Source organism: Gossypium raimondii, chromosome 8 (assembly GCF_025698545.1).
Source record: "Gossypium raimondii isolate GPD5lz chromosome 8, ASM2569854v1, whole genome shotgun sequence".
Taxonomy (NCBI): Eukaryota; Viridiplantae; Streptophyta; class Magnoliopsida; order Malvales; family Malvaceae; genus Gossypium; species Gossypium raimondii.
Genome location: NC_068572.1, coordinates 39831155 through 39903243, shown reverse-complemented (window position 1 = coordinate 39903243; position 72089 = coordinate 39831155). Strand labels below are relative to the sequence as shown.

Below are 72089 nucleotides of genomic sequence, written 5' to 3'. Positions count from 1 at the left end.
GCTTAAACCATAGGAGTGAAAACCCCAGGAAGTAATCTAGGATAAATAAGGTCGAGAGATAAGTTTACCAAGTAAATCATAGTTTTTTTCGGTAGGGAAAGTGAGGTCCAGAGATAAGCAACTACTTGTCGATTAATTAATTAGTAAAGGCTGAGAGGTAATACTAGTTAGTTAATAGTTAATTCCACCTAAAACCTAACTCGGAAGTTAATTACGACCACTAAAACAAGCTATTCTTTTGTTTGTTATTCTAATTTGGTTGTTTGATTATTTTCTAATTATTTTAATTAGTAAATTTATTTTATGTTTGATTCTTTCTATTTAATTATTCATCACAATATATATTTTAATTATTACTATTTAGACTTATTATTCTAGAAATATATTTTTTGTTTAATTCATCCTTCCTTGAGTACGATCCTCAGAATACTTATTAGTGTTTCGTTGTAACACATCTATACTATAATTTGACTCGTATACTTGCAGAAACCGTTGATATTTTTGGTGGTATTTATACTCTAAATGATAACACATTTAGAGGCGGTCAGCATGCAACAAAGAAGTCTAGCTAACTACTCATTAAATTCTATATTACAGCAATTCATGGTCAGGGTTAATTACACTAACGACTACCTAACACTAACAATGACCAAATTGTAAAGCCGTAAAACTACGAAATTAACAATCCAACTAACGAAAGTGGTTGGTTGACTTATATGTTGCTAATTATTCTTTGGATTAAGGATCTAAAAAGCTTAAACATCTAATTGACTCAATTTTACCTTCGGTCACCATTTTACCAAATCAGACGATTTAGTCCGATTTATCTCTCGACCTCACCAAACTAACTCAGGATAAATGAGTTGATACTAAATAGGATTTCCTCTCGGTCTCACCTATCTAAATTTTCCTTTAGAGGCATCAATTCTAATTTTTAAAGTTTATTCAAGTTAGTCTAGTTTTTACGATTTAATGTTGGTACCAAAAACTAACCAAGCAACATTTCAATCAACCAACCACCATAAATTTAGTTACCTAACATCATTTCCATACAAACAACAACCCAATAAACATTCAAAGTGTACATTAGGTTAAGCACAAAAAGTAAGGATTAGTAAGCTTAGTAGTTTCTTTATGGATGCTTGAAGGAAAAGATGTAGGCAACAATGGAGGTGAGAAAATATCAGTAAAGATAATATTTTTAAACCTTTAAAATGAAAATGAAGCTAAGCTATATTAAAACCCTTAGATGAAATTAAAAATACAAGTTAAATTTTGAGACTGAAATGTAAATAACACCTAGCTACAGTAACAACTAACTAACTAACAACTAAAAATCAGAAAAGTGATAAATTAAAACCCTAAAAAGATGAAGAAGAAATAACTACTTAGCTAAAAAGATGATATGGAATAATGTTAAAGGTGTCTCCTTTAAAGTTATCAGCCAACAACTGAATACAACCCAAAATTTTGGACAAAAGGGCCCCAAGACGCTGAATTTTGATTGGGGTTGATGTTGGACAAAAACTACCATTGCAATTGTAAACTAAAAAATATATAGGATTTTTCCTATATAATTCATCACCTTTTTACGTAAATTTGTTGTTAAAACCAAGTAATTGTTTAATAAATTAATGAAATATGCGAAAATATGAAATCAAGACATAGAAATTATTAAAATGTGATTTTATACTTTATTATATAGTTTTCATGCATAAAATGGCTTATTTTATATTAATTTCAGCATATTATATTTTTAAGCTATAAAGTGGATCATGCATGATTAAATTAAATAATAAAATATAAAGTTATATTTAATAATTCATTTTTAATACTTCATTAATAAATTGGGTTTTAATTAATTAAGTAAATTGATTAATTAAAGTGGTTAAATTATATTATTTGATCTTCTAAACTATCTACTATTTTTGGATAGGCCTGAGAGTTTTCTTCTAATTGCAAAACCGTCCAAATTGGGGACCAAGTCAACCCAATTTTTGGCTGCACATGGATGTCATAAACCATTTTTTTGTTTAATTATACAAAGTCCTTGAAGAGTTAAAGAAATCGAAGATTTTCCCGAAGATTTGCTGATGATCGAGTTTTAGTCCTGAGTTGTTGTGGCACTCACATTGACCAAAAATCAAGGAAAAATCAACCACCTTTCCTCAATTCATGTCTGGCCACTCTTGGAGGAAGTTTCAAAGGATGGACACTCCTATTTTTAGCAAACTAGCTCCCTTGCCTCACCTATAAATAAGAGCTCATTTCTCAGTTTTTCAATCATCCCTCATCCCATCATTTCTCACTCATTCATTATTCTCTCAACTCTTTTAGCTATCTTTCCCCTTCATCATCTTTGCATAAGGATTTTGGCAATTAAGCCTCTTAAAGAACCCTTGGCAGGCCACCTTGGAAAGCCATCAGCAAAGGAGCAATGCAAAGAAGCGAAGGAGTCTCGTCAGTTAAAGTCTTGGGTGACAGCCACTTTGAATTGGGCTTAATCTTTCTTTTCTTTAAATTTAATTTAAATATGTTTGCTATGTGTTCTTTGCTCTTGTTTACAACAATGATAGCTTAAATTTATTTAAGCTAGGATGATTATTTTGATTAAATAATATTTATTTGATTCATGCTTATAATGTTTGTGTCTCAATCGATCATGTTTTCAATTAAAATCAAGTTTGTATTTCGTTCATACGTGATTGAAATGCACCTGAATTAGCTACATGATCCTAACCAGACAACGGCTAATGGATGCATAATTGAAATGTGCATGCTCAATTTTGATCCTAACCCGATTAAATTTTAGGTTGCATAACAACTCTAACCAAGCTTTGTTATTTGCATAGTTTTAGATTTGTGTGATTAAATTGTTTCAAACCTAACACGTCCCTGTTACCTCACACGAATGCTAAAAAAACCTTTAGTAAATAAGGATCAGTAAAATGTGTATTTACTAAGTAAAGGATTCCGAAAGGACCTAATGTGGTTTCCAAACTCATGAAAGATCGAGTTGCCATGGAATGTTTTTCCGAATGTCATTAAGCATGATAGTAATAAATTGAGTTTAATTAAAGTAATTGTCCTAGTTTATTTATGTTATAATTGTTGCAAATTGTGTTTAATTTTACTAAAATTTATTTCATTCATATAATTTGCATACTTAGGATAATTTGCATTAGGGATCATTGCATTTAGTTTAATATATTTTAATCACCACTTCTCAACTATATTGTGTTTTTATTTACCAAATTGTTAATATAATTTTACAAATTAAGTGACTTAGCACAAATACAATCCCTGTGGAGACGATAACTCGATACTTACTTATTACTTGATAACGACTGTGTACACTTGCACAAACCCGAGCGTTACAGTAGTCAATTTTCTCCTCGGCTAGTAGTGGTATCATGGCACCAATGCTTCGATGTTGTGATACCCAAGACAGTTTCGAAATTAGGAGTCTTAAGGTCTTGGTGTTATGACACCCATCATCGGTGTCACGATATCACTGGACTTAGCCTCATTTTTCTTCACTTTAGCACCTTCAGGGGTATCACAACTTCCATGGTCTCAGTGTTGCGATACCCACTCTAAATGATGATTTCCTCGAGCTCGAGCCGTTATCAATTTCCTACACCAACTCAATCACATCGTTAGGTCCTCCATGGCGTCATTTGGCCAATTTGGGTCTTTAAAGGGCATAAAACAAATAAAAAAACTATTTATTGATAAAAAAAGCTAAAAATAAAAAAATAAAATAAAATACACCTAAATTACTTAAGAATAAGCTTCTCTAATGTAATGGAAAGTCTAATTTGACATATCAAATTATGGCAGATCACTATTTATGTAAATTTTTTTTGTATCGTTGGATCTGAGGGAGCTCAACTATAAATAGAGGTATTCCCCCTCATTTGTAATCATTCAGTTGCAATCCTTCATAGTAATCAAATGTTATTGAGAGCATTTACTCAAGCATTTGGCAAGCTTTTGCTTTCTTGTGGCTTTTCTGTTCTTTCGTTTCTCTTTTCTCTTCCGAATTTGCTTCTGCTTTGTATCAGTATTTTAGAGATTTTATGCAATAATGCTTATACTTCAAGAGTATGGTTGACTTAGATAGATTTGAACCCAAGAAATCACCTAAGGCCGCACGGTTTGTCAAACTAAAGTTTTAGCCCCATGACACTTACACATCCTTGCACACCATTCTACCATTCCTTTCTTTTTCTTTTAAATTTTATTTATTCTTTTGTTTATTTATTATTTTTCATGAGTAGTTAAATTTTCATTTAGCTTTAGGCTGATAAATAATTCAATTGAGAGCCGTGAGATCCGAATCCATACATAAAAACTTTCAATCTGATATTTAATGTTTACCTGGTTTAGGAGATATACATGTTCATCTCACAAAGTTATATTGGCGCTAAGTCAAACAGAGTTTGTTGATTCGGTGTTGATAGGCGAACAATTAAAAGTATCGTATCAATCGTCTGTCGTATTTGGTCTACCGAAGAACACATTGACATGTCCAATTAAGTACTTGATTGGATCCATCAAGGGAAGTAGCAATTGGATCTAAACGACCCATGCAGTTGAAACCGTTGGTTCATTATTAGAACTGCTTCCTAACATAAATATATATTCTTCTTCATATGTATCAAAATCTATTTATGATATTAATTCGTATAATATTTCCTCAGGATTTATTTCCTCTTCTGAACATATTTCTAAATTTTGTTCTTCAAGTGTTTTAGTCATTTTTCTTGCACTTTTTCCTTTATTAGGACAATTTGGTGCTATATGTCCTTCTTCATCACATATAAAACATTTACATATTTGTTTTTAGGTTTTTTAGAAGTTTTCTTCTAATAAATCTTTTCTTTTAGTATAACCAAAATTTTCTTATTTCTTGGTTTCCATCTAACCAACTTATATCTTCTATTTTTCCTTTTATGTTTCTTATAAGTATTAGGACGTCTTGATTTACATCCAAATTCCCATTCATTTTATATAATTTTTGTACAATGCTTATTACTTAGTTCATGCTTAACTTGTTTGGAAGCCTTTCTTTGTAAACAATGCATAGTTATTCTTTCTTTTGCAAAATTAATTCTATTTCCTATAGAATCTATACTTTACAGTTCTACACAGCTATTTTACTATGCTTTTCTAAATAAGAATCATAATTTTTATACAAATCTCATCCCATGGTGGTGGTAATTTATGAAAATATTGGTTTTCCATAAATTTATATTTTCATTTTTAGTTTTGATATTCATGAATAATTTTTTAGAAAATTCTTCTAGGTATCTTATGTCACATAATTTTATTTTGACAATACATAACTAGACAGACAATATTGATCTTTTTATTAGTATATCCACAAAATTTTGTTTTAGAATAAAAGTTAACCCTTTTAATAAATCTTTGAGAGTTCCAATCTAGTTGATTAACTGCCCTTTTTATTCTTTTCCTTTTTCTGATTCTTCCCATCTTCTTAGGAATTGTGAAACATCTCCTTGAAATGTTCCAACAAAGTAGTTTAATTTTTTTTCTTTTGACTACATGTTATTGTTAACAACTATAGTCATAGATTGTGCCCAATCATCTATGATTTTTTTCATAGTCTGCTATAGGAATATTTGTTAAATCTACATATATTCCTCCTTGAGCAGCATTTCTTTTGTTTAGATCATCTATTTTATGTGGGACTGGTTGAGTAGATTATTCTCCTAAATTTTCAGATTTTATTTCATTTGTAGCAATATTTTCGGTTTGATTACCAAAAATTCTAGTTGTATTTTCAAATTGTTCATAGCTTTTATTAAAGACTTAAATAATCATCTTTTGAAGATTTGGCTCTATTTTATTTTTCCATAAGGATCATTTACGGTATTTCTATATTTTCTTCCTCATCTGTTGAAGTATTTTCTTCATAAAATTGTAACTTGTAACCTTTATGTCTTCTAAGTTTATAGAATTATTAATGAATTATTAGAACTACTACTATTATCTGTAGTGTCATAATTTAACATATAATGATAATTAAATAATGTAACGATATCCGGAGAAATAATATTGTAGTACTCGTAAGTTCTTATCCTTTATTTTTGGCACCGTTTATTTCATTCTTGTTTATCTTAAAACCCATATATTTATTATTCGTCTTACAATAGTCTATTTATGTCTATGTGAGACTTTTGGCTTTTAAAGTAAGAACACATAAAGATAATGAAGGTTTTAGGTACCTAAGATAAATTTCACGGAAGAAACCGATTGTCTATATAAGGATAAATTTTGCAATCATGCTATGCATATTGATTCTAAAAATGAAAACAATGTTTCAGCTCTTAGTAAGGGTTTTAATAGTTTAATAGATATTACTTCTATATATTTTCATAAGTTATATAATAAAGTAAGTAAAATAGAACAACAAGTAAATAGTTTAGGAGAAGTTACGAATTAAATTTGAATAAAAATCTAAAGAAATCTTATCTGAAGTTAATAATAAATTAGAACAAGTTCTTATTAATAAAAATATAGGATAATAAATAGATTTTGGACCATTATATTATCGAAATAGTAATATAATATTAACTTTTTCGAAGAAGAAGATACTTCCTCGAAGAATCGTCTTCTACAAACAAAAGACATAAAAAACCCGAAAAATGCAGAAAAGAAGATATACTCATCGCCAAAAATATGATTTCCAATCCTATAAACAACTTAAAGAACATTGGAATAACAAATTTACTAAGACATCGATAAAAATGAAAGAATAGAATATCTAAAACTAATAGAACAACTTTATGAAAAACATAAAGATTTGTTTACATTATTTAATTATCATTATATGTTAAATTATGACACTACTGAGATAGTAGTAGTAGTTCTAATAATTCTGCTAATAATTCTATAAACTTAGAAGACATAAAGGTTACAAGTTACAATTCTGATGAAGAAAACACTTCAACAGATGAGGAAGAAAATATAGAAATACCAGAACCAATGGATACTGATCAAACAGATCCTCATGGAAAAAGAAAAATAGAGCCAGATCTTCAAAAAGATGATTATTTAAGATCTTTTAATAAAATCTATGAACAAGTTGAAAATACAACTAGAATTTTTTGTAATCAAACCGAAAATATTGCTACAAATGAAATAAAATCTGAAAATTTAGGAGAATCATCTACTCAACCAGTCTCACATAGAATAGATGATCTAAACAAAAGAAATGTTGCTCCAGGAGGAATATATTTAGATTTAACTAATATTCCTATAACAGACTATGAAAAAATCATAGGTGATTGGGCACAATCTATGACTATAGTTGTTAACAATAACATTGTGGTCAAAAGAAAATTTTTTAAACTACTTTGTTGGAACATTTCAAGGAGATCTTTTACAATTTCTTCTTGAAAAGGAAAAGAATATAAAGGACAGTTAATCAACCAGATTGGAGCTCCCAATGATTTATTAAAAGGGTTAACTTTTATTCTAAAAATAGAATTTTGTGGATATACTGATAAAAAAGATCAAGATTGTCTGTCTAGTTATGTATTGTCAAAATAAAATTATGTGACATAAGATACCTAGAAGAATTTTCTAAAAATTTCTTCATGAATATTAAAAACTAAAAATGAAAATATAAATTTACAAAAAACACCAATATTTTCATAAATTACCACCACCATGGGATGAGATCGTATAAAAAGTACGATTCTTATTTAGAAAAGCATAGTAAAATAGTGGTGTAGAACCGAAAGTATAGATTCTATAGGAAATAGAATTAATTTTGGAAAAGAAAGAATAATTATGCATTGTTTACAAAGTAATGCTTCTAAACAAGTTAAGCATAAACTAAGTAATAAGTATTGTACAAAATTGTAGAAAATGAATGGGAATTTGGATGTAAATCAAGATGTCCTAATACTTATAAGAAAAGAAAAGAAAAATAGAAGATATAAGTGGTTAGATGGAAACCAGAAATAAGAAAATTTTAGGTTATAATAAAAGAAAAGATTTATTAGAAGAAAAACTTCTAAAAAAACCCCAAAAAAATATTTAAATGTTTTATATGTGATGAAGAAGGACATATAGCACCAAATTGTCCTAATAAAGGAAAAAGTGCAAGAAAAATGATTAAAACACTTGAAGAACAAAATTTAGAAATATGTTAGAAGAGGAAATAAATCTGAGGAAATATTATATGAATTAATATCATAAATGATTTCGATACATATGAGAAAGAATATATATTTATATTTAATATAGGAAGCGATTCTAATAATCGTTAGAAGAAATTCCTAAAATGAACAACAAGATATAAAATTAGGAAATATAATCGAGAAGAAAAATACTTTTCGATGAAATGATAGAAAAATTAATAAAAATCATATTTCTAAAGAAGAAATTTATAACATATCTAAATATAAGATATGGAGTCAAAGACATATAGAAATAATTTTTAATACAAGAGCTAAAGATACGAGAGGTGGATTAATGAAATCTCACTATTTAATAAAGATAAAATTAAGAGGATTAAAAGAAATATCACCAAGTTAGATATATACATTTAGGAATAATAATGATAACTATAAGAGCTTTTTTAGAAAATGTCATGATATACCAATAATAGCAGTTTATTAGATAAAAGATTTGAAAACCTAATAAAAGCACTTATTGAAGGAATTCAATCAAATTTGCATGCAGGAGTAATAGGATTTAAAGTTAAACCAAATTACTTTCTATCTATTACAGATCCTTTGATAGAAGAATGTTTATGTCTTAGAATTCAAACAAAAATTTTGAAATTAATGATTTAGCGGAAGATCTAGCAATCAGTTGGACTTCTATTAATGAATATACTAATACTGTGAAGTAGAAATCAAAGAAATTAATAACAAAATTTTTGAACTCTTTGAACCTAATAAAATCATCTTGAAATACAACCAAAATTATTACATTTAAAAGATTTATCAATACCAAGAGATTGGATGATAGAAAGGATAAGTAGTGATAGTACTTATAAACTGTAAGTACAATAGAATATATGTCGTCCGGTGATAAATTATATTTTAAAAATACAGCTATAACAAATACAAATGATAATTTGGTTTTACCTCAAATGCCCAAATAGAGGAAGATGAGGAAAATATAAGTAGAAGTTCTATAACTTCAACATTGATAGGAATGAAAATAGTTCATATTCCTATTTTTCCCACGAAACAAGTAGAAATTTTGTGTCTTCTAGAAACAATAGAATTGAAGAAATACAAACTTCGATAATAATCCAACAAATGAAACTTGGAATAAGTGACGTAATTACATTTTCAAATTTCCAATCCAAGAAATATTACACATATATTGAAATTACATTTAATTTAGAAAATATAAAACATATTCTTTACATGCTTTATTAGAATCTGGAGCTACAACTAGTAGTTCCAGAAAGAATGTCATTCCTTTAGAAAAATGGAAACCTATGAAACATCCAATAAAAGCCCTAGGAATAGATGGTAATGAAACAATAATTCCATATAAAGCTAGAAATATACCAATCTATATAAATAATGTAAGATTTGTTATACCTAAAATATTATGCTTTCCAAGAATCCATGGAGATATATTATTAGGTAATAATTTTATATATCAACATTTACCATTGTCTATTGATAAAATTTAATTATGTTATCTGTAGAAAAAACTTTTGTAGAGATACCATTGGTAGAAAATCATAAATTTGTTTGTGATAAAAACTTTACACCACCAAGAAAAGAACAAATTAAACAACTTGAAACAAGTCATTGGTTGTTTAACATATTAGAAAATAATTTTAGTGAAGAACCATTAAAATTATGGCAAGATAACCCAAGATATTGTGAAATTAAATTAGAAAATCCCAATAAAATTATTAGAGTTAAACCAATGATCTATACTAAACAAGATATAGATAAATTTGATATACAAATTAAAGAATTATTAGAAAAGAACTAATAGAAACAATTAATAGTCCACATTTTAGTCCAACCTTTATGGTTAGAAATCATGCCAAAATAAAAAGAAGAAAAGCTAGAATGGTTATTAATTATAAAAGATTAAATCAAAATATTATTTTTGATGGTTATTTTATTCCAAGAAAGGATGTTTTAATTAATCAAGCTAAAGAAGCAAAATATTTTAGTAAATTTGACTATAAATCAGGATTCTGGCAAATCATGCTAACAGAAGAGTCTAAGCCTTTGACAGCTTTTAGTGCACCTAATGAACATTATGAATGGAAAGTAATGTCATTTGGATTATGTAATGCACCACAAATCTTTCAAAGATGGATGGGTTCTATATTTAATAAATATAAAAAAATATGTAGTTTATATAGATGATATTTTAATATTTTCAGACACATTAGAATTACATAGAAAACATTTAAATATCATTTCTCAAGAATTCATAAAGCATGGAATTATACTAAGTCCTAAGAAAATACAGCTAGAAAAAAAGAAATAGAATTCTTAGGATTAAAATCATCTGCAGATGGTCTTAAACTACAAGATCATATTATAGTAAAATAAAAGAATTTCCTGAAAAAATTGAAAATAAAAATAGCTTCAACAATTTTTAGGAATTATTAATTATGGAAGAAATTTCTTTCCTAACTTATCGAAAAAGTAGGTAGGTTATATGAAAAATTAAAAAGGATAAACCTTTTATCCGGTCTAAAACAGACTGGAAATCATAAAAATCTAAAATCTTATATTAATCAAATTCCAAAAGTTTATTTACCAAAACAAGGTGATAAATTAATTTTAGAAAAAAACCTCAAAAATTATTGGGGTTGTATTTTAAAAGCTAGAACAATAAATAAAGAAGAATTAATATGTGGATATAGTTCGGAAAATTTAAACCAAATGAAATTAATTATGTCATATATGAAAAAGAATTATTAGCAATAAAAAGAGGAATAAAAACTTTCTTATATATTTAGCACCTGAAAATTTTATTATAAAACTAATAATCGGTAGTTAAACATTTCCTTACTAATAAAAGTCTGGAAACGGTACCTAGAAGAATTAGATGGTATAATGAATTATGTACTTTAATTTTGAAATTTTATACGTAAAAAGAACTAACAATATTATTGTTGATTATCTTAGCAGGTCTTATGGATAGAGATAAAGAAAAAAAACCTCTAGAAAAAGTCAGTGAATGAACTACTGTTCATAAAAGACCCAACAAAGGGAAAACATTCAAATCGACAAATCCTAATCAAGGATTTGTGACAATACCTTCTCAAGTATCTTTTTATCCTAACCAAGGATATTGTATTCCATATCCAATGATAAGACAACCAGTTGGAACTCATTTATCATTTACACCACAACCGGTAAGTCAATTCCCTTAGTCTCAAGATCCAAATTCAGCATACCAAGCCAATTATACTGAAATCATAAAAGGAGCAGAAAAATTTTGTGCATAAGAAAATTTGTTGAAACCACAACAAATTCAGGAAATAAAATATTTTTATAATCCAAACTTACCATCGAATTATATAATTTTATTAATGATATATGGAAAACCCATATTCTTGAACAAAGAGCTAATTTTAGGAGAGCTCTTACTAAGCTTTCACATTCTTAGTTGAAAAACAACTAAAGAACAAGAAGCTCATGCTTTATTATTAAAATCCATTTTATATCGAGATTAGGAAGAACTAGAAATCAAATATTTAGATATTAAGAAGATAAACAATCTTCTTGATATATTTCGATATTTTATTAATAAAGGAACAAAGAGCCTTATTATGAATAAAATGTTTAGGTTATGTTTATATAATAAGGCTAGAAAAATTTTATCGATGGAAATATTTATAAAATAAATGGAACTATTTGCAAACAACAAATCCAATTTCAAAAAGCTTTTTCGAATACTTTTACAAGCCTATGTTTTTACAAACGATTTAAATGAAAAATTCCCTACTATAAAATTTAGACTTGATCATGAACCATTTGATATAAGCGATATTAAATGGGGTTTTGTTAAAGAAATAACAGTTCAAAATTTTTCTTTCCATTTATTAAAAGATTTTTCGCATTTATTAAATCTATATTATTACGTATGATATATAAAGATGATTTTATTATTATTTTCATCTTGAAATCAGTAGTCTTATTGGTATAGCTGAAAAAGAAAAATTTTATCAGCCATATCAAATTTGGATCATTAAAAAAATGATTGGAGGTCTCAACCTTTTGGCAGCTAAAGAAGAAAAAAGACACTTAACAAAAAATATTGACAAGTGTTATAATAATCTCAATTATTATTAGATCCAAATAGGAATAGGTTTAATGACCAAAGCCCAATATTTACTTCAACAAAAAATTTATAGCCTATGGACTGATGGAAGAAGAATATTGGTGTAACACCCCAAACTTGGCCTAGACGCTATGGCCTAATCAGGGAGTGTAACAAAGGAGGTTTTGAAAATAGTGTTACTTTGATAAAACTTTCTACAGTTGTTCAATAGATCATTTAAGTTATAAAAATCTTATTCATTTTTAAAAATTTTATCGGAAGCGTTATTTAATTATTTCATTTGCCAAGACACGATTTACAGCGAAAGTCTAACAAAACCGTTCTATTTTAGAAATCTAGTTCGCATTTTTAGAAAAAGCTTTGTTTGCGTAAAACCGTCATTTTTATAAAACGTTTTGACAAACCATGCAAATAAAAAAGAAAACGAAACCAAAACCAATAGTTAAAAACCATACAGTCTAGAGAGTCCCAGAAATTACAAACTCTCAAATAAATCTGGAATTTTAAATAAAAGCCATAAATTACTAAGTATATTCAGTACTCGATCGAGTGGTCACCTGAGTCTTCGTCGCACCGATCCGCCTAAGCCTGCGGATTACCTGAACAGAGCAGACAAACAGATGTGAGTTTACGTAAACTCAGTGTGTAACCCAACAGAAATAGACATGCAAACATACAAAAATCTCATATATAGTCAGAAACAGATTCGGACTCATGTCCGTTACAGATACAGATGACAGAATCAAATATACAGATCAGAAATACAAAATCCTACCCCTATCCTCTACACACCAACTACGACCATCCCATCACACCATGTGGGGTTAAAAACACCCACCCATCCCTACACACCATATCGTGCCATTACGACACATATCAGATAAGATGTAGCCAAGCTGCCAGAATAGAGGCAGAGGTCACCATACAGAACACTTCCTCCACATATACAATTCCCACCCCAAACATATTTACAGATTACAGATACAGAATATCATGCTTAACATGCTTGCATACGGATATCAGATATACATCTAGCAGAATAATCAGACATGCATAACGGTGTCCTACTCAGAGCATATTATCAGAATAACATATCACATTATCTAGGATTTAGTTAGCCCTTATCGGCCCTACGATAGGCCCACAGTCGATCGGAACGATTCTTGCGACCCTAGGGAAAATTTTAGCATTATGGGCCCACATAATTACAACTGACACACAACCGAGCAAAAATAACATCATCATTTACACAGGGACTCAAACACAAGACCTCCTAGCAGACCAGCTCCTTTCCAGTTGAACCATTAAGCTCATTCTAATATAGATTAACAAACAATTTTATATAAGCCCACTCAACAAGGGTAAGGCTTGGATCAAAAATAACAAAATTATCAAATATGAAACTTGAACCCAAGACCTCATACACACACCCAGAAAACTTAACCACCGAAGCAGATACTTATTTGTGTTAGATATTTACAGAAATAAGAATAAATAAGTCAGGGCGTTACAATTGGCATATGATATGAAAACACTCAGGATGATAGAAACGAAGAATTCGTGCAACAATTAAAAAATATAGCTAACATAGAGATTGATGATTTTCCATCACACATAATAGAAGAAATCAAGAATACATGGGAAAATTGGAACTCACCAAGACTGTCAATAGATTCACTACATTTAGATGAAATGGAGGAAATAAATCTAGATAATATTCAAGAAGGATAAAAACCAATTGGAAAAAACCAATTAAAATATCAAGGAAGCAACTTAGGAAAACGACATCCAAGTATAAACAAAAAAGGAAGCTACGTGGGAAAATGACATCCAAGAAAGAAACTTGGAAAATGACATCTAGATGCAGACAAAAAAGAAACAACGTGGAAGCAACCATTTCAAATCAATGATGAGACATTATCCTTATCAGAAAAAATGTGCGGGATTCAAAGAAAATTAAATAGATTTCAAGATTTCTCCTATGAAAAGGAGATGAAGGAAGCCTAAGGGGGCATCAAAAAAAGTTTAGAAACCTCTCTCCATCCACTTCTCATCCACCATCCTCCCTACTTTTATCCACTATCCTTTCTTTCTTTGTAAAAACATTTTCCTTTCTACTAGTTTTATGTTGAAAATTTGTAATATTATTTACTGTATCTCGTATCCCTTTGTAATTCTAATATTATCTGCTAGTTTTAGTAAATTTGTTCTTCCAATGTTCTATTAGTTGTTTATAGAATTGGAAATCATATTTTGTTGATGAGTATATCTTCTTTTACATTTTTCGGGTTTTTATGTCTTTTGTTTGTAGAAGACGATTCTTGAGAGGAAGTATCTTCTTCTTTTGACAAAGTTAATATTATATTACTATTTCCATAATATAATGGTCCTAAATCTATTTCTTATCCTATATTTTTATTAATAAGAACTTGATCTAATTTATTATTAACTTGGATAAGATTTCTTTAGATTTTTATTCAAATTTAATTTGTAACTTCTCCTAAACTATTTACTTGTTGTTCTATTTTACTTATTTTATTATATAACTTATGAAAATATATAGAAGTAATATCTATTAAACTATTAAAACCCTTACTAAGAGTGAAACATTGTTTTCATTTTTAGAATCAATATGCATAGCATGATTGCAAATTTTATCCTTATATAGACAATCAATTTCTTCCATGAAATGTATCTTAGGTACCTAAAACCTTTTGTTATCTTTATATGTTCTTACTTTAAAAAGCCAAAAGTCTCACCTAGACATAAATAGGCTATTGTAAGACAGAATAACATATATATGGGTTTTAAGATAAACAAGCATTAAATAAATAGTACTGAAAATAAAGGATAAGAACTTACAATAAATACTACTATATTATTTCTAGTTCACAAGGATGCTGGAGAGCTAAATCGTGGATGTGTGTTTCAATTAATTTACACACGGAAGGATTGATGGTCCAAGGCATTCTCAATCACTATAATTGGCTTATCAATTGAAGGAGAATACTTGTTATCAAATATCAGTTTGAAACTAGACAAAGATCGATCCTAAAGCTAAAATTTCATCATATCGATTTATTTAATTAAATTTAGTTTCTGCTCATTTTATTATTATTTTAATTATCTATATTCTTTTTACTTTTATCAGATTTAATTTCCCCTATTAGCACAAAATTTCACGCATAATGAGCACAACAACTATCTAGACACACATCCTAATTGAATCGAACAACAATTTTAGATATATCAACCCTACTCTCTATACTACTATTTATTTACTGTTTAGGCATGAGAATATTATTGTTTATAGATTTGAAACCCATCAACAGATAAAATATAATAAAAGAAAAATTATGACAAATAAATTTTAAAAGAAAAAAATTTAATCTCGCGTATAAACTCAAGTTTGTCCAAGTTATAAAAGAAATTGAAAAGGCAAGTTTAGAGAAGATTTTATCATAGTTTTTGCAACAAAAAAGAAAAAATAAGTAAAGAAAGAAAGCAATATAACCAATACAACCATTTTCTACACAACACCATGCCATTGCATTTTAAAAATGTTTAAGTTGCCTTTGTATTTGAACAATTTTGACAGCCAACCAAGAGAGAATTGTCATGAACAATTGGGACTGCAAGCCAGGGTGCTTTTCTTGATTTGTTGATTGAGTAATTTCTTTTAATTTCCTTCCAAGTTCCTCACATCCCAAACGCTCCAATTCCGGAGATCATGGAATGTATCATGGAATGTTGCAATTTAGCCAGCAGTTGTAGCCACAGACTCAGCAAGCTCTTCAAGGAGTTCCTTCTGTTCCATAGCTGAACAAGCCTGCAAGAGGCGAGAATTTGCAGTGCACTTTGAATCATTTCTGTATCGAACCCTACTTGATTTTTCTAGTTCAATATTGATATAGATGTTCATTGCCAAATATTGGGAAGAGAAAGAGAAGGATAACGAGAACAGAAATAGAGGTTTAAATAGGTACCTGAACTGCATTCTCGATATCGCCTTCAAGAAAAGATGTAAGCTCAAAGTTCGTCTTTAGCCGGTGGTCAGTAACCCGATTGTCCTGATAAAAGGTAGCAGCGTGATACTTGTTAGATTTCATGAGTGACTTGCAGTCAGCTATAAGCCATTAGAGTTTCTAATAAAGGCAACACAACCTTAGCATATTTTATCTCATTCACAAACTGTGTAAATTTAGTCCAAATATTCTTATACAGTTTTTCTAAGCGAGTGAATATGTTATATCATGTTAACAAAAGCAACTTAGAAGAAGCTCGGGACCTTATAATTGTAGGTTCGAATCTTTTCGGCACGAGCACCAGTACCAACCTGCATATCAAGAAATATGTGATACACACGTGAGCCATTTCAATCCAACCCTAGTGATTAACACTACAAAGCCAACCACAGAAAAGGAAAATCCATTTAGAAGAAAGCAATTACACAAAATCAGAATCAACATATTTTCTATGCATACAAGTCTGTTGCTACCCCAAATATCCGGAAAAGGATGCCACTACATCACATAAGCAAGCATGATATCCATACACAAAGAAGACTTAGATTCTCTTAACAATTATTGTAATGTTCAGTTAATGGTATGCCTAGTTGTTACATAACACCTCAAGTTAATAATGATTAAGATGATCCCCTGCAATTAAAAGATCAATTAAATTGGAGGCACGGGAGTGGAACGGGGGTGCTTCAAGCTTGACATGAAAAATCATTGTCATAAGCTCCCATGAAACTGCCAGCTAATGTAACAAGCATAACAAACCAATTTATACCTGTGATTTTCGTCGGTTCCTTATTAACTCTTGCTGCTCCCTTACTTTTATTTCATACCTGTAAGGTGACATGATCATAAGGAATGGACCAAAAAGGAAGATATAAACTAATTTTAAGAAAACAAGAAAACAAGGATGCTGATTACTTATCTCAGATGATAATTTATAATTACTGACTAAAATAAATGGCAGTGTAAAAAACAAAGGCTGAAAAGCAGTAAATGATTAAGTTGAGCCTCACAATTTTGCTCTTAGCAGCTGTAAAGCACGACTCTTGTTCTGAAGTTGGGTCCTTTCTTCAGTGCAAAAGATGCGGATTCCAGTTGGTTTGTGGAAGAGATCAACTGCTGTCTCTACCTTGTTGACATTCTGGCCTGCACAATAACTAAGCATAAGAATTCTCCAACCCATTGGGGAAAGGGAAACAAGACGTGAAGAATTCACTTGATCTTAATTCAATCCAAATTTGGCGCATTCATACCTCCAGCACCACCAGATCTTGCAGTTGTGAGTTCAATGTCTTTTGGATCAATTTCCACCTCAACTTCATCAGCCTAACCCAAAAGTCATCTCAAACACAAACGAGTTCAGATGAAAAAGAACAAAAAGAGTTTGTGATCAAATATTTAGAATGCAGCAGCTAAAATGCAATCAAATCTTATGCTAAACAAAGGCTTCTAATAAGCCTTCAACAGGCTAAATTGACACTTATTCCTTGACTCAAAACAAAATTGAGATGAGATCTTTCACACGCAAGATGTCTCAAGTCAAATATGATTCAGGTCTGAAATTTAATCTACCTCAGGCATGATGGCTACAGTTGCAGTAGACGTGTGCACACGACCCTGTGTTTCTGTTTGAGGAACACGTTGAACCCGGTGAACACCTGATTCATATTTCAATTTGCTGTAGACACATTTCCCTTTGACCTCTATCACACAGGTTTTGAATCCTCCTTTTTCAGCCTTTAAAAATACCAGAAATTTGACAGTCATTGAGAACAATAGGATGGATATTTTTGTTGCTCTTCAAGATTTATAAGTGTGATGCTAGTAATACTTGTAAACAATTATAACTAAAACTTTTTCACGGTAAGTACTAAAGTCCATGTTAACTAGCAGTTATGATTGGACAGATTTAGTAGCCAATGGCACCCACATATTTTAGTAAGATTTTAGTAAAATATGTACATTTGATATTCTTGCAATAAGACATACCTCGGAGCATGAAATTAGGGTGGATTTCCAGGAGTTCCTTTCACTGTACTTTTGATACATTCTGACCTGGGTAATGAGACAGAATATTGAAGGTCCTTTAAGATGTAAATTAAAGTAACTATAGCCAGTCCTAGTGAACGTATAGCAGAAAATCAATCAAAAACAAGAATCAAAATGGATCATGTAGCCTAGTTCCATGAAACTGGTAGTGTTGAAAATAAGTAGAAACAGAAATTAAATGGTTTCTTGTTGCAACACTAGAAATTTTTTTCTATATGTTTTCTTTCTACTTCTATGTCAGGCTAACAACTGTTTTTAGACTGATTTAAAATATTTGAAGTAATGATAGGGCATGATTCCAAGCCATAAATCTGAAAGGATAAAGAAACATGTACCTACAAGATCACCGGCCCAAATTCCAGCCTCATCACCACCAGTACCTGCCCTCACTGGAAAGAAGACAAGCATAGTTCATTAAAGTGGCAATAAGAAGGCAATTACATTAGATGGTGCATCTAAAACTATAATCCATATGACATGGAAAGTACAACTTGTATGCAGACAAACGCTTAAATACACAGAACCATCCATCGAAGAGGAATTAATTTTTGACATGAATTATTGCTCAAAATGCAGCACATATTTGAAGGATAGCAAAGCTACAGCCTGAAAGTTTTCCAACCTAGAAATCAAGTTACTAAATTATCTTCTCAACAAGATTAAGATGATATGGTTACCTTCAAGCATTATATTTCTTGCATCAAGAGGATCACTTGGAAGCAGTAGCACCTGCCCAAATAGAAGCAATATAGTAGCTTGAGAGACCAGATAGAGGGAGCAAAACCAAAAATAACATAAGCAGCAATAATAAGATACATTCCACAATAAGGCTCAATATTGGTCAATGCTCATCAATGAAAAGTATTATATAAAATATGAAATCAATATCAATCTCATTCCATATTGTTGGAACTCAATAAAACTTTTCGTAATGCAAAGAAAACTGATCAAAACTTCTAATCATACACTTGACTAAGTAGACAATAGACAAAAGTTATTCAGTGGGAAAGTGGCTCCTAGATATGGAAAACAATTATAGAGATGGTCAGATAAAACTTAAGGCATTGGGAGAAAACCTTAAGCTTCTCCTCAAGCTCTTTAAGTTGACCAGATAGAGAACTGATTTCAGATGCTATCATCTCAGCCATATCTACATCAGTGCCCTCCTCTTCAGATAAAGCTGAAAAAAGAATTATTGCAAAAATAAGAAAAAAAAGGATCCACAGGCTTTTACCTTATAGTAAAAACATTTTAAACAAGATGATGATGATTGTCAAAATTACCTTTGGCCTCCTCTAACTGCTTCTCACATTCTTTAAATCCCCTGAATGTTGATACAACCTATCCACCAAGAAAATAGAACATAAATGGAAACGCCAATTAGCAACGAAAGAGATAAAGCTCAGCAGCCAGCTAAGAAAGCAAAATGAAATCCAGTACCTCATCGAGTTCCGACACAGACTGAGCCAGTTTTTGGTATTCAGAGGGATTCGAGACAACATCTGGATCAGCTAGCCTAACCTACAGTCTCATTGTTTAGAGAAACAGAAACCTCACTAAACAATTGAATTAAGACACTATTTACGGCATAGAGAACAATATTTTCATGCTTAAGGTAGAGAAACCTTGGATAGGCAAAAATTTTGACTAACACACAACTGAAAACACTTTTTTTTTCACATAATCGAAACTTATTAACTACAAAAGAAAGAGAAATTAAGAACTATACCGATAATTCCTTCCACGTCTTCTCCGCAGATTCCAGTTTCGTTATCAGATACGGCTCCTGCAAAAAAATTAAAAAAAAATCCAAAACAATAACCAACAAGAAGTTCATTTTATCGAAATCTCAGCTCTGCTTTTCATCAAATTAAAACGAAGAAGTTTTTGTTGAACGCACCGCCATACAAACGATTCTCGAAGCTCTGGATCTAGGCCAAGGTCTGGCCACTCTTAAACATCTTGACTGAGGCGTAAAACGGCGTCGAACTGAGAAGTCGTTGAAGGTAGTGAATAATCGAGCTGTGGAGCTCATTGCAACGCAGGTCATTGCTGCGGTTGCTGCTAATGTATCTTTGAGATGAACTATGCTTGAATTAACTATGGATATGGCGGATAAAATGTGAAAGAGAGCAAGCGAAATTGAAGGGCTGTGACCGAGCGGCTGAGGAAAAGACACGGTGGCTTTAGCAGAAACTCAACCAAGACTCCAACTGATAATGTTCCATCCTTTTGCCTTTTCTAGTAAATACCACACGTGTGTATAAATAATTGTTAGTAAATGAATATTTTTAATGGGCTAAATTATACCAACAGTCACTCAATTTTAAGTAGCTGACAAAACAGTCACTTAAGTTTTATTTCAATCTCTCAATTTTAGAAAAATAACAAAATAGTCATTTTAATCATTTTTCGTTACAGACATAACGGCAAAGTAACATGGCAAATGACGAATTGATTGGTGTCATTAACCATCCAATTGGTCAGTTAGCACCAATTTAAATAGCCCCTTTAGCACCCATTTAGGGTTTAAGCAATAGAAGAAGAAGAAGAAGAGAAAAAATAGAGATGCCAACCGTGATTTCGGTGTGCTATTGTAGAAACCTAACCAAATTAAATAAGTCTTGGTCCAATGACAACCCAGGTAGAAGGTTTTTTTGGTGTAAGAAGTTTAGGAGTGGGTTTCGAAAACCATGTCTTTTTTTCACCTGGTTTGATCCACCATTGACGCCCCGTTTACAAATTGTGTTGTTGGGTCTTCTAAAAAAAGTGAAAACATTGGAGGATGCAAGGAGGACGGAGAGAAAAACATGGCTTTTAGTGCTTTTATTTGTAATATTGTTGCTATTTTTTAAACTCTAAACCAACTTATGTTGTTGTTAGCACCGAAAACCAGCTTATGTGGCTATTGATATATTGTTTTGTTATTCATTCATGGTGAGTTGGGTTCCTAAATGTAATGGCATGTAAATGGTAGAAGTTTGCTAATTGCAATGGGAGAATATTTGGCTATTGTAATGGTCTGGTATTCTCACACATTTGTATTTCATTTCATTTGAATTTATAAATGTTTAATCTTCTTTTAAGGCTTGAAAGAGTATTTGGTTATTGTTTTTTTATTTTCTTACATTGCATGGGTCAATGCTCATATGTTAGAAATGATAAAAAAATGAAAAAAAAACATATTGGAAGGGCAAAATATTGCCAAATTGCATAGATCAATGCTCATATATTAAGGTCAAACTACTTACAAAAGCAAGGGCAAATTATTGCCAAATTTGCCTACAATTCAATACAATTGAACAAATTTGAATTGTAGGTAAATTTACAAAACAAAAATCAGTGACTATATGCCTAAGTTTAGATAACAGTAGCAATCGTAGGCAAATTTACAAAAAAAAATCTAACTAAGTTAATAAATCAGTAGCAGGTATAGGCAAATTTACGTGTAATATCCTGAAAATTACTACTGTAATACCCTGAAAATTACTGCAGTAAGAAAGTAGGTATCCTTGATAGTAAAATAAGGAAATAAAGTGACAAAAAGGGAAATTTTGAGTTATGGCAACATTGGGAATTATATTATGACATATTAATTCAAGAAAGGATTAAATCGCAAAAGTGAGAAAAATTTTGTTGCCCAAGAGTAAATACTCAAAATTTGAGGGGTTAAAGTGTAAATACAAAAAATTGAAGGACCAATAGTGTAAATATTTTAAGGGTGGAATAATCTAGAAACCAAGGAAAATGGATGAATTAGGACCAAATTGAAAAGGTGAAGAATTTTGAGGGATTAAATCACAATTTTACCAAATTAAGTGGTGACTCAAGGATGAAATTTTTAAAGATTATGAAGGGAAAAATGGTCAATTAGAAGAGAGAGAAATCTAGAAGGCAATGATGATGTTGGTGATATTTTAGATTAATTAATTAAATAAACATTAGTTTATTAATATTTTAATTTGATTTTTAAATGATATTTATTATTTTATTATTATTCTATTTAGTATATATATGGAAGGAAAGATGAAGAATCTTCATCTTCTTCCATACAACCAACGTGAGAAGAGAGGAAAAGAAAGAAAGTTTTTCTTTCTTTACAATTTGGTCCTTCCACCAAAAATTTACCATTTTCACTTAAAAATCAAAAGAATTTTCGTAGCTTCCAAGAGAGAAAAATAACAAGGAGACAATGGGGAGCTAGAATATCAAGTTAGATTCAAGAAATAGAAGCTGGAGGAGAGAGAAAATCAAGTTAAAGATTGAAATCAATAGCACAAGGTAACAACATCAAGATTTCAATATATTTTTAAGTTTGATATTATTGAAAAAGCATGGAAATAATGTTATAGTAGAGTTTTCTTATATAAGGTCTTATGTTCTTGATATATTAGTGAATAAAAATAAGTGAAAGTGAAGGGAATAAGGGAGTTATACATCTAGTAATCAACATTTTGCACTAAAACAGTTTTGGACAGCAGCAGTAGTTTAACTTTGAAAAATCACCATAAATCGTGAAAATTGAATTAGAGGATGAAAAAAATATGGAATTAAATATTATTGAGTCTAGTTGCTCATAGAAGAAACGGTGTAAGAAATGGAATTGTAAATTATGAGTTATAATAAATTTTGTGAGATAAGGTTAGAAGGATTTTGGGTTCCCCTGTTCTGACTTTGAAAAATCATAAAAAATTGGAGAAAAATTATTAGGGGCTTAAATTTATATTTTTAAAATACTTAATGAGTCTATTTTCAATATAAATAGACAGGAACATTATCTAATCTTTTACGATGAGATAATTAATTTTTAGTGAAGAAGGGTCAAAACTGTAAGACAGCAAAATAGGGATGAATTTGAAGAATAAACTGTACTTATTGGCTAAACCAAAAATTTTGAAAATTTTATGGTAAAAATATATGTGAGTATTGTTTTAGATAAAATTTTCATATCTTAATTCGGAGTTCTGTAGCTCAAGATATAAATAATTTTGTGACAATGACTCAAGTGGACAACTTTGAATGAACAAATAAATAGTGAAATTATAGATAATGTTACATATAAGCATGTTATATACATTAAGGATGCGGAATGGAAAGGAGGAGGAGGAAAATATATGATTATTCAACTAGCATGAGTTTTCATTAAAATAGCTAATTTGCATGTTTTAGGTTCAGGGACTAAATTGAATAAAAGTAATATTTTAAGGGTAAATTTGTAAAAATATCAAAAGTGACCAAATTGTATGAAATGAATTGTTTTATTATTTAAATTAATAAATTGAATGAAATATTAATTTATATCAAGATTGAGTGGAAATTCGAGGAAAATAAAAAAATACCAAAATGTCCCTAAATTTTGGTATTTCTGCAATTTAGCCTAGTAAGTTCGTGTAACTTGAATTATATTCTTAGATGATTGAAATATATATATCGGATTGAGAAATTGATTTGAATTGTGAACATGAGAAATTGTGAATTGAATGAAATGGAAATGAAGCTTTGAATTACATGTGTAAATATCGGGTCTCGTAGGCCCTATTTGTTATAAATATAATATTTCGAGGATATGTTATAAAGAATTATAAAAAAACGTTAATAATTTAAAAGTTTTAATTCGGATGAAATTTTGTAACTCGATTTAATACGTATGCAAATGTATGTCTTCTAGTAATGCCTCGTACCCTATTCCGGCGTCGAATATGGGTAAGGGGTGTTACAATGTGACATCGCCAGATTCGTTCATAACGTTTAGACCGGGTTTGGAGTGTTACATTACACAAGTTCAAAAAGTTAACTAAATAAAGTCATGTTCACTGTTGACACCATTTTTTAATCTAAAACGGGGTCGACTTGGGTTTTTGAAAATGAAAACGAAAATGGGAGTCGCCACCGATCCTTTTTGATAAGGTGTGATCGGGTCACCTTGAAAAATGGTTGTTTTTAATAAATGATTTGATTTTATTAAAACAACAAGTTGGGTCCACGAAATTCAAAAAAAAAACGAGTTCGGGAGTCGGTTACGCACGAGGAAGGATTAGCACCCTCGATATGCCCAAAATTGGTACCTAGTTGATTACTTAATGTCTTAGTGTCGAAAAATTGAAAACTTTAATGAAGTTAAAAAATACGATCCTAAAAAAAACTCGGATGATATGGATTGAAATTCAAGAGGACATTTGGCTATTCGGTTAAATGAGAAAAATCGACACCCAACACCTTAGGGCACGTTTTCTCGAATTTCCCAAATGCAAAACATTGCCTTATTTCGAAAATTTTTTAAAAGGATATTTAGCCATTTGGTTGAACGAGAAAAATCGACACCCAGCACCTTAGGGCACGTTCTCTCGAATTTCCCAAACGCAAAACATTGCCTTATTTTAAAATTTTTGAAAGGATATTTAGCTACTTGGTTGAACGAGAAAAATCGACACCCAGCACCTTAGGGCACGTTTTCTCGAATTTCCAAACGCTAAATATTGCCTCAATTAGAAATATTTTCTCTTTCTTTTTTGAAATATGATATTTATATGCATGATGGAATAATAAACATGATTATATAAATAAAAATGAACAAAAACGAATAATAAATCAATCATGCATATACTATAGCAAATAAACAAATAAATAAACTAAAGCATAAAAATAAACATATAAATAAGTACATAAATGAACATAAAAATAAAGGAAAATATATATATGAAAATTATAAAATATAAAAAAATGTATGTACATATGAGTATTTTAAAATAATTAAGTAAAATACATATATATAAGTATGTATACATATATTCATGAGAAGAAAAAAGGTATATAGATATACGTACATAAATATGCATATATATAAAAAAGTATTTATATATATATATTAAATAAATTATATATGAAATATATATATATAAGCACTTATATAATAATAATATAATATAACATGGCACATATATTTAGAGATTACATAAGTAAATATAAATGGAAATATAATGATAATAATAATAATAATAATAATAATAATAATAATAATAATAATAATAATAATAATAATAATAATAATAATAATGGTAACATTAAAATAATAAAGTTAACAAAATTGACTAAATAATAAAAGATGCTAAAAAGGATTAAATCGAAATGAAATAAAAATATAGGGCCAATTGAAATAAAGGAAAACGAAAAGGATCCAATTATGATACCAGTAAAAATGGAAGGACCAAACAGAAAGTAAACCCAAAGTTCTAAAACGCAAGACCTCAATGGACCAAAATGAAATGTAGTAAAACTTGTGGCTAGATCCAAAATAAAAGAAAACAATGAAATAGGACCAAGTCATGTAATGTTGAAGAAACAGGGGACCGGCACAAATATCCCCTTTTAGAAAACACGCGGATCCTCCCCGTGGTCGGGAACATCACATGGTCGAGGCCAAACGGCATCGTTTGGCACTGACCCTAAGGGCAAACAGCACCGCTTCTATCACCTTTATAAATAAAAAAAGTTCTAAACTTCATTTTCTGCCATTTCTCTAAAAAAAACTGATTTTTCTCTCAAAGTCCCCTTCCCTCTCCAAAAATCCGGCCAAGGGTCCGGTGAAGCTCCGCCGTCGACGTCGTCGCTCCGGCCTTCAAAAAGGTAAAAAATCACTTTTTTTTGTATTTTCCGTAAATATAAACTATTATATATATATGTATATATATGATTGAAAAAAAGAAAGAAAAAAATGAACTCGAAAGGAAGAATAAAAAGGAAGAACACCTTTTTTTTTTAATTTTTGCGATTTTGGTATTGATTTCTCAATATATTTTTCTTTACATTTGTTCTCCCCCGCTGTTTGAAATCCCTTTGCTTGGGCTTTATAACCAAAAGAAAAATCTTTTCTGCTCCTCTCTGTTTTCTGTTTCTTTGCCTTTGTGGTAATTTCTTCCTTTTTCTTGCGAGTTTGGCCGGTGGAGACGTTGAGGGCGGAGTTCACGGCTTTTGCCGTTTTGGTGCAAGCTGCCTGTGCCTTGGGCGGTGTCTTGTGAGGTGCACATGGGTAGCAAGGAGGGGCGGACCTAGGATACCATGGAGGCTAGGGTTTCCCAAAAATTTTTAAGGTTTTTAGGCTTATCGGGCTCTAGGGTAGTGGGCCCGGGCAGAATTTGGGCTCTACATTCACAATGTCATCATTGGTCTGTCACAGATAACTCTTAGTAGAAGACTTTCATATAACAGTGGTTGGTTTCCTCTTGAATCGAAGCTTTTCTCTTGGGGCAGCATCTTGTTTGTGAGTTTGGTAAGTTGGGGCAAATTGGCAAGGAGTTGGGACAACCTCCTGCTGAGTTGGGGCAGCCTCCTGCTGAGTTGGGGTAGACTGTTGCTGAGTTGGGGCAACTACTTAGTTGTGAACACTAACTTTATGTCTTTTGACCTACAGGAACAAGTGAAATCCATCAAACAAATTCATAACTTAAGTAATATAATGAAGCAAAGGCAGATGACTTACTAGAATGTTTCTGCCAACTTCCCATTTACAACTCCTCTTATTGTGGCCTCTTTTGTTGTATTTATTACACCTCATTTCCACCCCTCTCTTGCTCAACCTTTCTGTTATTTGTGGTTCATCAAGTTATTTCCTTTTCACCTTAGTAGGTATAGCAGGTGGCCTTCTTAGTGTAGGAAACAGTGTTGGCAGCATGTTTAGCACAGACACTCATTGCTTAGGACCCCTTACTGGCTTTATGAAGTTGGAGTAAATGGAAAGCTGGGTTTTCATGGTGTACCAGGTTTGTACATAGGTTTCTGGGAACTCATATTTTAGATGAATGGCAGCCACTACATGCATACAAGGGATGCTAGTGAGATCTTTGTTCCTATAGGAGCAAGAATTCTCAACTAGGTCTACCATATGTTGACTACCTAAACTGTTTCAACCTAATACCTGTCCCCACCAGTATGTGATGGAACACACCTAAAAATAGTCACTAAAACAATATTAAAAACAACATGTGATCAGCCCCCACCAACAATTATACACAAGGCATAAATATATTAAAAATGGCAAAATAAAAAGATACAGGTATTGGTCCAACAACATGTGATCAACCCCACCAACAATTATACACAAGGCAAAATAAAGGCATCAATATATTAAAGAGGGTAAATTTACCTCAGTGAATCTTTGATATTGACATCCAACTTTTTCTTAATATTTGGACCCAAGATTCCTTTAATTTTATCAGCTTCTTTTTTATTATTGACAATCAACAACATAATATTAGTCCTAATTGTTTCCATCATGGTCAAAATAGGTTTCCCTCTTGCTTCCAATATCACCTACCAGTAAGTAACATAAAGGATTAATTAACTGCATGTTCTTAATGATTAGTAAGTAACATAAAAAAATAAGGGTTTACTTTGTTAAAGCATTCAGAAAGATTATTCACCAACATGTCAGAGTGGCTCCTAACTGAGAAGTGGGACCTCGACCAGTGAGTAGGGATCTTTTCCTTCAACCAATCATAAGCATGCTAATCGGTATTCTTTAGTTCAGCTATGACATGCTCAAAATCCCTTGGAGTGCTTGCTCTAGTAGCTTTCCAAAGAAAATCTTTCAATTCCTTTGTTCAGAAACCAACTTTCTTGAAATTGGGATGTAGATGTCTAATACAGTGTCTTGTTTCTAAATTAGGAAACAACATATATATTACTTCTAAAAGTCCCTACAAATAGAACATATACAATTTACTTCTTTGACATATCATAAACCCTAAACAAAAACAACATAAAATGAATTAGACAAATGGAGTTTTACCTTTTGCTTGTTAGACATGAAAGATATCTAGTATGAGCTCACAATTTTCAAGTCTAGTGCAAGCAACTCTAAGAACCAGAGCCATGATGCTTGGTTTTCACTTTCGATAGCAGCATATGCAATATGATAGATGCCATTATTTGCATCTATCCCAACAGCTGCCAGTAGGTAGCCACCAAAGTAGCCATTCAAGAAACATCCATCTAAACCTATTATCCTCCTACAACCAACCCTATAGCCATTTTTGCATGCCTGCAGACAGACATACATCATCTGAATATAATAGATTGTTATTGTCCCCCTATTTTGGGTCCTAACCTCCAACAAATACTCATAAATCTTCTCATATTGAGCCTTATGAGCTCCTTCAATTAATTCCAATGCCCTAAGTTTAGCCCTCCTACATTTGGCTAGTGAGACAAGGTAAAAGAAATCTCTTTTGACATCTTGTTGCAATGATGCCAAAGAATAATCAAGATCATCAATGAATTTTTCTTTATAATGTTGACCTATTTAAGCTGAGGTTACATTCTTATTTTTATAGACTTTAGAGCAAGTATGGTTAGGGTTTGAACTCCTAATTTGCCAAGTCTAGTTAGTAGGGTCATTAGGGTTTAGTTTAGAGGCCCATATGAACTAAGAACATTTTTCACTACAGATTGTCTTTAACCTCTTTAGATCATTTTTGGGGAACTTAATAAAATAACTATTCAACCTACCATACTGTTTGGTAGATTCTTTTAGATTGTCTTTAGACTTAAATAACATTACCTGAAGTTTAAGATTACTCATGTCATTGTCTAGGTTGAACACAGGCCAATTTTGGCCATCTAAGTCAGATTCATGTGCACTATCTAACCTCCCAGAATCATCACTATCAAACAGATCCCCTACTTCTATATCATCCATATTTAAACCATCTAGATTAACTCTTATCCTATTAGACACATCACTATCAAACACATCAAAATTAAACATTTCTTCTTCACTCTCATTAAAATTATCATCAATTAAACCTGCCAAACAAATTTACAGTCAATAAAGGCAGACAACAACCAAACAATTCAATACAACATGACAGACAATAACCAATACAAAAATAATTTAATACAAACATAACCATTTCTGTTATGCACATGGCAGAAAATAACCAAACACTTTAACCCTAAACCTAGGCAATGGCAGACAATAACCAATACAATATAGAAGCTAAAGAACAAATTTAATCCAATTGATATTTGAAACTAGGAACAAATTTGTGTCTTAATAACCAAACAATAACCAAACTTGATACTACTTGATACAAATAATAAACATGGCATACCATACACAATATCTACCATTCACTTTAATAAGCAAACCCTAAACCCCATGTGAATAACAAATGAAATCAAAATCTTTTTGAATGCTTGTTAATGACAAATGAAACCAAAATCGAAAAAACCCTAAATCTAAAAAATAAAAAACTAAATCGAAATAACCCCATGTGGATGCAATATTTTTCAAATTTTAAATCTAGACAACCCTAAATTGAAATAAGCCTAAATCCAAAAAATAAAAAACTAAAAACAAAAACTTAACCATTACGGTGGATGTAACAACATTGTAGCTTCTCTTTTATTGACTATTGTCGTTAAGAACCAAAAACACTGATAGGTTTCTCGTTTTGTCTTCTTTTCTCCCCAAACAGAAAATACCAATCGATTTCTAACCCTAGACCCTATTAATCGATTATTGAATTGATTTTCTAACCATAAACCAACCTTGATAATCGATTCCCGAATCGATTTCTAACCTAAATCCCTATTATTTTTTTCCCAAATCGATTTTCTTTTCCTTCTCCCCTTAATCACAACCAATTTCTATTTTTTTCCCTAAACCAATCCAACTCTTTAGATTTTTTCCCTAAACCCATGTCAAACCTTGACCCTTCCACTACTTCACCAACGTGATAAGTTAACTGACCACATCAGTTAGTTAACTTGCCACATCAGCAGTCCTGTTAAGACAGTAATGGAAAATGTTAATAAGTGACTGATTTGTCACTTTTTGATAACGTTGACTGTTTTGTTATTTTTCTAAAATTGAGTGGCTGAAATGAAACATAGGTGACTGTTTTGCCAGCTACCACAAAGTTGAGTGGTTGTTGGTGTAATTTACCCTTATAAATTTTATATAATTTATTAAATAAATTGCTATATGTTCTTTTACTAGAAACTGATACGTAGAGATTGAAATTCAAAATTTAAATTTATTGACTTAGTAATCATTCAAAATTAATTTTGTATTTATTCAAAAGAATTGTCTCTATCGATTTTTTACTACGGTTAATGTGTTGATTTTGTCGAGAGTCCTATGTATGCATAAGTTAAAAAGGTACATCACATAAATTAAGTATTGCCCACGATTAGAGTTCTATCTCCCAACCTATCAAGAGCTCCGGCGGAATCAAAAAATTATAGCGCTTTAAAAAGCCTAAATAGGTGAAACTTTGACAAATTGAAAAATGGCATATATATTATTTATGGGGGAGAAGGTACATCACACTCTATGAACATGTCAACACTCTTAGGAGAGTTGGAGACAGAACTCCAATTAAAAAAAATACCAACTTAGGTGATATGCTCTTCTACCTATAAACCCGTAAAGCTCTATGTCGACAGCTTGACGACTCAGCTGGGGAAAAATAAGTGAGTCAAGCCACGAGTTGATTAATTTTTGTCTTTTGTCGAAAATTAAAATTTGATTTGAATATATGATCCTTTCATTTCATTTTATCTTAGTTCGATCATTATGATTTGATTGCTGTGGTAATTTAAGTTTGGTATACTGCTGCATTGCATTCCATGGACGATTTTACCCTTTTTAGTGGGAGTGAGAAACTATTCCTTCGTGAGGTTTTCACCTTCGTATAGGATAGTTGATCACTTCCGGAGCCTATAATGGGTGAGGATCGAGGAATCTGCTAATTCGGGTACCCTTGCCCTAGAAACCAAACCACATATAGTGAACCTTAGGAACTCACCTTAGGTAGAACTACTTTGAACCCTAGTAGATACCTAACTAGGAGTTTTATTATTTCTTGATTTGTATTGGATTTAATGTTTATATGTGATACTGACTTTTTTGTGTTTTACTATAATTGCATAACATTACATGGCATTTCACCATAAAAGGCGTTAGTTCGTATTCGGTTGTTAGATAGCTTATCATGGAAAAAGGGTTTTTTGATAAAGTGGATGATAATGCAGCTATCCGAACTTGGTCTGAGATGACACAACGTAAAAAAATATGATAGTTTGGCCGAGGGATATGTATCGGAATTATGGGACTTCACCCGTATTAGTGTAACTCGGAACAACTTGCAAGAGTTGAAGGAAATTTGGGATCAATAGAGTGATGAGGCTAGACAATTATTCTACTCTAATTATGGGGATCTATCTTATTTGCTTGACATGAAAGAGATAAGCATCTTTTTCGAGCTCTTACTCAGTTTTGGAATCTTACTTACAGTTGCTTCACATTCGGAAAGGTGGATTTGGTGCCTAAAATAGAAGAATACATGGCCTTACTTCGGTATTCGAATATTCAAGTGGACAGAGCCAACTCGAAAGCCGTAAATGTACCGACCTTTTTGAAGAAGCTGATGAATATAACGGTAATGAGTGAGCAATGGGTTACAGCTCGAATCAAGCAAAGAGGGACACTCTAGACAAAGCCAAATGACTTCAATAAGTACCAATGTTTGGGCCATACTTTCCTGGTTGATACATACCATACTCGCATTTTCCTGGCTGATACATATTAATGGAGGGCAAGCAAACAACGTTTTGAATTTTAAATATTATTTGTAATTCCATTCTTTGTGGCTGCTGGTTGCCATAAAACCTGGTTCAAGCATACACAAATTCAGACCTTTGCTCAAAAGTAGAGAATTACTTGATTAGGAAATTATTTTTGAGGTTTCAAAGCCATATAGCAGCAGCCCTTATGAGCAATGGCACAAGCTGGTTCTTCACTTGGAGGGACATGACTTGGTTAGGACCCTCAATGAGCTGCTGGCCTATGAACACAACCGGTACACTAGGCTTGCACCCCATCTGCTGCAGTGCTCTTTCAATCTGTCCCCCATACGGAACTTCGTCGAGCTCGTACACGGTCGGGTTAGCTCCAAGTCCACTTATCAGAGTCTTGATGGTGTGGCTCATGCAACAAGTGGTCCGGCTGAATATCACCACTGGCCTGTCTGCAACCATTCTTGTAACCATTTCCATTGTTATCTAACAAAGAAGAGTATTGGAAATGGGAGTTAAATGGACCTTACTGAGAGACTTCTGAAGTAGTAAAAGTGCTTATCCCTGATGTGGAACCTAGTCACCCTGGAGACCCTTATTTATACGGTCCATGAATAGGTACAGAAAAGGAATAAAATAACCCAATAGATCATCATTCCTATAAATTGCCATTGATGATTGATTTGTAAAGTTGCATAACTGTATATAAATACACATGTGACAATAAATACAGTTAAAGGACTTCACTATGCTTAACATACTCATCAATTCTCAACAATAAATGCAATTTAAATGTGGGATGCAAATTTAGAACTTTCTTAAAAGTAAAATATTGTGTTGATATTTGACTTTCCTTAGGAGAGATATTCAGGGAACCTACATAATTCAAGAATGGGGTATTTGCCTATATGGAATGGGGTATTTGCCTATATGGTTTCATCTCATCATCTATCTGATGTGTGCTATGTTATCATTTTCTCTGCATAGTTTTTGGCATTAATTTATAAAGTGAGGATATATTCTCATCCCCAAAAGACTTTTTTAAATAATTTTGACATCATCTCTCACAGTTGCTCGCACATTTACTAACTCATGCTAAAATAACATAGATAAACAATGCATGAACTAGATTCAATCAAAACCAAGTTTCAAATTAGAGTTTAGAGCCAACATTTGCTTGCTCCCTCAAAAACATCATATTGTAGTAAAGAAGCACATGGAAAGAAACATTCCACAACCCACAGATTACTCTATTATACCTATCTGATCGAATTTGGGATGACAGAATTATAGTGCTCTCCAAGCCCAAAGGCATGCTTATGGTATGACAACCTGAGAGTCCCTTCAGATGAAGAGGATCCTCCATCCGATTTGTACTCCTTTCCCATCTCCACATCTGGAAAAGATCCTGAAAATATCATGATGTGTTTTCTCAGGCAGTGAGTTAAAGCTCCAAGCTCTAACTGCCCTCCCCATGCAGCAGTTGACTCCACCTCTTTACAGTAGTTCTCGAATCTCTCCGCTAATGAATCATCAGAATCTTCATCTACAGTATTTTCTGACAGGAAAAAAGGAAGAAAATCGGATGCATGTTTCCTCATATAAGCAGCTGCCATTTCCCGTAGCTCTTGATATGTATAAGGAGAAGAACCTCCAGACAGAAGCGCCAACTGGTCTTCAACAGCTCGGTAGAGGCAGTGTCCATCTGGCTTTATTTCATTAATTGTGAATCCCAGGGGTTTGAGTTTTTCCTCCAATTTCTCATCCTCGATCATTCTATCACTCACGATGTTGCTCTGCTCTTCTTGGATTCTTTGTTCTCTAGCCGCCTCTTGCTGAGCTCTTTTCACTCGCCTCTTGGCACCTTTGCTGGGCTTTGGATGATCCTGCTGAGGAGCGACAGACACCCCAGCTATGGCCTTCACCAAGTTGTCCATATTGCTTTTATCATTTCCGTTACTGTAGCCTAGTGAAGCAAGCTCTTCTGCATGTTTTGCCTTGAGATTAGTAGAGAGCTGAGAGATCTCTTCCTCCACCTGCTTCTTTTTAGCCTTCTGTTCAGCCTTGCTACCCTTTGCTGCTGCCTTTTTCAGGCTAATTTCCTTGTTTTGCAGCTCCGATATCTCTCTCCTGCAGAATAGGATAAGAAAAATAAGTATTATAGAGAAAAAAGATTATATTTAAGTTGAAAAAAATACCCCAACAAAACTTTGAATGGGCTAAACCCTAGAAAACAAAATGCTATTTTTGTTTTTTTCATAATCAAATTTGTCAAATCAGGGCATTTTAATAATATAACAGCCTTATTCATAATAGCAGTAGGCCTTGTTAAATCATCTAAATTGTGCCAGGAAACAAACCAGATTATTAACTAGATTAAATGTGATAGCAAGCAAGGAACACAAAAGTCAACAGTCCAAAACCATCAACTAAACTACAGGTAAGTAAAAAAAAAAAAATTAAATAAGTATATTAAATATCATCGTATCAGAATTACCTGTGCCTAGAAAGCATTTCATCACGAGTTTCATGCTTTTGAGATGTACAAGGCAAACTTTCTTCACATGGTTTGCCATCTGAGTCTTGAACATCGGCCATCTCGGCACACCTAAAATCATGGTAGATGCTAATATAGAAGAAATTGTAACGTTGCAAAAGAAAAGGACATCCAAAAACATTTCACCAAGGAACTAAATGGGACGAACAAAGAACATTCTACAATCAAACAAAACCTATGCTAGTCCAAACCACAACGATGCAGCCTAAACAGGTGAAATGGCCATCTCTGTTTTCAGCTTTCCGAACAAGCACATTGTCAGTTTTGCAACCGAAATATATTGTCCATACATTGATGAAGACAACCGGCCATTTTGCCAACATGAACTTTCTAGGTGCTCTTCTAAACATATAACTCTTTCATTAAACCAAGTTAAAAAATAATGCTTAGATATGCAACTTCTTTCTGCGATTCTAAATCCATGCATTTGCTAAGACTCTTCAAGTTGCTTCAATCGATGAAGTTTCTGAAGTGAGTAAAGTAACCAATTAAACAGAATCCTAAATTCAAATTCCCATCTAGAAACAACGATAGAACCAAAAAAGAAGAAACCCAAAAATGGTTCCAGTCTAAATTAATTAAATTGAAATCAAACAGCAACAATACTTGTAATTTATAATCAAACTGCCATTAACGTAAGTTCAAACCAAGAGATGAAGCAAATCCTAGAAACTAAGGATAATCAGAAACTCAAAAAGTGAAAATCATGTTAAAAATTAGTCAAGCGTGATTTGAAAATGGCGCTTAGTATCTACAAAGAAAAAGCAAAGCAATTAAAACATGAAATTGAAATTTCATTGACAATTTGTCTTTTGCATTCTTCAAATTTCTAGTACAAAGGAAATAGGAGTGAGAAAAAAGCAAACCTTTTGAAAGAAGCACGAAATTGGGTGGAGTTAGCTAGGGTTTACTCACGTAGAAATCTTGAAGAAAAAAAGCCAATATATATTTATTTTGTTTATGCAACGCTAGAAATTTAAAAAATTAAAAATAAAATCGCATATGAGCTCATATGGGCATATTTTGGGCTAAATTAACTGTAGCGTAGCGAATCCAATTGAATGAGTTATTTTAGTGTTGAATAGATTAAATTAATGCTATATTATTAAAAAGGAAATATTTTTTATTTTGATTTTTTAATAGTAATAATAATTAGACTAATTTGATACAATTAGAGAAATCTAACAAATAATTTCACCTAACATTGAACATAATACGAAGCAAAATAAAACATATCACCAAAAATTTTAAAAATACAATATCGTACATCGTATTAAAATTTATATAATATATTTTTATAATCCATAATATAAATATTTTAGGTTAATGCATTGTTTACTCCCAAAATTGCATCCAATTATTAATTTAGTATTTAAAAGTAACCGTGTATTACTTTACCTCAATTATTAACGGTGTTACAAAAAGATGATGTTGTGTGCTCTCAACATGTCACATCGCTCGATTCCTATTTTTCTAAAAGAAATTTTAAAAAAATCAAAAATGGGAAATCAAAGAAAATAGAAAAATCGGAAAAATATCTCAAAAGATTTAAATATTTGAAAAGCTATAAAATATTTATGTGAAATTCTTAGAAATAAAAATATTTACTTTGATTTTTTAATAACACATTAAATAAAAAGAGTAAACACATAAAATATAAATTATTTTTAAAGTTTTGGGAATTTTACATGATTTTCTATATTTTTGAAATTTTAAATGTGATTCTTTTTCTATTTTCTATGGGTTTTTTTTTCCATTTTGTAATGTTGTCAATGGTTGGGCTAAAGTGATACACAATTGGAAACTTGAAGTATCAAACTAATAAAAAATTTAAGTACCAAAATGATAAATAAATATAATTTTGAAGGTAAGTAATCTATTAACCCTAAATTTGATATAAACATACAATATTCTAAACATGGAGATATATAAAAAAAAAAAACACAAGTGCTGAAATTGAAAAATTGTTTATAAAATTTTAACCAACAAATATTTACTTGCTCAAATTCACATTCCCTCAAAACCTTCAGAGCATGTTTGGTTGGCATGAATAGCCATTCCATTCCTTGCCTATTCCGCGCGCTACAGTGATTACACCCATATTCCATTGTTTGGTTCACCGTTTACTATTCCACCGTTTTGCTATTACTTGTTTATTCCCTCAGCACCTGTAATAGGTATTCAGGGGTGGGGGCAAGGAATTGGTATTCACCGTTTACTGATTTCTTCACCCCAAAATTTTGAGACCAAAATATCCTGCTTTCTTCTACCCAAAAAGTTTGCTCCAGATTTCATATCCCCAGATCTCATTCTTCCTTCAAAATTTCTGCCGCTACCAAAAGAACCATGATTCAATTCCCTATTTTTCCACGAAGATTTCAAATTCTTCTCTCGCCAATACGGCGGAGGATGCTCAGGTGTCTCCGCCCGAGCCCAGGTCGCAATCTCCGCCTCGCAAGCCGTGGCTCATCGTCAGTCTCGGTAATCCCGGCAAGAAATTCAATGGCACCCGCCACAACGTATTAATACGTCCTCATTTTAATTTTTTAACGAATTTAATGTTCTTTTAATGATTTTTTTTTGTTTCATTTTTTTGCCAATAGGTGGGTTTTATGATGGTAGACGCTATAGCTGAGGCTGAAGGGATTTCTATTAACACAGTTAACTTTAAAGCTCAGATTGGAAAAGGTACTTTTAAAAAAGTTCAATCTTGAATTACTTTCACTCATGTTAAATTCAAGAACTTCAAGATGCTTTGATGTATTGCATGCTGTTGAAAATATAATGACCATGGAACTTTCTTTGGAATGGGTTATTGTTTCTTCATAAATTTATCATTTAGACATGATAGGTCCCAAATTTCTAATTCTAGACTAGTATATTGCTTTGATATTGAGTTGATTATACTTCTTCTAATTTTGAATACCTATCTATCCATACTAATATAATGCCTTTGACTGAGTTGGTCTCACTTGTTAAACAAATTGTTTTATTGTTTTATGGTTTTGGTGATTGAAGGGTATATTTTGTAATTGAAACTTCTAACTGATTGTTTTATGGTTTTGGTAATGAGATGTACTGTAAAACACTAATAATTATATATTCTTTGAAGCTCATAATCTACCACTAGCCTCCCACATGTCATTAACGAACCTAAGGGAGACATTACCTGCCTGAGGCCTCTTGAGAGTGTTTGTAACTTGTATGCCACTCATACCTTAAAAAGTTTTAACTGCAATTGTTTGCAACTTTATTCTTGATTTTGAATGCTTTAGATGAAGATACTATTTTACATTGTAACCTTGAAGAGTGTATTGGATAATGGAAACTGATTAGATTAGAATCCCACATGAGTTTATCTTTGATTTGATTGATGGCAGACAATAGCAGCTGCAATTCTTAGTGACTTCACAATTTTCATATTTTTTGAGAAACTTATTTAATACGTGGCATAAACTATCCAAAAACCTTCTATACTTCATCTTCTTCCATATTAGTTTAAGCATCAAGATTGGTATTTCCTTATGCATAAAGATAATAAGACATAAGTTCTATACTTCATCTTCTTCAAACTCATGTTCAAATATGAATTCTCTCCTTTAAATGGATTCTAAATAACCACTCGATGAATTCTCTACACTGTTGATTTTGCAAATATGCATGTTATGATTTTCAGGGACAAAGTTCTTTGTAGTTTGTGAACCTGGGACACAGCACATGGAGGCTCTCTTGAAAGTTGTTTATGAGCTCTACACAGATTATGTTTTGAAGAACCCCTTCTATGAGATGGAGATGCCTATACGATTCAAACTCTTTGACATCAACCTGACACAGGCAGTACAGAAGGATCGTGTTGCGCTTTTGGGGCGATAAGTTGTCCTGGAACCTTTATCTTACCAAAATGTCACCATCTCTTATCTTACACTTTTGATGGAAGATTGCTATCAAGTTTGTATAAACCTGTATATTGGGATATCATCAAGCTCCTTTGTTTAGCTCATAAATGCTGAATTTTTTATAACATATGATGATTTTTGGAGTTGTTTCCCCCAATTAACATTTATAAAATCAATGAAAAAATCCTTTGAATTATTTGTTTGCTATTGTTTTCAATTTTTATCTAGGAAGAAGTTACTGTTAAGGAGATCTTATAAATGAAACATTCATAGTGAATCATTTGCATTCATTCAAATTATATATATTATGATTTTAGTATTATATATTATGATTTTAGTAAATTCATATAAGAATATTTAATATTAAGAATTTTATTAAATTATATATTTTATTAAATTATATTTAATAATAATCATTTTAAATTATATTTTATATTATTATATATTATGATTTTAGTAAATTCATATAAGAATATTTAATATTAAGAATTTTATTAAATTATATATTTTAATTAAATTATATTTAATAATAATTATGTTAAATTATCTTTTATAGTATCATATATTATGATTTGAGTAAATTCATATAAGAATGTTAATTATTAATAATTTTATTAAATTATATATTTTAATTATAATATATTTAATAATAATTATGTTTAAATATGATTAAATTATTTATTATTGATATTAATAATCTTATTAAAATTTAAATAACAATAACAATAATCATTTACCTAAACAAATTTATGGTAAGGGTATTCTAGTCATTTTAGTTTTTTCCATTATACTATTACACCTCTATTCCATTCAACCAAACACAAGATTACTATTATGCCTCTATTCCATTACATTCAACCAAACAATTGATTTGCTATTACGCCTCTATTCCATTACACCTCTAATCCATTACGCCTTTAATCCATTACGCCTCTATTCCAATACGGTGAACCAAAAATGTTGTCACTTTTTTATTATTATGTAATTACATAAATGTTGATAAAAGTTCTTTTTAGATTATTTAATTTTAAAATATTACAAAACATCATTAGACTTATCATTTTATTTTCTAGTCCAAAACCGTTAAAATACTAATGGCACGTTTGGTTCGCTGTAATGGAATAAAGGTGTAATGGAATAGAGGCGTAATAGGTAATTCTTTTGTTTGGTTGAATGGAATGGAATAGAGGCGTAATGATATTCTTGTGTTTGGTTGAATGGAATAGAGGTGTAATAGCATAAGGAAAAAAACTAAAATGACTAGAATACCCTTAGCGTAATTTTTTAGGTAGATGATTATTGTTATTAAATTTTAATAAGATTATTAATATAAATAATAAATAATTTAATCATATTTTAACATAATTATTAAATATAATTTAATAAAATATATAATTTAATAAAATATATGAATTTACTAAAATCATAATATATAATACTATAAAAATAATTTAAAATAATTATTATTAAATATAATTTAATAAAATATATAATTTGATAAAATTATTAGTATTAAATATTCTTATATGAATTTACTAAAATCATAATATATAATACTATAAAATATAATTTAAAATAATTATTATTAAAATAATTTATAATCTACTTTATTATTTTTAAACTGCAATACATATTTTAATGTGCTAAAATATCATTAGTGGAACAAATAATTTAATTATTCTACAATAAAAAATATTACCAAGTAATAAATAACTTGAGAATTATATTTTGCATAAATATAATTTTCATATTTTAACAAAAGGTTAAATGAAATTCATGAAATTCTATGTCATAATCCATATGTTATACAGTTTTAGAACACTAAAAAGTTAGAAGATTGTAATGACATACCATCCCAAATATTACAAACAGAAAAAGTTACGAAAATATCATCAACAGAAATAAGAAGTTTAATGGTCAGCAAGAAATCTTCTGACCCATTCCAACCACACATCAGAAGGTAAACTAAAGAAAACGAGCATTTAAGTTGGATGATCTGGAATTTTACTCAATGCTCGATACCGCTCATCCACTGTTAAACGTTCTATTTCACATAAGGTTGAATATAAATTTGTAGCTTTTTCTTGGATGATCTGGAATTCTTCTGACTTCTGTTGAACTACCACATTGGAGGCAATACTCCTACTGATTTGTTCAACAATGGCCCGCATGTTTTTGGCCAATAAAGTGGCAGCCTCATTAAATGAAGAAAAATATTATCACCTGCATCAGAATTATTCTTTTTCTTGTTTGAAGATGAGGAACCCCCTTGGTTTCTATCTCGTCGCGGCTCCGTAACAGAAACATCCATGTCATCCAAAGAGACATCAGCTTCGCTGTCATAGAATTCGTTTCTTTCTTCATTCATATCTGTAGTAGGTACACCCTGAGCATTTATTTCTTCAAGAACATCAGCGGCTGTTTGAGCATCTTTCCCAGTCGCTTAATCTCTTGCGTATATGGCAGTAAGGTGGTCGTAGTAAGGGGAAGTACGATGTCGTAGTAAGGTACAATGTTGCTTTTTCCATGTCATTCTTTTTTTTAATCTCTTTTTGGATATCAATTATTCCAAAAATATCTTTATAAATTATTTGGAGCAGATTATCTATAATAATATAATTACCCTTTAAAATGCACTAGAGCCTGCAAATAGTATATCAACAGACAAAAATGTTAAGTTTATTCAAATAATAATAATAATAGAGCGAGTATTTTAAAAATATTTTGAAATAATTTTAAAAAGATATCATGGTCTCCAAATGAGAACTAGATAAAATAGTTTAACTTTGAAAGTCCGTTATGTAGAGGAAAGTCGTGCATCAACTACGACATTACAATTGAATTTTTGTCTTAAATCTCCATATATTTCCCCAAAGCAGTCTCCCATACCATTTGAAGACTCCCATTCAAGATATTGAATATGGCATGTGAAAGAACCAACTTATTTGATTAAAAACACCAACATATACACTTCACACAGTACTTTGCACAAACAGGAGTAGATGTAAAAGAAAAATCAATCACTATAAACAGCATTAAAAAGGCATTGTCAGCAAGTCAAGATCTATGACCCAAATATAGACAAAACGCCAACAAGACACATAAATAACGGAGGGAATCGATTTAACAGATAACTATGGATTTAATAGTACCTGTCGTTACAATTAACCATAAACCGCAAATACAACTAAGCAAATGAGATTCAATTATTACAATTTAAATATAAAATAATAGAATTCAAATACATGAAAAAAGTTATTACTATCTTTCCTGGTTGAAGGTGCATTTACAGCTTTTATTTAGCACTCATGAAACTTAGTAAGGGTGAGATTCCTAAGGTAAAGATATCTATTGCATCAAAGAGCAATCTATGGATATGGAAATTCCCACATATAAAAAACACATAAGAGAATTACAGGCCCTAAATCCAGAAATGGCTTACCTCCTCCAATATCCTAAAAACTTCAACTATTGATGCTTCCTGCCTTTGATGAAATGACAACGGCTCCCAATCCTGCACATTACAAAAAGTAAGATGTGGTTTAACCATTATTCCAGAGTTCCGACAATTTTAATTTGAAACAACTCATGATAACTGTCTGTTAGTAAGACAAACACATGATACTTATATTTCATATATTCAAACATGTTATCATATATCAGCATCAAATCCAATTAAGGATACAAACAACCACCTTGGCTTGAAAGGTAGGTCAAAATCATCATCTTCTGTCACTCATTGACAAAAGTAGCTCAAGAAAATAAAACCAAAGGGATTTGTGACCAATATTTTTAGAGGGAGAAAGCAAAGAATAGAGGCAAGAAGAAAGAAAATATGTGTGAGTCTGAGCAATGAACACAAAAAAAGAGGAAAATTAAACAACATCAAAGACACAACAAATAAGAGCTACAGACCAAGAAAAAAATAAGTCAACAACTTCAGTTGTCAATATGAGTCTATCAAATGTTTCATTTTCTCACTTTTGTCTCAAAAATTCATAACCATGTACAGTACAAATCTATACAGATCTCAAGATGAATTGATACCATCCTACTATACGTAAAAAGAATAAATTAACATAATCCTACTATGGAACTAGCCTCAAGTTCCAATGCTCTTCTTGTCCATTCCAGTATGTGAGTATGCTGACCAATCACCCAATCAATAATTAATGGCCCTGAGACTTTTTCAATCTGCACACATGTAAATCAAAATTCATACTCCACTTAGTCATCAAGATATTATCTAAACCCATACATCAAAAGCACTTTCTTTTGGAAATGTTTAGCTCCTAAACATTCCTATGTGGAACATTTTCCAACCTGCACGATACCATTACCCACTCCACTACTTGCATCAACCTAAATAATATCGGATCCACAAAGAAAATTATGTTTAAGATCATCATTAATCCTAAATCAAAGTTTTTCTTTTATAACCAGAAGTACACAAAACAACAACCGAACCAATAAGCAAAATCACGCCAAATTGTTGTCCGAAGTGCACCTCTCGTATTTCATTAACATATTATTCTTAAAAAGGACCAAATAAGGATTGAATGACATGATATCGGTCACATTTAAATTAAGATCCAGAGGGCTTTAAAAAAATGATAGAATGTTCAAATATCAGTCTAATGAAGTTCAGAAAGTATTTAATCCTTAGAGAAAAATAATTGCTTCTCCATTAAAAAGAAAACACTAGCTAGTAATATGTGAATCATGAACAAAGAATAACACCAGAAAAGAATAAAAAAGGTAATATTGCAGGAAGCAAACAACGAGGAGAAATACAATAACAGATACAAGATAGAATGATAATGCAGAGACATAAGTTTACAAACATGATTCAAAACACTTTGATAAGTAATACAGTATCAAAAAATGCAAACAAATAACCTGATAATGGTCCAAATATGGTCTAAGAGAGTGCTGCACTTTCTGTTCCTCAATAGCAGAAGTATAAAGTATTTAGTTAACACAAAACCTGACACCACAAAACGAGGGTTTAGAAAAAGCATCTTATTTTCCTGGACAAAGTATTTATACAAGAAAGCCCAAGTTTCTCCCAAAAAGCACAAATACGAACAAAATAAAGCATAAAAAACAGTAAATACATTTCCAGCCCAAAATTTTCTCTATCCTAGCTTCGGTAATGAAAAAAAATCATAACCAGCAAGAAACGAAATGCCGATTTACCAAGAAACTAATGACCTGAAACAATCGCACCAAAGACTAATCATATTTATAAAAAAAATTGCAATAACACCCATTAAAAATGCATGCAAAGAGCAAAAAAATAGAGATTACTCACAGGCCTATATATTTGGGAAGCCACTACAACCACACTTCCCTTACAGGAGAAAATAGAAGCTACAAGAAATTGCAGCTTCAATTGCCGCTTCAATTGGGCCGGAGATCTGAGACGGTGGAGTCGGCGAAAGATGCCAAGATGAAAGTGAAACGGGAGCGGGTGAAGGTTTGGTTCGCTGGCAGCTTCTATTGATGTTGGGAGGGAGAGGGTGGAGGTCGATTTTGGCTTGGGAGGGTAAAACAGAGACTGAATAGCTAATCCTTACTTTTGGAAGGGAATACAAATCGGTGCTGAAGCAGGGAATTTTGGGAATACGTCCGTAATGTAATAGGCCCGTATTAGGGCATTACACCTAACCAAACACAGGATTAAGTGGGGCCCACGAAATATGGGTGTAATGGCACATGGTGTAATAGTTTGCTAATATGGCAACTAAGTTAATGACATGTAATTTTTAACCATTAATTTTTCCACATGATTTCCAAATCATTATATATATATATATATATATATATTATAAGCTCCAGTTTCATCTTCTTTAAACCAGCTGATTGATGAGTATATATTTGACTTCCATGTGTTTTAAGAACTTTGATAACTCGTTCATGGAAGGTTTTAACTTGTGAGTCGACTCGTTTAAAGAAAATGAAATTAGAGCCTCACCCAAAACAGACCATTTTGGATTTAAAATGATTTGGAAATAATGTGGAAAAAATTAATGATTAAAAGCCACATGTCATTAACTTAACTTCCATGTCAACAAATTGTTAGTATTTTAATGATTTTAGATTTAAAAAATTAAAATGATAAATTAAGTAATTATTTTATAATTTTTAAAATTGAATCACTTAATAAAAGATTTTCTAATAATTGAGTGAATATTTATATAATTTACTATTTTTAAAGTTTTTTGATAAATTAAATTTTTTTAAAAATTTTGATGACGTGATCATTTAAAAATGGTTAAGATACTTTTGTCAATATCATTTTGGCATATATACGATATTTATGTCAATTGTGGTGGATGATGAAATAGCTATGCATTTTTCGCATCAACTTACAACTTATTGTGTTTTATGTTTTTTTATCGAAAAAATGTCTCACGGCTTAAAACATCAAACTTTAGTATACAATTGATGTGAAATTTATGACTTTATGGCTATGACATCCTTCTCTACTTCAATAAAGATTAACCGTCACTGTCTCACTATTACTACTTTTACCTAATTTTAATAATATAAAATAATTTCAGCATCTAAATTTTATATTTTTATATTTTTATCTCGACCTTAATGGTAAATTTCCAATTTCATCCATCCAAATAATTTTTTGAGAACTCTTTGAATACATAAAAAAAACTTATAAAAAAAAATCTAATATGCTCGTATATATGAAAGTCACATCCCGAGTCCAACTAAAATAATATGTTTTTGGTTGTGTGATAGAGCATGTAATGTATGATGCAGCTACTGGCTAGGCAATGGAGATTCTGATGGATATGGGAAGGCCAAGTAGATAGTCTTTTTGTTTGGTTCCATTCTGCTTTTTAATGAAATGTTGCTATATAGTGTCCTGGCCTTTGCCATCTTGCAAAGACAACTTAATTCATCCATCCAATTTTGTAGGGTTGGATAAGCCCAAAATATATTCCTCTCACACTGCCAAATTCAATGCTTAACCTATTATTAGAACTTTTCTCTTTCTTTTTGTTTAGCTAATTCAGTATACAAATGTGTCATTGAAGCTAATCTAAATAATGGCTCTCACATAATTTCTATCTAAAAGGGGTTTTTTTTTTGTTAAAAATGTTTTTGAAGTTTATAATTTCAAAGTGGTAATTTAAAAATTGCAAAAAGAAAAAAAGAAAAAAAGAAAGAAAATCTATAGCTTTGAGACTAAAACCTAAGGGAGTGGTTTTAAAATTTAACTAGGATTAAAGATTTTGTAATGAAAAAGGAAAGCGAAATAAGGTAGAGGAAGGCGATAAGCTCAGGGGGATAATATTCGTGATTTGTCTCTTTTCATTCAACACTCTATTTATTTTTCTTCTCCAAATATCCTAATGGGTTAGTTTTATATTATATTGGGTGGTGGATAATACTTGTGATGTGTCTTTTTTGTCCAACGCTGTCCCTTATTTATTCTTTTTATCTAAGTATCTTAACATAGTGGGCTGACTTTATACTATATTGTTTTACCCAATACTATCCTTTATTTATTTTTATTCTCCAAGTATCTGGTGGATAATTCTTGTTATTTGTGTCTCTGGTCCAATATTATCCTTATTAATTCATGTTCTCCAAATATCCTAACATCAACTGACCTTATTAATGCTTGAAGGTATAACAATTACTAATCATATTTACAACATTTTCCTTAATTTCCTCAAATCACATGTCCTCATTCTTGATGTTATATAATATTTATATATATATTGATGAAGGGAGGAACCAAGACCAATGCAACAATCGAAATGAATTAGATAAACTCTACAATTTTGATCTCCACATCAGCCAACTAGTTCCACCATGAAACAAAAAAAAAATGTAGTTTTAAAGCAATCTCATGATCTTGCAAACTTAAAATGTAGTCCATGTGTTGAGTATTTTTCTACTGTATCCTATTGAAGAGGATAATCAAGTATTTATATACACGGTTACTGTTATGGAACTAACATTCTAGGTAGGCTCCATGCATGCTGACACGTGTACTACTCTAGACTTAACACGTATTCACCAGTCTGCCTATTGTACTTCACGATCTCTACACGCGAACTCCCTGGTGTATGCGAACTAGGCTCTCGAACCACCTTCGTGAGCCCTTTTGACGAACCCCCACTGTGAGATCTACGTGCATCCAACTAATAAGGCCTATATGTGGGTTGCAGGTAGGTAATCCGAATTTTGCTTGGGTCTCGGACTGGTAATCAGAAATACATAACAAAACTCATGAACCTGTGACCAGAAGAAGCATCAACTAGACGACCAATCAAAGGCAAAGGGAAATTGTCTTTGGGGCACACCTTGTTTAGGTTGGTAAAATCAATGCACATCCTTCACTTGTCTCTCGCCTTTTTTACCATGACTACATTTGAAACCCAGTCTGTATATTTAACTTCCCTAATAAACCTTGCTAGCAACAATTTAGCTATCTCCTGCCTTACAGCTTCCACTACCTGCATAGCAAACCTCCTCTTTTTCTATTTAACTGGCTTCGCTTTAGGGAGCACATTTAGTCTATGGACAATTACTTATGGGTCTATCCTTGGCATATCTACTGCTAAATAGGCAAAAAATCAGAGTTTGCCTTTAAACACTGAACCAAAGTGCAATTTTCTTCAGGTGGCAACGTTGATGAAATCCTTATTATCCTTTCCTCGTCGTCATAGAATAGCTGCAAAGTCTCGGTGTACTCTGCCACTTCAGGCTTCTTACTTCTTTCTTCATTCCTTGCATCTAGGTTGTCCAAGTCTAAGGTTTAATTACTTGACCTTAATTGCTGCGAACTCTATCATTCGGATGCGGGTTCTCGCTTTTGTCTTACAGACAACATATGATATTGCCTTGCTGTTTGCTGGTCGGATCGCATGAACTCGACCCTTATCCTCGTTGGGAACTTGACTTTCATAGAAAATGTTGCTACCGCCATCTTTGCCATCTTCATTATCGGACATTCAAAAATGGCGTTATATATCATAGAATGGTTTACAACAAAAAATTGAACATACTTTGTACTCGTATGCTTATCGTCTCCCAAGGTCGGTAAAGTGATAGAACCTTTCACCTCGACTGGATGGTTTGCAAAACCATACAATGGCCTAGCCTTAGATAAAACTTGTTCCTTCAATCCCAACTTTTGATAAGCCTCTCAGGTCAGAACCTGCACTGCACTCCTATTGTTAATAAGTATTCTCTTAACTTCAAAACATGTGACCGTTGTAGATACAACCATTAGGCCATTTCCTTCCTCGTCACACACTAATTCTTTATCATCATTACCAAACTTAACATTTCACTTTCCCTGCTAACATCGTCTCTTAGGTGCATAACTGACATTATACTCCTCATGTGAGCTTTCTTTTTTACATTAGAACCTACCCAATGCTCATATGTGCCCACAATCACATAAATAGTACCTTTAACCTTCTGCTTACCCTTGGGATCGCCATGAGAACTCTAACCCTACTAAGTAGTACCTTGATCCACAAACTCTGCGAGCTTTCCATTCCTCACCGCCTCCTTAATAGCATCCTTCAAAGTAAAACAATCCTTAGTTTTGTGACCCACGTCATTATAGAAAGCACACCTATCTCTTAAATTTGACCTCCTTGTACTGTGCCTCATAAGAGATAGATTGGGCAATATGCCTAAACTCTTCACCTAGTTCAAAATATAAGCACAGGTAGTGTTCAAAGGAGTATAGACTTCAAACTTTCCTTGAGGGATGTACTTCCTTGTATGTTCACGCTAAAATCTCTAAGGAGTCCTGGGTGAATCATTTTGCGACTGCGTTCTATACTGTCTATCGCTTCCTGTACGCAAAGCCTGATTGGGCAGTCCCTGTCTACTGCGAGCTCATTCTCTATTTCTGAATTGTTTGGCATCTCTTTGAAATGTGGCACGCATCACCCTTTTCATCTATTCTGCTTCTATGAACTTGTAGGTTCGTTCATATAAGTCCGCCAAACTTTGAGTATCAATGAAGGAATATTGTACGTGTTTATCCTGTACTCTCATAATAAAAACATCGACGGCCTACTGGCCTTTAAGGTTTTTCATGTTCAGTGTTGCCGCATGAAATCATTTCACATAGTCCTAGAGAGACTCTTCTTCTCTTTTTTTATTCACAAACATTAATCTTATAAGAGTGCTCATGATTGTCCTATTGGTTTTGAACTTTCCCAAAAATATCTGACCCAATTGAGAAAAACTTCGAATAAAGCCATTGAGAAGGGACAAGTACCAATCCTTCCTTCCTTCAAACATATCCTTCGAGTCCTTAAAATCGGGTGGTAAACTCACTATTCCTATCTCTGGGGACAAAAGATTGTTGGAACAGAAAAACCAGTCTATGTCCTAAGACTTAGGATGTAATGCCCTCACATTTCGTGGTAATGCATCCATCCTATTCTGTCATTCTTTTGTATGCAAGCTTAGACCTTCTTCCTGCATGGTTACATTATCATGAAAATTAGAGTTATCATATTGTACATTTCTTTTGAGCTTCTCATTCTGCTTTAATGGCTTCTGTAGGAAAGTTTTTTGTTGTTCAAACTGTGCATTCTGCAAAGCCATTTTTCCTTCATCACCCTCATTTGCTCTTGAAGAACAAGAAAATACTGTGATGATGCTTCTTGACTAGAATAAAGTGGTGGTCCATGCCCAGAAGGAATGTTTAAGTCAAATGGGCTTGAAACTCCCAAGTAAGCTACACAATCTAGTTTTTTTGACCGGTCAACAAACTAGCTAGCAAACAAGTCTGTCTCAGTAGGTTGGCTGTCAAAACCTGAGGCTCCGCTTATTCGGATGAAAGATTAATGAGGAAATTTTCATTTGGGTGAGCCATTGTAATTTTTCAAACTGAAAGAAATCTATTGATTAAAAGTTAGTTCACGCTCACCGCACCAATTGTTGAGTGTTTTTCTACTATGTCCTATAATCGAGTATTTATATACACGGTTATTGTTCATGGAATTGACGTTCTAGGTAGGCTCAATGCATGTTAACGTGTGTACTAATCTAGACTTAACACGTATTCACTAGTCTTCCTATTGTACTTCGTGATCTCTACACGTGAACTCCCTAGAGTATGTGAACTAGGCTCACGAACCACCTTCGCGAGCTCTTCTAGCGAACCCCCACTATGAGACCTATATGCATCCAACTGGTAGGGCCTATGCACAAGTTGTGAATAGGTAATTCGAGTTATGCTTGAGTCTCGAGCTTTTAATAAAAAATACATAACAATTTAGTCCTCCCTATTAGGTCTAAGAAGGGTTATAAAGTGGCGTTTCTTAGAGCCTTCACATCGAATTTGCACGACTTGTGGAACATGATGTAATCACTGATATATGACATTTGTCTCGCCACGTGCAGGAGTGGATTATTTCTATCTGTATTTGGTCGTTGTTAATCCCCGGTTATTTTAATCGTTAAAGTGCGTGGGAAAGAAACTCTTTAAAATGGGGATTTTGGAAGCCCTAAAACTCACAAACTTAGCATTTTCTGTAATTGGGATTGGTTAAATCCTTTCTTCAATGAAAATCTTGTAAAATTTTTTATCTTAGGTATTTGTTTTCTTCTTTCATTGAAACCATGGTAAGAGTCAAAGGAGTTGGCGGTCGAATAATTCCCAGTTATCCACCACGAGAACGAATATCGAAGGTCCTCATTGAGGCCAATTTCTACGTCTGTACTACGAAAAATAAAGAAATATGTCAAACTTTGGCTGTACGAGGGATTAAAATCCTCAATTTCGCATACAAATTTTCTATTCCTGAAGAGTCACACAGGTTGAGTGATACCGGTGATGGCAGTTTTCCATTCCCCCTCAATTATTTGGAAGCCAAATTCTATTTGCCCCTTAACTGTTTCTTCTGTCATCTTCTCTAAGACTACAGGATCGCCCTTGGTCAGATTCCTAGGTTTTCTTAGTGGATAGCGATAGCCTACTTCATCGATTGCTGTCAGCACAACAAGGTACCACTACTCACCTTTTTCAATGTTTATACCAACTTAAGGCCCATAACCGAGAGAAGTCATCAGGCTTTTACTATTTCACCTCTCGCGAAGTTGTTGAGTCCATCATCTCTAACAGGAGTTCTAATCTCCATTTGAATTGGGGAAAATACATTCGGGTGAAGTGTAATCTTGCTAATAGGTTTGATTATCAAATCGAGTGGTGCCCACCGAGCAAGGGTCTGTGCTTGTTCAAGCGAATCATTACAAAAAGGGATGGCTTAGCCCAATTTCAAAGGCTTCGCAATGGTCGTACTCTAGTTCTAGAGGATCTCTTAACTGTGAGGAATGTATTACAGTACTATTTGGAAGGCTTTAGCCCCAATGAGTAGAGATAGGGTGATAGTAGAGAAGCAGCTAAGACAGTTGGGGTGCAGCCTGAAAGATTTACGTGGCCCCTTGGGGCCAAAGACGATCTAGGCTTAATATTAACAGGATATAAAGTTGAACCAATGAACTTCTTTTATATTTACTATAAGATGAAGCCTCGTCTATGGATCTTAGTGCCCTCATTGCATGAAGAAAGTGGTGCGAACACTAATTTGATTACTGCTACTGTTGATCTTGGAATTGTTAATGGTACAGGCACAACTCGCAGTTTCTGAGATAACTTAGAGGAAACCACAAGCCTGTCCCACAAAATTTATGAATATATGGATGTGCGAGCTTTTATGTTGGACATGCGCAATAAGAGTAGAACTAATGTGAGGTCTGTGAACGTGGTCATAAGTAGTGAAGAAGAAAGAGATAGTGGAAGACTAGAGCAACACCGTAAAAAGAGAACAGATCACGCTAGGCTTTTTGTTATGATGGTTGTTATTTCTACTTTTCCCTTTGGGAGCTCGCCATCTATAGCTCATGTAAGTTCGTTGATTACTATTCTTCTTCTTTGCCCCATGCTGATGAACTATTAGGCGAGGTTGGTTTAAATGTTAAGGGTGGCGAGCTATTCTCATGGCGCGAGTATCTGAATGCTCAGGAATTCCCTTACAATCCCAGCGACGTGACCAACAAGTTGAAAGCTTCTTTGCTAGAAACTGTTAAGAAGAAAATGTGCTTCGCTGGGTCATCAAGTGGCTAAGGCTAGCATGGTCATCTTAGGCTTTAGTGAAGGCATTAGTGGAGCTGAGGCCACCAAGAGAGAGCTCAAAGATAATTTTTAGGATACTAAGGAAGCCTTGGAGAGAGCTCGCGAGCTGTACTCCAAGATGAGAGAAGAGAATAAAGAACTTTACAGGCAGAATAAGGACCTCACCGAGCATCTATGGTCTGTTGAATGCAAAATCGAGAAGTTATTGGAGGAAGTGATAGCTGAAAAAGAAGGCAAAGAGGCTATGAATGCTAAGATAGAGAAAATGACTGAAGGGCAAAGGGCTACTATAAACAGAACTGTTAAAAAGCATAAGACTGTAATAGTGAGCTTTGAGCGAAAGCAAGCAGAGGCCTTAGAAAATTTTAAGAATGAAACCCTTGAAAACTTTAACAATTTCCTTCATGGGCTTAAGGCTAAAATATGGTTGCATACCCAAGTTTTGGGTGGCCCTTTTGATGTTCACAGAGTTGATCTCAATGCACTCTGCGATGTAAATGAGGATCAATTGGGTTTCGATCTATGCTCCCCTTTGGAAGCTGCTTGGGAAGATTTCAAGTCCAAATAGAAGAATTCGAAGGATTTTTACTTGGATAACCCAGTTGAAACCAACACTATCCTTGCTAATGATAATGACAATAATAAAGCTGTTGAAGGAGGAAGGGGGAGAGTGATGTCCCGAGTGACCCTGAAGGGGATAATGATGTGCCCTAAATGATTGTACTTTGGTATTTGCTTTTCAAATATGAACTGAAAGTTTGAGCCTTGAAAAATTTCAAGTTTATTTATTACTGTTATGACATTATATCTTTTTGCAAAATTATTTCATCTTTTCGCATAACAATATTGCTAGTAACAAGGAAATGAACTTAAGCAAATTTTTAAATACACTCTCAGAAACCTTCAATTGCCTTAGTACAATTCAATGGCTTTGTTTTAGGTGACTTATCATCAACCTCGATTCAAATGGTCTTAAATAACCCTTGAACGTTAACTCAGAACATAAATACGCAAGCTGTATAGGAATTACGATATTAAATCAGCAAACTCAAAGGAAATTAGGTTGCGATCTTAAATTAGCTAACCTTGAGCATTAGTTGGGAACATAGGTTAGCTAGCTATTTGGGAGTTGTGAGCTTAACTCTTCCAACTCAGATAATTCAAATTGCAAGCTTAACTCAGCTAACCTTTAAGTATCAGCTCGGAACGTAGGTCCGCTAGCTGTTTGGGAGTTGTGAGCTTAACTCTACTAACTCAAATAATTCAGATAGCGAGCTTAACTCAACTAACCTTTAAGTATCAGTTGGGACCGTAGGTCCGCTAGTTGTTTCGGAGGTTGCGATCATAAACCGGTGAGCCTTTATAATATTAGTTTGGAACATAGGTCCGCAAGCTGTGTTGGAGGCTGCGATCATAAATCGGCGAACATTTGTAATATGTAACACCCCTAACCCGAGTCTATCGCTGGATTAGGGTTACGAAGCATTACCGGACATATCACAGTTCATACAGAAATTCATTTCGCAACTCAAAATTTAATCACATCAAAGTTCGAAACTTAATCAAATGTCAAATTTATATATAAAAAAATCATAAAATTCTAAAGCATTGCATAGTTGAAACATAATCCGGCATCTATCTAAACATATCATATATTGAGTATATATCAAATATATATAATACATAAGCAGACATACTATTTCTATTGCCGAATATTCCCATATTAATTATTAATTCAAATATTTACATATTAATTATTAATTCTACACTAGCATATAACAAAACCAACCGAACAAATTTTCTTATTATAATAATAATAGTCAATTAGATATGAAATCATAATAATATACACATGACCGAACATACCAATAAAGCTTATATAAATATGTATATAGTGCATTTTATCATAAAATCAAGAGCCATATTTTAAAAATTAAAATACAAACAACATCTCATTGTACACCTAATTAGATATGTAAATTAGTATGCAAGAATTTCATATCACATTCTTTTAACTAATCATTTATTCGTCACCCTATTATCAAATCATATAATTATCATAATTGACCAATATAGTAACCGAATTTATAACACACATGTACACATACCTATTTTAACATTAGCACCAACTTAACCTTTTAACTATCCATAAAAAAATAACTAGCCAAAACATACTTAAACCATATCCATCATTTACCTGTTTGATTAATATAAAAAGAATTATGAAACACATTTATCGCTTATTATTTAACAATCAAACGTATATAACCAATATATACTCAAATACATTATCAATACAAGCCGAAACAAAATGACCTATACATTCAAACTTATAATCAACCAACCCAATTAGTTACTAAATCCATACATACCACACATATGATATATATATCAATTCATTCACCACATCATTAACGAGACATAGCAACCATATTCCACATATAAATAAGTCATAACCAAATTGCCAAAAGCAAACACATAAAACATTTGAAAAAGAACTCATAAAATCGAGCCTAAATCTAATGATCAAAGATAAGCCATTTTCGCATGGCTATATACATATACAAGTCCCAAAATCAAATATTTCATCTATGCTATACATGCCATAAGCCCAAAATTCAACTTAGTAAAATACTGAAATAAATAGTCGATAGTGTGATAGACTTTGCTTACGATCCCCGAGCGCGTAACGACCTCCAAAATCTAAAAAAAAAAACAATGACAAATAAATATACAAAGTAAGCTAACTTAGCTTAGTAAGCCTTAAGCAAATATATATATATATATATATATATATATAACATATAATTTCATAAGAAATTTATCAAGGCCGAATATACACATATATAAACATTACTAATACATTCACAAATCTCAAATCATTTTTTCATGGCTAATCGTTTATACACAAGCTTCCAATCATATACCTAAAATTAACATAAGGCTGAACATACCTTTCATATACACTCATATATTTATAATAGCATTATGCATCATTTTTGTTATATATAAAAATAACTTACTTACCTAATTATCAAATAGGTAATTAAACATCACATATGATACCACATCGACATAAAGCCTTCTAGGCACAAAACCAGATATGACACACCGGCACGAAGCCTGCTAGGCATATAGCCTGATATGGTACACCAGCACGAAGCCTACTAGGTATAAAGCCTGATATAATTTACAGGCATAAAGCCTGCTAGGCACAGAGCCCGAATATCACTGATACAAATTCGGTCTTACACATAATTCATATATAGGAAATCCTAATTATTCTTTAAGGTTCATACTATGCTTTTCAAACGCCGTATCTCAATTAAATCGAACTTGTACCCAAATCTTACAAGCATTTATACATTCGGATATTAATATGAAAATTCATACAATTAAATTCAGCATATAAAATTCATATACACTCTAATTTAACGATGTTTATTTGCTTATAGACTTACCTCGGACGATGAAAATCGGAACAGGAAGATTAATCAACAACTTTGGTTTTTCCCCAATCCAACTCTGATTTCTTTGGTTCTTGGTCTAAACGTATTCAAAATAAACTAATTTAAATATAATTCCATTCAATTTAGTCCAAAAACACATAAATAGGAAAATTACCATTTTACCCCTAACATTTTATACTTTATACATTTTAGTCCAAATTTCACCAAACACAAAATACACAAAATCTCACAACAACATAGTTAGGACGAATCTTCCTTGTATTCATACAAGTCCATGCATTTCATTTATTTCACATTTTAGTCCTTCAATTTATTATTTTTCAATTTAGCCCTAATTACTCAAAATCATCAAAAATTTCAATAAAAAACATATATATCCAAAACATATATTTCATAATTCATCATCAAACATCACAAAACACAATTATTCATCAATGGCATAACTCAAAATATTCATCAAAATCAAAAATTCTAGCATGGGTCGGATAGTACTCGAAGCAACGATCTCAAAAAACGTAAAAATTATCAAAAACCGAACAAAATCCATACCTTAGTCAAGCTTTGTAAGTGCCGAATATTCCAAAGCTTTAAACCCTTATATTTCTCTTTTAGTTTCAGCCAAAAAGATGAAGAACATGGTTTTAAATTTGTTATATTTAACATATATTAATCTTAATAATTAATTTACTTAATTAACCGTTGTTAAAATATATATAACACATATTATAAGGTCATTCTTGACCATTGCCGTCCACTACCTAATAGTGGACTAATTGCTTCTTAAATCCTCCAAATTATAAAGACAACAACAAATAGACACTTTCATATTTAACCATTAAATTTTTATTTTAGGCGATTAAATCCTTTTATTTAATCGGACACTCAAACGACGAAATTAAAGCACGAAATTTTCACACAAGTAAATTTACACATAATAAACACAAAAAATATTTTTAAAAATATTTTTCTAACTCGGATTCATGGTCCCGAAACCATCGTTCCGATTAGGGTCAAAATCGGGCTGTTACATAATATTAGTTGGGAACGTAGGTCCGCAAGCTGTGTTGGAGGCTGCAATCATAAACTAGCAAGCTTTTATAATATCATCTGGGAATGTAGGTCCGCGAGCTGTGTTGGAGCCTGCGATCATAAACCGGTGGGCCTTTATAATATCAGCTGGGATGTAGGTTCACGAGCTGTGTTTGAGGTTGCGATCATAAACTGACGATCCTTTTAATATTAGTTGGGAACGTAGGTTTGCGAGCTGTGTTGAGTTGCGAGTTAACTCTGATAACTCTAAATTGTACTAAGTACGAATATCTACAAAAATAATACTTTTTCACTGAAGATTAAAAGATTATACATAGTATTTTTTTCAGGTGACGAGCATTCCATGTTCATGGTAGAACTATGCCCTCCATCTTTGCCAATTTATACGCTCCGTAGCTTATCTTCTCTATGACCTTGTATGGTTATTCCCATCTTGGAGCCATCTTTCCCTACTGCAATGCTAGGAAGCTAGCTTCAGTGTTTTTGAGGACGAGGACAACTACTTGAAATTATTTATTCTTAACCTTAGAATTGTATTATCGAGCTACTTGTTAAGCGCGTGCTACATTCTTAATTTTCATTGTTTCTCTAAATTCATCGATGAGGTCAAGATTAAGCCTCATAGCCTCCTAGTTAGCATCTTTATCAAAATGTGTAATTCTATACGACCGCATGCCAATCTCGGCAAGAATTACTGCCTCTGCACCATAAACAAGAGAAAATGTAGTTTCTCCTGTTGCAGTGTGGGGCGAAGCTCATAAGGCCCACACAATTCTTGGCAGCCTTCCAACCAAACACCCTTGGCATCACCAACTTTATTTTTCAAGGCTGTTAGAATCTTTTTATTCATTGCCTCTACCTGACCATTTGTTTGTGGTGTTTTGACAAAACTCTAAGCCAAGGTGATCTGTAGATTCATACAAAAATTCTTGAACTTTCCCTAGAACTGTGTGCCATTAATTGTGATGATCAAGCGTGGTACACCAAACCTACACACAATTGACTTCCAGAGAAAAGATTCCATTTGTTTCTCCGTAATGGTCACCAAAGCTTCAGCTTCAATCCATTTGGTGAAATAGTCTACAACCACTACTATGAACTTTTTCTAGGTTGTTGCTATTGGGAATGGACCGAGGATACCAATTCCCAAGTTACAAATGACTAAGGACTCGACATGACTTGGAGAGGCTCTGCTGGTTGTCACTGCACTTGAGCATATCTCTGGCAAGAGTCACAAATGCGAACTAAATGATGTGCATCCTTTTGAACCGTGGGCCAATAATACCCTTGTCTGGAAATCTTCTAGGCAAGTAGCCTTCGAACTAAATGGTCACCACAAATACCTTCATTGATTTCTTGCATTATGTATTCAGCCTCAGACAGCGTTAGACATTTTAGAAACAGATGTGAAAATCCCTTTCTATACAGTCTACCCTCTAAAAGGGTATACCTAATAATTGTAGGATAAAATAAATTATCTACTTCATCAGTTTAAGATTTTTTCAAACATGTGTAGTATGTAATAATGACATACCTCACAGCTTTGCATTGTAGCTTTGCGAGCTCTTTCTTGTCCAAATGATCATCTGCTCCCTACAATGTGCGAACTATGGGAGTCATCCATGTCTCCTCTTGATCTATACTAAAAACTTGTGACATTTCATAGCTTGGGGTGTCTCTGTACTCCAGCAAAATTTTTCCTCTTTTTTCAATGACGATGGAGGATGCCAACTTAGATAAAGCATCTACATGTGTGTTATCACTCCTTGGAAACTGCTTTATCTGTACTTTGTTGAATCTTGCAAACAGTTGGGCTGCAATTGAATGATATTTCTTCAACACTGATTCTTTCACCTCATATTCACCATTCATTTGTTTCGCCACTAACTGAGAATATGTATAGATGAACAGGTCTTTCGCTCCTAGCTAGCATGCTAACTGCAACCCTGATATTAAAACCTCATACTCTGCTGTGTTGTTGGATGTCTGAAATTCAAAAGATGGCCCATACTGTCATTCATTGCCACCAGGATCAACCAGAAGTACCATTGGTCCTAACCCTATCTTGGTTGCGGAGCCATCAACATAAACTAACCACTTTTTCGAGTTATCAGGCGTATCTACACCCTCCCAAGGTGAACTAACTACTAGGTTGTGCAACAGATGGAAAAAGAGATCTTAGAATAAAGTGTAAGTTCATCTCAAATTATCATAGAAATAATAAGTTATATTACCATACATGTTTAAGTTCATAAAACACTTATGGCATAGTATTTCAAGTTGTAAGCTACATTACTTACTGGATCAATAGGTTTTTCAAAAGAGCACTCAACTACAAAGTCAGCTAATATCTGCCCCTTTATTGACGTTCTAGGGGCAAACTCCACGCCGAACTCAGCCAACTCAATACTCCACTTCACCACCCTCCCTGAGGTATCAACTTTAGATAATATTTCCTTTACAAGTTGATTTGTCATGACGACAACTGGATGAGCTTGGAAATAGGGACGCAATTTGCGAGCTGCAACAATCAGAGCAAAGATGGATTTTTCAGTTTTTGAGTACCTCAGTTCGTCATTTTGGAGTACCTTACTAGCATAGTATACTGGAAATTGGCAAGCATCTTTTACTCTAATTAGGATCATCGTTACTATTTCTTCGAGGTAACCAAATACAAGTAGAGGGTGTCTCTTACTCGCGGTGAATTTAGAAGTGGTGGGAAGGTGAGGTATAACTTTAGTTCTTCAAAAGCTGTCTGGCATTCTTCAATCTATGAAAAGAAAGTCCTCAGAGCTCTGAAAAAAGGGAGGCACTTGTCCGCCATCCTAGAGATGAACCTGTTAAGTGCCACTATCCTTCCCGTGAGGTGTTGAATATCTTTAATTGTTTGCGAATGAGACATTTCTAGGATAACACGAATTTTTCTGGGTTCACTTCTATCCCCCTCTACTCGTACGCCAAAAGCACACTTCTCTGGGTTCAACTTCATGTTGTGGGCCCTCAAAACAATGAACACCTCTGACAAGTTCTGTACATGTTCCTCCATAGCTGCACCTTTCACCAACATATCATCGACGTAGACTTCTACACCATGTCCTATTTGTTCCCTGAAAATTCTGTTTACCAGCCTCTGATAGGTTGCTCCCGCATTCCTCAAGCCAAAAGGCATGACCCAATAACAGAACAATCCCTCATCAGTGATGAAAGTTGTTTTCTCTTGGTCACCTTGGTCCAATAAGATCTGATTGTAACCCGAAAAGCATCCATAAAATTTGTTGAGTGTTTTTCTACGTTGTCCTATTGAAGAGGATAATCGGGTATTTATATATACGGTTACTGTTCATGGAGTTAACGTTCTAGGTAGGCTCCATGCATGCTGACACATGTGATGCTCTAGACTTAACACGTGTTCACCAGTTTGCCTATTGTACTTCGCGATCTCTACATGCAAACTCCCATGTGTATGCAAACTTCGAGGGCCCTTCTGGCAAACCCCCACTGTGAGACCTACGTGCATCCAACTGGTAGGGCCCATGTACGGGTCGCGGATGCCCAAGTCTTGGGTTGGTAATCAGAAATACATAACACCATGAAATAAGATTTTACTTCATTGGATAAAAATGGCATTTTAGACTTTTAGTGATGGTTGCAGCATCTTCATGCTGTTATATAAAGTCTGCAGATAAAATCAATGTCTCAAGCTCAAAGAAAATGAATCTATTCCAGGTCATTTGACATTCAGAATAGACTCCATTCATTGTTTAGTTTTTATATTTTATTATTTGATATCCTTGAAGTGTCATTATTCTTTGTCTCCCCTCTTTCATGTAAAATCATTTATATATATATATATATATTTGTGATGCTATACCAGTTAAACTTACTGTTTATATTCCAAGCCCAAGTTTACTTGTACGGCCAAAATCCATGAAATTTGGCTTCAACTTGTTTATAACATACAGTGTCGTCACTGTCAAACAAATCATGGGGGAGGGTTTTTCTTATCCAAACAAATATCTTAAGGAACTTCCTTCTTTTTATCCTTTTAGATTGTTTCTTTTTTAATGTTCTTTTGATTTTTTGCATTAAACAAAGAAATCCAATTCTCTCCTCTGCCCTTATAAATAAGTGTATTGTGAAATCGCCAAAGTCCCATGACAGCTATAACCCTTAGCACCCACACACACAACCTTCCTACACTAAAACTTGCCTACCTTTCTTTTGTACTTGATGGACAGAGTACGAGAGCTGGCATCGAAGAAGGCCGCGGTGATATTCACCAAGAGTTCATGTTGCATGTGCTATAGCATCAAGACACTTTTTTATGAGCTTGGTGCTAGCCCTGCAATCCATGAGCTCGACCAAGATCCGTACGGGAGAGATATGGAGAGGGCTCTGCGAGCTTTAGGATGCGATCCCTCGGTCCCTGCCGTGTTCATAGGTGGAAGATTTGTAGGCTCGTCGAAGGACGTCATATCGCTTCACGTGGATGGATCGCTGAAACAAATGCTCAAGGATGCAAAGGCCATCTGGTTCTGATATAATGAAAAGTTGGCAAACTTAGTACCCCACTGTCACAATAATAAATCTAACACCTTGTTGAAAGGGGCTTTGCTTTTTCTTGAGTTCCTTGAATACATTTGTATGAGAAAAAAGAAAAAAACAGTTAATGTATTATGTACATATTAAATGTTTACTGGTGCTTTCTTCCATTTCCATAGCATATGAAAAACATATCAACAAAATTGCAGACTAATGAAAGCAATGTAGCATTTTCACTTTCTGGGATTCTTTCCTATCAAAAAGTAGACATATAATTGCAGATGGCCTTAATCTACTTTAGGATCAAATGGTGTTTAAGGGAATCCCCCCATTGAAGAATATTTAAAAAGTTCTCGAGGCCACGGTGTCCATGACTGTTCTTCTGGCGATTGAAAATATCGTCCCTAACGAAAATTTATCCATTTACAATGCTTTTTCTTTTCATGGTATTAATTAAATTTTAAAAAGGAATCAGATTGGTTGGTTCCTAGCAAGTTTTGTTGATGATTTTATACCAATCGATGTGCATATATGGCCTTATCTGAGAGACAGAATGGTGATGCTGGAACTTCGTATGCCTCCCAATCTATTCCTCTCCATCCAAATCTAAGGCCATTTTAAAAAAATATTATGCATGGCTACTCATCCACATGCATAAACATTTATGTGGTTATGGATATACATAAAACATTTCATTTCTTAATTTACTCATGGTTTTGCAAATGTGCACCATTGATGTGGTTATGGATACTCTTCTAGATGAATACTTGTTTTATAGCATGAAAAAGGAGAATCCTGTCCCATTCCCGTTGTCATCGAGTACGTGTGATCATTCGCCATTCACAGGCTCACTTGCACATGTTATGGCACTAACGAAAACAGCAGCAGCAGGGGCTATGCATGAAGTGAAGTGAGCCTATCTGTGTGCTCACATGTGGGAAGAACCACACAAGTTGGTGGGCACAATGGAATGAATTTACAGCCACCCAAAGCATTCGATATCGTACCGCATAAGGTTTCAAAGGAAGCGATTGTGAGAATCTGTTGTTTAAAAAAAAAACCACTACTTCATCCTTGAATCATCTGTTTTTCATAAGTTTTGATTATATCATATTGCTATAGGTTCAAAATGACTCAGTTTAATTAGGGGTAAGTAATATTCAATTTGATTCGAAAAAAATTCCAAATTTCGAGTTAATCAAATTGAGTTGTTCGAGTTATTCGAGTCAACTCGAATAAGTAATTTGAGTTTCGAGTTCGAGTCGAATTAAATTTTACAATTTGAATAACTAAAATAATTCAAATATTTCAAGTAATAGATTGGTCTAAATACTCGTTTAGTCTCTGTCAATTTTGAAAATGAGTAAATTGGTCTCTTTCAACATAAATTACAAAAAAAATTCAAATATTTATAAAAATTTAAAATTTATATTTTTAAAAAATTCTAAAATTCTAAAAAATTCTAAAGAATATAGAAAGAAAGTTCAAATTTTAAAATTTTCTAAAATGATAATTTTGGGACCTAAATAAGTTAATTAATAATTCAAGTTTATCATACTTATTTATGGTTTCAATTTATGTGCTCTAATATGAAATTAGTTATACATTAATAAGATTTTAATTTACCATGTTTAGTTTTTTAATTTAACTCGAACAATTTAACTTAATTCAACTTGACTCGGATTTTATTTCACCCGACTTGATTAAAAAAATTCAAATTAAGTTAGGATGATAAAATATGACTCATCAAATCGATTAACTCAAAAAAAATTCCACTCGACTTGTTCGAACGCTCATCCCTGAGTTTGATAGTTATAGCATAGAAAACTTGTTTTGACAACTTGTTTAAATCCATGGAAACACAGTAGTTCCCATATCATAAAGTAACTTTTTTTGGTTTTTAGCATCTAGGTAAAAGCACATTTTCTTTTGAATGTTCTTCTTCAAACTAAGGAGTGTACAACATGTCCCTATATATACTCTACCATGGGAGCTTTTCAGTTCCAAACTACAACTTTAAGCTTTGAAACCTTTTCTCCCTTTTTTCTCACTTTCACCTTCTCAAATCCGAAAATTTTATACCATTGGATTGAATTCAAAAACCGTCAGAATTCGATCCAATGGTCTTAGAACTTTAAATCAAATCGAAAGCGGACATTGTGGATCCACACTTTTAACATGGACAAGCTGATGAGATTGGCCTCAGAGAAAGATGTTGTGGTATTCAGCAAGAGCTCATGTTGCCTGTGTTATGCAATCACCATTCTATTTCAAGAGCTCGGGGTAACCTCAACTGTCCACGAGATCGATCAAGACCCCGAAGGCAGGGAAATAGAAAAAACTCTCATGAGGTTGGGGTGTAACGCGCCAGTTCCGGCCATCTTTGTTGGCGGAAGGCTCGTAGGGTCAACTAATGAAGTCATGTCCCTCCATCTAAGTGGAGGGCTGATACCTATGCTGAAGCCCTATCAAACTTGGTGTTAAATGATGTAACAATCAATAAAATTTGGCTCAAATATGCAAGTCTCTAGTGAAACAGCATGTGCTAGCTCTCTAGCATTAGCATGTAATCTGTTTCTATTTCTTAATGAAGCTAATGTTACATAATGCTCAAATGTAAATATATATATATATATGTATGTATGCATGTATATGACTTAACAAGATCCTGATGTCCTCCACCTTGAAAACCCCACTCATGATTGTATGTATATGCATTAAAATCAAATGAAAATTAAAAAAAAAACGAAAATCACAAGCAACTCAAGAAAAAAAAAACTATTTCAAAAGAAAAATTCTAAGCTTTATGCCATTATCCCTTGGTCTGCTACCATTGGTTTTTCTTTATTTACCCTCCTCTTTTTAGATAAAGGAAGGTATTACATTCCTTGCAATATTGTTTTTACATGGCAATACATATTGTTTATTATTATTACTATATTCTATCAACCCACAAAGCATCCAACACAAAGGGCAGGCACCTTGGCCCCTAGAAATAGAAAATTTCTCATTCAGATGAATATAGATAATGAAATTATAAATCAATATATGATAATATCATATTTTAATTTTTAAAAAGAAAAAGAAAATTATGTTAAATTCCTTAAAATGATAAATATACTAAAAATTATAATTTAATTTTAATCTTTAAAAATTTTCTAAATTTACCCCAAAGTAAAATAAAAATAATGTTTTTCAGTAATTCCTCCATTGTCATATGGATTCTGTCCAAGTGTAGGCCTAGAAAGGGAATCTCACGATATAGGGAAACTCATCAACTAAGCTTTCTAATAGTCAATCTTGCCTGTCTTAATCATGCTCTCTGACTTTTCTACTGTTTTTTTATTCTTTTTTATCATCAAGAATATCGAAATGGTCGACATATTTGGATGTAGACAAAACCATATTATTATTTTAAATATATGATATGAAAAATTAATATAATTATATATTATGTACTAAATATATTTATAAAATTAATATTAAAATAAGTATTTTTTAAATAACGAAGTTAATATATTAAAATTGTGGTGGATTGGATTGAGAAATTAATCGAGTGGATTTCTTTAAATTTTACTTAATTTAAAATTATAAAAATATTCCTATAATAAGATTCCGTATTTCATAAAAGGAATAATTTTATAATTACTCAATAAATTTGGAACTTAATTAATACTTAACATAATTCAATTAGGTTTTTTTAAAAGTAAATTTATTAATTCATACAATAAATGGAATCATACAATTCAGTAAAAAAAAATAACAAACACTCGTCGTAGATGGTGAATGATAAGCTCCATCAACACAACAAAGGCTTTAGCCTCAACATCGATAGAACATCATGACACGTTGATAATTGGCTTTGTCACAACTCAAGCACAACATATTTAGAGTGATTGCAAGCACTTAATACGATAAGGAAATTAACCCTAGATGATCCAAAGCGGCGAGCAAAAATCGACAGAATAGTTGAGTATTCACCAAACTAGAGAGGACGACAACAAAACCATCCCTAAAATCACTTGTAAAACTAAGGTTACATGCATAAGCAAGACTAAAAAACATGCTACAAGAGCGGACAAAATTTTTTAAAATTGAAAACTTATTAAACAATGGAAAAACAAACAAAATGCATATAAAATTTAAGACAACACGGATCTAAATCGACTCGTGAAATAATTTATTATTCTGAAATACTTTCAAAATAAAAACATATTAAGAAGCTGACGAAGAGCCACTCACTTTCCAAGAAAAACTACTGGTGGTCGGTGGAGTTTTAGCGAACGACATGCGTTGTCATCTGTCAATCACAACTTGTGAAGACAACAAAGATACCCACAAAATAGATCTTCAAACTGAAAAGAGAGAAGACACATGGAGTGAATAAGAAGAAGAAAGAAAGAAAGGGTTGGTGGGAGGGAGAAAAATGCAGGCGATAGCTAGCCCGAAGGCTGGCACCACTGTTGGGCAAAACAAAAGATAAGCAAACGGCTTAGAGAAAAAAGAGAAAAGTTTTTAGACTTTTTCTATATTTTGATTAATTTTTCTATATTTGATAAAACAAAAACATCCTCATAACAATATTTACTTGTAACACTCGTTATCCGACCTGTTAACAAATACAAATAAAGAGTGTCACATTAAAATTTATAGTTTCAATCTCTAACCCTTGTTTACTTTTCTGGTATTATCGGAGCTCCATATGACATTTAAATCTCTTTTAAAAGTCCATCATTAATTAAATTTTAATTAGAGAGCCTTAATTTCATTTTCTAGAGTAATTTTAGGTCAAATTATGGTTTAAAGAACAAAGGTAACGATATCTTATTCATAAGTCTTTGAGACATGTACTAAATTACTATTTATTTTAGCTTCAAGTCTTCATGTATTGAAACTTTTAAACACATGTATCGAACCTCATGAATTATGCACCAAAACTTTATTTTATTTTAATTTATTTTATATTTAATTTAATTTCTTTTCAAATTAGTCGTTTCTCAAACCGAACTAATACTAACTATACTTTAATTTTCCTTTATTGATTTAATCTACTCTTAATCATATTCTTTTCATATAAAATTCACTTCAGTTTGATATTGCTATTCTTACTAAATTAATTCTCAATATATATATATATACTATTACTTAATTATTTTCTAATTTAATACTTAATTCAATAATTTCCTAAATTTTCTATTTAACCACTTATGTAATTATTTTCCTCATTTCGCTCCTATATTTTTCAAAATTTACTAAACAATCCCTATTTTTAATATTAAATTTTTACATAACAATCTATAAAATTCTATTTTTGTAGTTTTTTTACAATTTGGTCCTTGAAGTTCAATTTTACTGTTTTATGATTTTAGTCCATGAAAACAAAATTTGTTTCTTCCAAAAGTAGCCCAAAATTCCTAGATTTGTATAAGTCAGTCCATTTTTCTTAAATTTATAGATTTTAAAATCTTTACAATTTAGTCCCTATAACATCAATTCTTATCACATAATGTTTTGTTTTCTAATTTTTCAAATCAAGAACCATACATAACAATTAAGATATTAAAATTCCTAATTTCCACATTTCAACTCTTAAAATTTAAAATTTTAGAAATTTCTCAATTTAGTCATTTAATCTAAAACATGCTAATTTAAGTACAAAATTTCCAATACTTTAAATATCATATTCTTATATTATGGGGGTGTGCCTCGCATTTTCAGGCAAACCAAAAACGAAACAGAATTGATGTCACGATGAGGAGGAGCACGATGTCGTGATGAAAGACGTCTCGACAAGGCGATATGCCACATCACGATGTGGCGACGTGTGTTCAACTTCAATCAGGTTTCTTCTCTTAATTAAACTCTACTATCTTTTCCCAGTTAAACTTTGATTACTCCAATGATATTTTAGTATGATTAGACCTTGACCGCCTCCCATGAAGTTACAAATCATGAGTGAGAATACTGCAATTAAAGATAGGAATTAAGGCTGTGTCCGCAAGTATACGGGTCAGGTTGTAATATAGTTTGTACAATGAAGTACAAGAAGTACTCCGAGGATCGTACCCAGAGGAGGCTTAATTGCACTAATATTAATTCCTACGCTAACAGGTCTAACTAGTACTAACTCATTTTAATGTTCATAGTTAACTCCTATTTTGGGTTTTATCCAATCAACTAGTCATTAACCTAACAAGGCCTCTCAACCTTCCACTAACCTAATGAGTCGGCAAGCACTACTTATCTCTCTATGTCATAGGTCAGACCTAGTCAGGGTAAGGTTTTCATGGTAAACCATACTGGTTTCGGGTTCATATCTACCTACATAACTTCCTAGGACTGTCAAACTTAGGGTTTGAGTTCTTTTTTTCTCAACCAACTGATTTGCTAAGAAACCCTACATAGTTGTCAATTAATCCCACATCCACTCATTAACCTTCCTAAGGGATTAGTTACTCATGGATCTAACAAACATCATAGATTTGAATTGAAACATAAACAATTGCAAAATCAAATAAAGAGATTAGAAAGATCCTGAATATGTATTGAAACTTGAGCACAATCCTTGACAAAGTATGATGAATCCACAATCTGAATCTCTTGAAGAAAAAAACAAGAATGAAAATAAAAACTAAAAGTAAAACCTAAAAATTAAGAATGAAAGTGAAAATAAAATGGAGGCAAAAGTCCCTGAAACAATTATGAGTAAGGGTATTTATAGACCCTAGGTTGATGACTCTTTTTGCCTCGATTTGGCTTACTAAACATCATTAAGTTGTGTTATACTGATTTAAAAGACTCTTTCTCTTTTAGTGTCCATGTTGCGTCGATTGTCGCGACATCGATGGCAATTTGATTCCTTAGGCGTCTCTTGAGTATCAGTATCGTGACACCCTATGGTCTATGTCGTGACATCCTCGTAGTTTTCTCCTTGGTGTATTTTGGTAGTCATGTTGTGACATCCATACTCGTGTTACAACATCGGAGTGGTCTACTATCTTTTCACCCTAAATCGATGCCTTGCATACTCACCTAACATGTCAGTCTACCCTTAGGCCTAATTTGGCCCATAAAGTAATGTAAAACACTTAAATTATTCATTTTATTCCTCAAGACTAAAAATAAAAACTAAGTAAAAATATAACTAAATTGCTTTCTAACATGTTCATTGAGTATAGAAAGAGACTTAATTTGCTACAACAAATTACGGGAGATTAGACCTCTTATCTTAGCATATTTAAATGGGCCTTTTATCCTTATTTTGAGAGGTCGATTAAAAGGCAATTAAAGATGTACTACAAGACTTTTTTAGGTGACAAGATGTAGTCGCAGATGAGTTTGGGTAAAAGTTTTTGTGGTAACTATGGAGAGAATTTTGTACCCTTTTTAAGAGAACTCTATGAGAGTTAGAGCTTTGCTTTCAGGGTTGAGTTTATACGTTTAGTGTATTTAGATTTATTTTCTCCATATTGTACTCTAGTTTGTTTACTTATTTAGTGAAAAGTCAAACTCGTGGTTTTTATCCTCTTCGGAGTAGTTTTCCATGTAAAATATTTGTGTTTGATCTTTTTTGCCTTTTTTATTTTGTTGTTTATATGGGTCGATCCCCAATAAACTGGTATCAGAGTCAAGTTTAGCTTCCGCAGATCAACTTGTTTAAAGATGGAAATGAGGTACAATATAGAAAAGTTTGATGGGATCAAAAATTTCAGTTTGTGGCAAGTTCAGATGACGATAATTCTGGTTCAGTACGACTTAAAGAAGGTCATTACAGGGTAAAATCTCGATGATATGAATCAATCAGAATGGGATGAGGTTGATGATAAGGCTTTGTCAACAATTCAATTATGTCTCACAAATAATGTGTTGTAGGAGGTGCTTACAGGGAAAACGACTACAGCCTTATGGAGAAAGTTAGAAACCTTATACATGACAAAGTCTCTAGCTAACCAATTGGTGTTGAAACAATGCCTATACACATTCCATATGGCTGAAGGTGAGTACCTTAGGGGTCACATCAATCAATTTTTTACTCTCTTGAATGATCTTAAGAACTTCGAGGTTAATATAGATGATGAAGATCAGACTATGCTATTATTGTGTTTTTCCCCTTCATATAAGTCTTCCAAGGAGAGCCCGATTTATTGTAGAGGTAAACTCTCGCTCGAGAAAGTGAAGGAAAACTTGTTGAGCAAAGAAAAACTTGACAATTAGTTTGGTTCATATACCAAGTCAAATAAGCAAGCCTCGATTTTGGTTTCTAGAAGCAAGAAAGGATCAAGTTGAGGATTTGAGACAAGACATGTAGCTACTTGCAAGAAGTTAGGTTACATTAAGACAGTGTTAAAAGTTGCAAAATAAGAAATGAAGGGTCATTGTGAGCAACGAGAGGCGGTAGCCGATGCTAGTGTGGTGAGAACAAGGGTGATGATTGGTTGCTAGTGTTTACGATCGAAAGGTCTAAACTTACATCCAAGTGGATTTTAGATTTAGGGTGCTCTTTTCATATGTGTCCAAACAAGGACTTGTTCTCCACATACGATTTAGTTGAAGGTGGAGTTGTGCTCATGGGGAATAGTTCACCTGTAAGGTAATCAATATTGGTACTATTAGGATCATGATGCACAAAAGAATTATGTGGCGACGTGTGTTCAACTTCAATCGGGTTTCTTCTCTTAATTAAACTCTACTATCTTTTCCAGTTAAACTTTGATTACTCCAATGATATTTTAGTATGATTAGACCTTGACCGCCTCCGGGCGAGTTACCGTCATGAGTGAGAATACTGCAATTAAAGATAGGAATTAAGGCTGTGTCCGCAAGTATACGGGTCAGGTTGTAATATAGTTTGTACAATGAAGTACAAGAAGTACTCCGAGGATCGTACCCAGAGGAGGCTTAATTGCACTAATATTAATTCCTACGCTAACAGGTCTAACTAGTACTAACTCATTTTAATGTTCATAGTTAACTCCTATTTTGGGTTTTATCCAATCAACTAGTCATTAACCTAACAAGGCCTCTCAACCTTCCACTAACCTAATGAGTCGGCAAGCACTACTTATCTCTCTATGTCATAGGTCAGACCTAGTCAGGGTAAGGTTTTCATGGTAAACCATACTGGTTTCGGGTTCATATCTACCTACATAACTTCCTAGGATTTGTCAAACTTAGGGTTTGAGTTCTTTTTCTCAACCAACTGATTTGCTAAGAAACCCTACATAGTTGTCAATTAATCCCACATCCACTCATTAACCTTCCTAAGGGATTAGTTACTCATGGATCTAACAAACATCATAGATTTGAATTGAAACATAAACAATTGCAAAATCAAATAAAGAGATTAGAAAGATCCTGAATATGTATTGAAACTTGAGCACAATCCTTGACAAAGTATGATGAATCCACAATCTGAATCTCTTGAAGAAAAAAACAAGAATGAAAATAAAAACTAAAAGTAAAACCTAAAAATTAAGAATGAAAGTGAAAATAAAATGGAGGCAAAAGTCCCTGAAACAATTATGAGTAAGGGTATTTATAGACCCTAGGTTGACAGCCTCTTTTTTGCCTGATTTGGCTTACTAAACATCATTAAGTTGTGTTATACAGACGAAAAGACTCTTTCTCTTTTAAGTGTCCATGTTGCGTCGGTGTCGCGATACTGATGGCAATTTGATTCCTTGGGCGTCTCTTCAGGGCTGTATCGTGACACCCTATGGTCTATGTCGTGACATCCTCAGTAGTTTTCTCCTTGGTGTATTTTGGTAGTCATGTTGTGACATCCATACTCTGTGTTACAACATCGGGAGTGGTCTACTATCTTTTCACCCTAAATCGATGCCTTGCATACTCACCTAACATGTCAGTCTACCCTTAGGCCTAATTTGGCCCATAAAGTAATGTAAAACACTTAAATTATTCATTTTATTCCCTCAGTACTAAAAATAAAAACTAAGTAAAAATATAACTAAATTGCTTTCTAACATGTTCATTGAGTATAGAAAGAGACTTAATTTGCTACAACAAATTACGGTAGATTAGACCTCTTATCTTAGCATATTTAAATGGGCCTTTTATCCTTATTTTGAGAGGTCGATTAAAAAGGCAATTAAAGATGTACTACAAGACTTTTTTTTAGGTGACAAGATGTAGTCGCAGATGAGTTTGGGTAAAAGTTTTTGTGGTAACTATGGAGAGAATTTTGTACCCTTTTTAAGAGAACTCTATGAGAGTTAGAGCTTTGCTTTCAGGGTTGAGTTTATACGTTTAGTGTATTTAGATTTATTTTCTCCATATTGTACTCTAGTTTGTTTACTTATTTAGTGAAAAGTCAAACTCGTGGTTTTATCCTCTTGAGTAGTTTTCCATGTAAAATATTTGTGTTTGATCTTTTTTGCCTTTTTTATTTTGTTGTTTATATGGGTCGATCCCCAATAAACTGGTATCAGAGTCAAGTTTAGCTTCCGCAGATCAACTTGTTTAAAGATGGAAATGAGGTACAATATAGAAAAGTTTGATGGGATCAAAATTTCAGTTTGTGGCAAGTTCAGGATGACGATAATTCGTTCAAGACGACTTAAAGAAGGTCATTACAGGGTAAAATCTCGATGATATGAATCAATCAGAATGGGATGAGGTTGATGATAAGGCTTTGTCAACAATTCAATTATGTCTCACAAATAATGTGTTGTAGGAGGTGCTTACAGGGAAAGCGACTACTGACCTTATGGAGAAAGTTAGAAACCTTATACATGACAAAGTCTCTAGCTAACCAATTGGTGTTGAAACAATGCCTATACACATTCCATATGGCTGAAGGTGAGTACCTTAGGGGTCACATCAATCAATTTTTTACTCTCTTGAATGATCTTAAGAACTTCGAGGTTAATATAGATGATGAAGATCAGACTATGCTATTATTGTGTTTTTTCCCCCTTCATATAAGTCTTCCAAGGAGAGCCTGATTTATTGTAGAGGTAAACTCTCGTTCGAGAAAGTGAAGGAAAACTTGTTGAGCAAAGAAAAACTTGACAATTAGTTTGGTTCATATACCAAGTCAAATAAGCAAGCCTCGATTTTGGTTTCTAGAAGCAAGAAAGGATCGAAGTTGAGGATTTGAGACAAGACATGTAGCTACTGCAAGAAGTTAGGTTACATTAAGACAGAGTGTTAAAAGTTGCAAAATAAGAACAGAAGGGTCATTGTGAGCAACGAGAGGGCGGTAGCCGATGCTAGTGTGGCTGAGAACAAGGGTGATGATTGGTTGCTAGTGTTTACGATCGAAAGGTCTAAACTTACATCCAAGTGGATTTTAGATTTAGGGTGCTCTTTTCATATGTGTCCAAACAAGGACTTGTTCTCCACATACAGTTTAGTTGAAGGTGGAGTTGTGCTCATGGGGAATAGTTCACCCTGTAAGGTAATCAATATTGGTACTGTTCAGATCATGATGCACAAAAGAAT

The 72089-nt window shown here is 32.6% G+C and overlaps 5 protein-coding genes across 6 annotated transcripts; 2 read left to right on the top strand and 3 right to left on the bottom strand.

Annotated features, from left to right (window-relative positions):
- Positions 1–15813: 15813 nt before the first annotated feature.
- Positions 15814–20617, bottom strand: LOC105791427 (peptide chain release factor APG3, chloroplastic). Its single transcript, XM_012619492.2, has 15 exons — positions 20293–20617; positions 20122–20178; positions 19833–19913; positions 19676–19733; positions 19469–19572; positions 19070–19121; positions 18732–18781; positions 18333–18398; positions 17916–18080; positions 17597–17669; positions 17357–17489; positions 17116–17173; positions 16610–16657; positions 16308–16391; positions 15814–16150 (listed from the first exon to the last, which is right to left on the bottom strand). Exons 1-15 carry the CDS (start codon positions 20440–20442, stop codon positions 16079–16081), a joined length of 1251 nt encoding a protein of 416 aa, XP_012474946.1. The 5' UTR covers positions 20443–20617; the 3' UTR covers positions 15814–16078.
- An 11387-nt stretch (positions 20618–32004) lies between these two features.
- On the bottom strand, positions 32005–33259 carry LOC105791426 (monothiol glutaredoxin-S1). The gene is made up of 2 exons (XM_012619491.2): positions 33230–33259; positions 32005–32564 (listed from the first exon to the last, which is right to left on the bottom strand). Exon 2 carries the CDS (start codon positions 32448–32450, stop codon positions 32142–32144), a length of 309 nt encoding a protein of 102 aa, XP_012474945.1. The 5' UTR covers positions 32451–32564; positions 33230–33259; the 3' UTR covers positions 32005–32141.
- Positions 32307–35528, bottom strand: LOC105791425 (OVARIAN TUMOR DOMAIN-containing deubiquitinating enzyme 5). Of its 2 annotated transcripts, XM_052635041.1 has the most exons (4): positions 35394–35450; positions 34468–34578; positions 33230–34100; positions 32307–32456 (listed from the first exon to the last, which is right to left on the bottom strand). In XM_052635041.1, exons 2-3 carry the CDS (start codon positions 34566–34568, stop codon positions 33230–33232), a joined length of 972 nt encoding a protein of 323 aa, XP_052491001.1. In that variant the 5' UTR covers positions 34569–34578; positions 35394–35450; the 3' UTR covers positions 32307–32456. The 2 variants fall into 2 exon arrangements, with proteins under 2 accessions (XP_052491001.1, XP_012474944.1); XM_012619490.2 differs by lacking the exon at positions 32307–32456 and having other exon boundaries at positions 33077–34100; positions 35394–35528.
- Positions 35529–59994: 24466 nt separating this feature from the next.
- Positions 59995–60796, top strand: LOC105793638 (glutaredoxin-C11). The gene has a single exon (XM_012622505.2). It carries the CDS (start codon positions 60315–60317, stop codon positions 60621–60623), a length of 309 nt encoding a protein of 102 aa, XP_012477959.1. The 5' UTR covers positions 59995–60314; the 3' UTR covers positions 60624–60796.
- Positions 60797–62622: 1826 nt separating this feature from the next.
- Positions 62623–63233, top strand: LOC105793637 (monothiol glutaredoxin-S9). The gene has a single exon (XM_012622504.2). The coding sequence runs from the start codon at positions 62805–62807 to the stop codon at positions 63108–63110; it is 306 nt and encodes a 101-aa protein (XP_012477958.1). The 5' UTR covers positions 62623–62804; the 3' UTR covers positions 63111–63233.
- The last annotated feature ends 8856 nt before the right edge of the window (positions 63234–72089 follow it).

What these genes read in the sequence shown, in the direction of transcription:
- LOC105791427 (XM_012619492.2), bottom strand. Translation starts at nt 20,442, where the DNA reads ATGACCTGCGTTGCAATGAGCTCCACAGCTCGATTATTCACTACCTTC. An exon ending in GCAGTTAGAGGAGGCCAAAG is followed by an intron (nt 19,573 to 19,675) that starts GTAATTTTGACA and finishes TTCTTTTTTCAG; the next exon opens with CTTTATCTGAAGAGGAGGGC. An exon ending in CTGTAGCCATCATGCCTGAG is followed by an intron (nt 17,670 to 17,915) that starts GTAGATTAAATT and finishes CTTTTGGGTTAG; the next exon opens with GCTGATGAAGTTGAGGTGGA.
- LOC105791426 (XM_012619491.2), bottom strand. Translation starts at nt 32,450, where the DNA reads ATGGAAATGGTTACAAGAATGGTTGCAGACAGGCCAGTGGTGATATTC.
- LOC105791425 (XM_012619490.2), bottom strand. Translation starts at nt 34,568, where the DNA reads ATGGCCGATGTTCAAGACTCAGATGGCAAACCATGTGAAGAAAGTTTG. An exon ending in GAAATGCTTTCTAGGCACAG is followed by an intron (nt 34,101 to 34,467) that starts GTAATTCTGATA and finishes CCTATTCTGCAG; the next exon opens with GAGAGAGATATCGGAGCTGC.
- LOC105793638 (XM_012622505.2), top strand. Translation starts at nt 60,315, where the DNA reads ATGGACAGAGTACGAGAGCTGGCATCGAAGAAGGCCGCGGTGATATTC.
- LOC105793637 (XM_012622504.2), top strand. Translation starts at nt 62,805, where the DNA reads ATGGACAAGCTGATGAGATTGGCCTCAGAGAAAGATGTTGTGGTATTC.